The following is a 71036-nucleotide window of genomic DNA, read 5'->3' as shown; positions in this document are numbered from 1 at the left end:
TCAATTTAGATGCAATGAAAGCCGCAGAATTTCCAAATATTGTTTATTTTTCAAGAATATTATTTTAAATGTTAGGCGAGTCCAACCACACTCCTAAAACTGCATCCCTGAACTCTCAGCACCTGATTTCTGTGTTTCAAAACTTACTTTTCCTTTCGGTTGGTTATAGATTGAGTTCTCAGGAAGCTCTTCATCTGACAAAATAAACTATAATGAATGAATGCATTCTTTTCATAAAAATTAGAATCACTTTAGGAGTCACCATTATTCCAGCCAAATTTAGAAAAACAAACTTTACTGAAGTCTTTCTTTTTGATAAATATTCACCATTTATCATTGTGGACTGAACAATTAAAAAATTTGCCAAAGGTTTCCTCTAAAAACAGCGAGTATTAATTGTCGGAAAATATTGTTACAAAGTTAAGAAAAACAGATCCTAAATGTAAGGGCTTTAGCCTAAAGAGGAAAAGAAATTGATTCTGATTTATTCTGGAAGCGGTTGGCTCTAAAAATGTGTCTTCTGCGCTGAAACTGTGCTATTAATCAGGAGCAGCGAGGTAAAGGGGTGCCATAAAATCATGCAGTGGCCTTTAGAAAAATCATTTGAATATGTGAGAAACCAGAGGACGTAAAAGTCTTTTTGAGCCCGGCAGCACGAAAATTATTTTTTTTCCTAAAAACGACACAAAAAGGATTAAAAGGGTTCCTGAAAGCTGTTCCTGGAATTTCATGATGTGCTCAAAATGGAACTATCAAAAATAACAAAAAATTAAAAACTAAACATTTTCTAAATTTTAAAGACATTATGTTCTCAAGCTTTTGCTTAAGAAAAAGTTGATTTCATTTTCATTAAATGCTACTGTGGTTGTAGTTAAGTCTTAATACTTAAAAGTTCAAATATTTATGATCCCGGTAATTGAGCAAATTATCCTTAATCGGTTCCACTAAAAACAATAACATCCCTTGCTTTGACTGAAGCTGACCGTTTCAGAAAAGGTCCTTATTGTTATTAGTAGCTACTTTTTTGCACAAAAATGATTAGAAAATAGGATAAAGACAGCAGGAAAGATTGTGAGAGTAAAAAATGCAATTTGGTCCCGACTTAGCTGGTATTGATTTCTTTAAAGTTTTTGTTACCCCTTTAAACATTTTCAGTGGCCTTATAATTATGATTGAAGCTTTTTTCCCCAGAATCTAAAAACCTGTGTCTTTTTCTAGGACAGTTTCTGCAGAGCGACTTAGGTCTTAGGTTAGCTTAGACTTAGGTTACTAGAAAGTTGCCTCTGAGTTGTAGATGGAACCTATTCCGCAAAACAACCCCATCCCCTCTTCCCTTTCCTTTTGCATAGAGCTCTCCCTCTAGCTTACAGCCCCTCACATCCCCAACCTAACATTACCAGCGCAACAGAAATAACCGTTTTGATCCAGATTCCAGCTCAGATTTGTCTGCAAGTGGATGCATCAGAATGGAGCTGAGCGGGGAGCTTGTGGCCCCAGCCAGCATATTTTATGTCAAAAATACAATCTGTTTTGGGCTGCACTGCACTGCCTGCTGCTGATTACCGGGACCAGGTGTGTTCATCAATCAGAATGTGGAGACATCTGACTAATCAGCGGCTAGCAGGACTTGGAGATCTGGAAAACAGTCAGGGTGGTAGATCTCGAGGGCCAGGAATGAGCAGCCCTGTTTTAATGGATCAAGTAAAATCAGAGTTATTGAAACTTTAAATTGTGGCAGAGTAAGACCTCAAAAAACCAGATAACAATGTGCCAGTCAACAACTTCAATGTCCGTTTCAAAACTAAGCACTCAAAGGTTCGTACAAAGAAAATATTTTTGGCTTTGTTGTTTCTTTTTTCAACAATCTGTGTTGTTCATTTTTCTGTCAAATGTGAGCCCTTCCAGCAATGATTTAATCCATTAAACATCTAAACCTTTTAAATGTTTTTATCTTTTTGAAAAATCCTTTTTGCAGAATCTGTATCATCCCGACTATTCCACCAGAAGCAGGTACCGGTATATAATGATTCCTTTTTTTCTTACACATTGACTTGCTGCTTTGATGGGGCTGCTGTTCAGAGTAGAGATGACCATTTTTAGAATAAAAAACAATACTTTAATGAAACTTCTTTTAGACCGAGTTGAAAGGTCATGAAAAAAAAAAAACATTTCTCAAACTCCAAACCAACTCAATTGTCACGGGTCTGTGTAAAAACGAAGCAATCTTCAGAGAATCTGCAGAGAAACCTGGTTGACCCAGCTGTCCTGCCAGCTCTCCTCCTCCAGCAGCTAAATAATGGAGTCAAGCCTTCGTTTTGCTTTGGGGTACCTCCGAGGCTGTCGGATTCTTGATTGCTGCACTGCATCTTTCTTTGCACGGCACATGAACAATGGATCCGGCCCAGGGCTCATCGTCACTCTGGTTTCCTGTTTGTTAAAATTCTGCTGCAGCTTGACGGGTGAATCGGAGGTCCAGGCCGTCACACCGGGAGACTCGGAGCTCAGAAGCGCCGCAGTTCATTTCCGTGTAAGGAAAACGGTGGAGAAAAATAACCACAAGGAATTGCTTTATGTAATCTTTTATGTCTGAGTCTGCATCCTCAATTTATGAAGCTGTAAACAGTATGCACATATTTTATCACTGCAAGGCGAGAATTTGTGTGGGGGGAGTATGTGTTAATGCAATGAAGAAGTGAGGCGAGGGAGGATTTGTAATATCACCGCAATATAAGAATGTGAATAATGCATATAATCTACCTTTCAGCACAAAGCAGGACTAAGCCATTAAAAAAGCTCCAAACTGAAATTGATGATAAGCATCTGAAAAGGCAGAAAAACAGCTGGGTAAGGGGTCTCCGAGAAGTTACACAAAGCTGTTTGGCTGCGGTTGAACTCGCAGCGCCTAACTTAGAGAGCAACTTTGCACTCTATTATAAGGCAATAGCAAAAGGTGTTCAGACAAACTTAACTATGGAAGCGATTCTGTAGCATAATTAAAAATAAAAGTCAAAACCAGAAATGCTTTTTCATTTTCAGAATTAAGCTGCATTTTTTCACTCAAAATTAAAATGAAAAGGCAAACCGCCATGCAGAAGCGGTTTTTAAGTAGAAAAAGAAAAAGCATTTTGAAGGAATGTTTTTTTTTAATTTTACTTTTTAGTCATTTCATGCAGTTACATTTTGAAAATTAAAAAGCATTTCTGTTAATCCATTTTAATTGTCAAATTAGACATTTCTAAATGAATTTTGCTACACATTTACCAGAGAAGTTTTTGAAAATGAAATGTCAAATACCATTTTTATTATCATTTTAATTAAGTGACAGAATAAGCAGTGTTGAAGAAGAAAATGAAAAAGGATTTCTGGTTTTGACTTTTATTTTTAATTATGCCACAGAATCACTTCCATACTTAATTCTCACTATGTGAAGCATCCAAAAAACAGATAATATAACCAGGAAAACTGGTTTTATTCAGTTTTATGACTAAGAAATGTCACCGCTGGATGGATTGTTGGAGCCTTACGACTATCGTATTGGGGTCCGGGCGGAGTGATACATTGTGCTTCAACTGTTAGCAAATAAGTCAAATAAAAGGAACTGTTGGTATGAAGTGACCCCTACCTAATTTCCAATCATCCACCTGCTTACACGCGCTCCAGCTAGCTTAAAGCCCCTTTCAACCCCAACATAACGTTAGCGGTGCAACAAAAATGGTGAGCAATAAGAAGGACATGGATCTATTTGGATGCATCATAACGTTGCAAACTAGGGAGCCTGTGTTAAACATTTCATTTGTTAATCATTATTGAGCATGCAGACCATATTGGCAAATGCCTCAAAGCTGGGAGGCGCAGAAACGACAATTTAATTTTGTATGTTCATATGTGTGTCAGAATTGCTGTTATAGTGCAATTTAGCATTTAAAGCAGAGCCAAATTAAACAAAAAAATGATTTAAGTGATTTAACATGCAGAACCTTTTTAAAATACTGTTTGCGCCTGCATCCCTTGCACAATTAGTTGTGGGAAATGAACTGCAAATCCAAATTATGCGCAATTCACTTGCATGCTCATTTTTGTGCTTCTTAATTGAGATTGAACTGAACCCGATGCATCCAACGTTTGGCAAATGACATCTTGATTGCAATAAAAACCTGTTTCAGTTGGAAATAATGGATAATGAGGTTTTAACAAGACGGTTTAATCAGTTTTTGGCAACTTACATATGGACCTGCCGGATTACCAGCCTCATTATATATGCCACACCTAGATATTAAAGAGTCCAGAAACAAGATTAAATTAAATGATTAAATCAAATCAAACTTTATTTATAAAAAAAGCTGCTTCTCCTGCCTTGCCAACTGGAAAATAAATGTTTTAACAACATTACAATAAAAACCCAACCCACCCATCACCTTTTCCACTCCCCTTTAACACATACGACCCATGACCCCACACACAATGAATACTTACGAAAGTTTCTAAAAGAAACTTAAGGCAGCCATTGGAACATCGCCACAGTGGCCACCCAGACCGGGACAGCAATGGGGTCCATTTCACAGCTGTGAGGCTGCAATGTTAAACTGCATCCGCCCCAGCAAGGGCAGCAAGATCCCCACAAGAACCACTGGGGCTAAAATCCTGATAAGATACTAAAATTAAAGACATAAGATAAATAAAACAAAACAAAAAATTGAGAATAAGGTTAATTGCATAAAATTAAATACATAAAACAAAATGTATTAAAACTAATAGAATAAAAAACATAAGATCAGCTAAAAACAAAATTAAGAAGGTTGATCTTAAGCCTCTTCTCAAAAACCTCTACGTCTCTGCGGCCCTGTGGTTCTCTGGCAGGCTGTTCCAGAAGGAGGACTGTGATGGCAGACCGAAGCCTGCCTGCCTGCCTGATTGATTGATTAATTGATCAATTGAGTTCAAGCAATTTTCAGCTATAAAATAAAGGCAAAGACAATAAAAGTAGATATATCAAATCTATTTCAGAAAGTTTTCAGTCATTCAAATTTTAAAAATAAAGGAAAGAAAAAAATGCTATTAAAAATATGAAGATTTCCAAATGTCACTGTTGTTAAATTTATTATTGTAGTCTGTTTTTATTGCTGTGCAAAGCTTACCTATGGTTTATATTAGATGGACTAGACTTTCAATAATGCAGACTAAACGGTCTAAAGCTGAGGGTTGAGAAACGTTTCACTTTCTCAAAGTTATCAGTAGTTATTTTCCCGTTTGTCATTGCCCTTGACCTACTTCTGTCGTTTTATAAGAAGTATTACAGTTTGGAAGTCACTTTCTCTACACTGCCTTCTTCTGCAATCATGGCGGTGCATCAAGCATCATCTGGAGTTTAGCACAGACCGTTTGCTGCTTTGCAGGAGGCAAAGACTACAGTGTTTCTTTGTCATCTAGAAAACAAAACAATGTAAAGAAGTGCATTTACTGAGATTTAACTTAAATCACAGCATGAGGAAAGGCTCAACATGAGCATAAATAAAAAAAGATCTTCATGAAACCAGTTATCAGTGATTTATGGTTTGTTTTAACTGCAGCCTGAGCTGTTGATGTCATAAGAAAAATATTCTAGTCAAGATATGTTATTTTGAAATAAGTTTTATTTTTTCTATTAAAAAAACCTAATAATATTATTTCTTGCAAGACAGAAAATAAGGCATTTCTTTCTTAAAACAAGGGTCTTTTTACTTTCCTAAGACTCAGTTTTTGTAAGTGAAACTCTATATTTGTTGCTGCTTAAATTCCCTTTTTCTTTTAAAAAAAATCTTGCTTTCTATTTTAGGCATAAAAAAACATCCACCATCTCCTTTTTTGAGACAGGCTTCCTGCGGTTATTTAAGACGGATCTTTTGACACTGAAACACTATGTAAAAAAAAAAAATAAAGCTTTTCTGAGTTATTGTGAGCATAAACATTTCATGTTGGAACTTTAAGCAGAGCCCTACATACATGGAAACTCAAAGAAAAAGTGTAGTTTGTAAGTGATTTTGCTGTAAGTTGCGCCAATTTTTTTTAATTGATTTCTAATTAATTGTTTAAATATTTAGTTGATGAGATGAGCACAGGATAGTACCTAGGTAGTTCCTGGGTAGTTTTATCATCAGTTAATTATTTTAAAAGTCTTTCTAAACTCCTATTTCCAAAGGGTAATCTGAGAACAGATTAGCTTCAATCAATAAAGTCAGGGGCATTTCCTGAAGTCATAACTGCCACAACTGCATTTTTTTGGGTCTACTTTTCAATTCTCTTCTTGAAAAAGAGGACCAAAAGATCACAGGAGGGCCAAAGTTGAAAGACATCAGCAGTGATCCTAAAGAAGCTGCAGCTGCCAGTTTGAGAGGTCACAACACCATTCTGGAGCAATTTTCAACTATTTTTTTTCTGCCGTAAGAATAAATATCGACAAGAAGAAATGTCAAAAATGGTTGCCAATCATGTCAGGGGTGGTCACTGAAACACATTTACCCCTGCAGCGAAAGTGAAACGATCACAGCTAATTAAGGAAGCAGGAGCTACAACAAAGGCTCCAAAGGCCTTTGAGTGTCACTGGGGTTCATGGTGGCACCATTGAAATTATCAGTACAAGTGTGGCTTTTTGTGGGAGCACAACTTTTTACTCCCCTTAAACTGTTTGTGGCAGAAGGTCTGTCTGGAAAAGGGCACAAAGGAGTTTTGGTAAATTTCATAAAAGACCAGCAACATGCAGCGAGTTCTTTTAGAACAAGTGGAGAAAAAATTGTAATGTGTGCCCGCCAGCTAAGCTTTTGAGCATTTTGAGCGCCATAAACAAAATTTCTCAAGTATTTGGACTAAACTGTCCACTCATGATTGAAAAGCTTAGGTTCAGAGCTTCATTCTTTAAAAATTAGTAAATTCTTCAATCTATAATGTAATTTGTGTTCTACTTAACTGGATGTATTTGTACTTAGTGTTTTTCATGTAAAAAAACAACAACAAAATTCTGAGCTATCAATTTCAACAAAATAAATGTCTACAAGTGCAGAGGAAAAACTGAGGGGACAGAGCTCCAAGGCAGCAGTTAAATGAGCATAAAAACAAACTGTACGATGTTAGACAGCTATGACTGGAATAAAAGGGACTTTCAGTTATGACAGGTGTAGAAGCAGACAACACTCACAAATAGCTCAGGTTACAGATCTGTTTTAGTCCTGCTGTCTTTATGACTTTATTTCCTCCAAACAGTCTGCTGTATTTTTGTCCTTTTGCGCCTCACCATCTGCTGTTTTTTTTGCTTTATGCTACACTTCACTCCTACACTGGCTTTAACAACTTCTCTTTTGATTCCTACAGAAATTAGAAATAAACTCTTATTTTCTGCTTTCTGGTCTTGACCTTAATCTGCCTGCAGCCACCATGGAGAAATCAAATCACTTTTACAAAATGAAAAAAAAAAGGCCAACAACTGACATCAATCTTAGAAGAGATTTGTCAGACTTGAGCTTCGAAGTTGTGGCGATGCTTTGGGTAAATCAAAAGCCTGAGTGTTTCCTCTTGGGAGTTTGCTATGCTTTAATAAATGTTAATAGAGTACAGACTGCTTTGGGTAAAATTTAAGAACAACAAACCGTTGAGCTCATTCCGAGCATCCTTGGGGAACTTCTTGGACCCCGGTACCTCAACACGCTCCCTCGGGAGCACAACCAGGAAGGAATGAGACGAATTTAAATCGACTCAAATGAGAGGCTGCCAAGCAAATGCACAGATGGTTTTGTCAAGCTGGCAGAGGCCAATGGGGAGAGGAGTGGAGTGGGGGTGGCAGGTGGCTGTCTTTGGCACACTGAAGGCATCTGGATTCAGCGGCACAGGGAAAATGTGCCTTGCACCGACACCACAGCCAACCTCCCAAAGACAACCCCACTTTCACACACTTTATTTGGTTTATCTCTTTGCCCAGCAGCGACAAAGATAATGTAAGCTTTGAAAATCCAGCGTGTGCACACTGGTTGGCAAGTCTATAAATGGATGTGAATGTGTATGGCTCAAACTTTATGGCAATCTCATCCGCTGGCTGATGGCGTCTTCGAAGACTGGGTGGTCAGACAACTGAAGCAGAGCCGCGTTAAATGAGACTTTGTTTAAAATATGGAAATGCTGCTCTCAGAGCCCAGCTCCCTTTTGAAGGGACTGATAAAGATGTATGTCATGAGTTCCCTGGTGGTTGCCTTTTCGACGGTGTCATGGCTCAGACGGGTCCTGCAAGCCCTGCTGGGTGAAGCACGAGTTGAAGTCAGACAAAAGGGAGACAAAAAGCTCTGGTTAGGAGCCATTCTGTGCAAATCCCTGCATTAACAAAATTAAAACTCAGACTACTTCAAAATCTAATCCTATGAAAAAAAGTGTTTTGGGTGTCTTTAACATGTTCTTGTTGCATTATTCTGATGATGGAGGACATATTATGGAAATTAAGCTCAAATTTGGATTTCTGATTTTTTTTCTTCAAATCGTTGTGAATTAGGAGCAGATGAAAAACTTTTGTTGGAAAAATAGTGTATTTGAGACGTAGAAAAGACAATAGGCAGGCCACAAGAGAGAGAGAGAGAGAGACATTTATTTTGGTTATGTTTAACACACAAACACACAACATCTATATAAACATTGAAGACAATTATCCAAAAGGTGTCAGGTGAAGCCAAGGCTTATTTCACCGACCCTGATTACAAACATGACATCTACCTATAAACTGATAGAACCTAAATTAAAGAAAAAAAAAAAAACACTTCTCAAAAATACTTCACTACCACATAAGAGTCTCAGTTCAGAAGGTATTTTTGACATTTTAAATGAATACATTTTTAAACTGATATTTAGAGTTTGCAGACTTCAGATCATTAAGCTCTCCGCTCCAATCCACTTGTGGACGTCTGGATCCATTTACGTTTTGCTTTTCCTTGTCTGAGATTGAATCTGGCTTAATATTGCTCACTATTTCTGTTGCACTGTAATGCTGGTTTTGGGATTTGAGGGGCTGTAAGCTAGCGAGATAACGTGTAAACAGAGAGCTCTCAGCAACGAGGAGGTGAAGGGAGACGTATTTGCTCTGTCCCCAAAGGTGCACCCACAGCTTAAAGCTGCACTTCTGAGGAACTCCTGCCGCTCTGCAGAAACTATGCCCTATAAAACAATTCAGGTTATTTGATTTAGCCTAAAAACATCATTTTCAGCAGTATGGGGTGCACCTAATTATTCATTTATTTCTTTTTCCTTACCGACAGTGTGTCTTATTATCTGGAGCGCCTTATACATGGATTCATTCAGGTTGTCCGAGAGCGGTTCCTGGTCCCGGAACTCAAAAGATGGTTGGAGTGGATCAATAATCAATACAGTTTTGTTTTGTCAAAGTAACATTTTCATCCGTAGAATAGTGAATTTTCCTTCAAAATGCCATCTGAATAACATTTAGGGTCACAAGGAGGGGGGACTGAAATTACAGGCTGATGCAAATGAGGCTTTTCAGGCTGCGAAGGTGTGCAGGAGGATCAGAATTTGACCAAATTAAATTGGCACATTTGCAAAAGCATAATGCCTTTTCAAGACAATCAAAGAAGCAGCGTTGTTCCATTTGGGTTTTGTAAAAAGTGCCAGTGCTTCATGTTGCAGGAAAAGGTCCATAAACATTAAAAATATTATCCTGAATTCAAAGTATTCTTCAAAGTAAAATGAAAGAGATGCAACATGAGAAGTAAAAAAATGTTCACAATCTCTTCTTGCGGACTGTGTTTATGACCTAATGTGAAAGACTGGCAAGTTTTTACGCAGCACAATTAATTTTTTGAATGCTTCACCATCCTGTCCATATCCTTAAACACTACATGCAGAACCCAGGGGAGTGGAGCTGAAATTGCATTATGTCTCATAGCGCCATGACAACATGAGTGTGGTTTCCATTTTTGTCATGTAGGAAGAAAAAACTGACATGGATTCCAGTCAGGGCGCCGAGAACAATGTTTGCACATGCTTGACTCATTCAAATCCCCCTGTATGTCATGTAGAGGTGCTGGTGCTTGCTCCATCTCACTCAACAGAGCACGGAGTATGTGATTGAAAAATAAAACGCTCCATCCGTCATAGCAGAGATTCTCATTTTAAATTCAATTAGAAACATGGTTTCCAGTCAGCAAAGGCACAAATCACATGAATCAATTCCATTCTGATTATATGGGCTGCATCTATGCACAGGCAACGTTTTATATCAAAAAGGGAAAATTAAAAAGAAAAAAACTGAAATAAACAACTTTCTGACAGTATTGTACATTTTAGCAATTTTTGTATACACCATGTTAAACATATCACGTTGAACTGATTTCATCACACGTTTTTCAAAAAGACTTTATTGTAGTCTATGAGCACTGAGTGAGCCCTCCGATAGAAAGACACCAACACCAAACCCAGACTCAGGAATGGTGGCCGTCTGCCATTGGCTGGCTGGAATCAGGAAAGGCCGGAAAAAAGGCGAACAATAAATATCTCAGTGCGCTGCAGAACTGAGAGGTTCCGCAGATCTTTAATCTCAGCTGCTATAAGAGTTTGAGTTTTTCTAGTATCTGTATGTGTGATGGATACCAGACAACAGAATTTCTCATCTATCTATCTATCTATCTATCTATCTATCTATCTATCTATCTATCTATCTATCTATCTATCTATCTATCTATCTATCTATCTATCTATCTATCTATCTATCTATCTATCTATCTATCTATCTATCTATCTATCTATCTATCTATCTAATAAAGGAATACAGAAGTCCAATCTTTAGGTAACAAGTGCATCAGCTAATTTCTCTAAAGATTTAAACAGATCAATAATTATTTCAACATCTTGTCAAACAAATCTTTAAAAATTTACAAACGTCTGATTTTATGTCAGTAAAGTGGTAAAAAGAAAAGGTTTGACGTCAGGCAATGAAAGATAACAATACTGTAAAGCTGGCGTGTCCAAAGTCCGGCACGTGGGCCAAATGCGGTCCGCATTGAATTTCTAAAAGCATGTTTCTTTGATAAAATCTATGCTATCTATGACAAGCTAACTGGGAATGAACAGTGGAAACAGAATTATCAGATGGTATTGATTGTGTGAGCTGCATTTGTTCCAATGGGAAGAAATGAAAAGTACGACATTGCAATAAAAAGCTCAGTAAATAGTTAATTTAAACGTAAAGTTATTAAAATAATTCAAAGAACATCAGATAGAATGGTTGGCCCTCACACATTTTCACTTACTAAATCTGGCCCTCTTTACAAAAAGTTTGAACACCCTGCTGTAAAGTTTAAAGCATCCCTGTTCTACATGCACTTACATCCAGATAAAACCTAAAAGAAGCATCTAATAAGTTTCACTGAGTCACCACCTTCTGCTGAACTGCACCAAAGAATAAAAGGACACTTATTTCTTCTTTTAAAACTGTAAATAACTTTGAATTTTTCAATATATGCACTGCATAATTCAATAAAAAGATTTAAGGAGGGAAAGAAAGTATCAGTGTTTAAGAAACTGCTATAAATGAGAGGGAAAATGTTGGGACCCTCAGGCGGCGCTGCATGAAAAACTGCCACCCCACTGTGATCATTAGAGCTCAGGGGTTGGGAATAACTACCAAAATAAAATAACGTCTTTTGAATTTGCATAAACCTCTTATATTTAACCTGCTTTTATACTTGAAAGTCAAAGCTTTAGATCTAATTTCCCATGGCTGTGACATTAGATCATTGTAAATCAACAGAAATATCTTGTGTTCAGGGATCAGAAGTCCACATTTCAGCGTGTGATTGAAATGAACGTCAGACTTTCAAAACCACTTAAAAGAGAAAACTAGCTTTCACTTATTCTTTGATGTTTTTTCTTGAGTTTCCTCCTTTTTTCACAGTTTTTTAAACATTGGCTTCACTTCTGTGATGATCCGTAAATCTCTCTAATCAATGAACGAAACAACAAAGCAATTTACATAACTTTCCCGTGTCAAAGAGGAAGAGAGATCTGTGTTTGACCAGTTTTATCATCAAGGGCTTCTTTAAGTAGATTGATAAGAGCAAAGGATTTTTAAAAAATGGTTCGTGGAACAAACAGGGGAAATCACGCTGTTGAGCCAGAATGACAAAAGCGAAAGATGAAACGGTGTTAACCACAGAGCATCAGTGTGAAAAGTTCAACAAAAGCAAAAGGCCAAACTGTTAGAGAGATGCGATTATTTTTTTCCTAGAAGTAGCCCACTTTGTGTATACAATCATAAACCTGGCTCTCTGACTGTACACAGCACAAAGACCTCCCACTGTGCAAAGGGAGAGTCAGGTTAGGGTATCAGCTCCTCTCCAGCAGAATCTTTGAAGAAAAGAGGATTATGGATGAGGTCCCAGCCTACACTGCTGGGTTTCATTGAGCTGCGAGTTCCTGCAGGTGCACTCAGATCATCCCTGAAGCTTTCAGACCAAAGTCCTGTGCCGCTTTGTCCAGCAGGGGGTGTCTAAAGTACTGATCAAACTTGTCAGGGACTTTGGGGAAACCCTGCTTTTCAACGGCCAGTGAAGTTTTTTTCCTGATCCTATTCAAATATGTTTCTAACTTTGACTTATTTGGTGCAAAAGTGAAGAAACTTAAACATAAGTTATAGCTTTGAAGTCTTTCCAGGCCAGCATGCCAAATCCTAACAAGACACTATTTCCAAAAATAGTCATGTTTAATCTGCAAATTTGTATTAATAAACATAACAAGTGTGTAATATAGTGTTGCTGTACTAACAAATGCAAAATATTTACAATTTCGTAGTTGGTGGAAAAAAGATGGGTACATTAAGCTGTCGGAGCAACCGTCCCTGTGAAATCTTTGTCAGTTTTCACCAATGAGTTCTATCGCTAGAGGAGATGTGCCCGCTTGGGAAGCCTCTACACACATACACATACACACATATATATATATATATATATATATATATATATATATATATATACATATATATATATATACATATATATATATATATATATATATATATATATATATATATATACACACACATATATATATATATATACACACACATATATATACACATACATACATATGTATATGTATATATGTGTATAAATTATGTGTAGTTGAAAATGAAAAATGCATAGTTGCAGGACTTCTTACAAATTAAAAAAATTGTCACAAAATTTTTTAAATGTAATTACTAAACATTTAGAAGTTTGATACCTCTTTGACATGTAATTTAAATTATTTAGAAAAGCCCAAAAATAAGTCAATAATACCAATAATAATAATAAATCAATACTAAGTCAATAATATTAAATAATAACAATACATAAACAAGTCGTTAATAATAAATAATATTAATAAATCAATAATAATTCAACAATAAGTCCAAATGTTAACAATAGATTTAACCTAAAAAAATGAAAGACAAAGAAAAACAATATATTTACTTACTGATTCATGTGAGTGATCAATTTGGTGTAACACAGATGGTATGGTGCCGGGTCGGGTTTCAAGCCAACAGTCTGGCCAGTCTTATCAAACTCTGTTTCCACAAAATGTTTTGAACAAAGCCAGACTGTATTACTAGTTGGTAACCACAGTGATCCATCTGGGTTAGTTCTTTTCATTGCTAAGGTCCACTTTTTCCTTAAGTCTGAATCCATTGGAAACCTGCAAGAAAAGTTCAGTCACTGAGTCAGAAGCGTATTAATCTATATTAATATAATAGCCTAGTCCTAGAATACTGTATATAGGTTTAACACAATAAAGTTTACATTTATGTCAACAGGAAATAATACGTACATCATGCAGCATGTTGATAATAGCCCTGCTGCATCATGTATGTCAACATATGTACTATTAATGAAGCCCCTGCAGCATTAAAAGAAAATTTTTTATAGTACCTGTGAAATGTTATGCCTTCCTCCTTTGTGGACTAATTTTTCCAATTTTGGCAGTTGAATCCCGCACAATGAACTGGCATTTTGCAAAAACATTTGCTCACATGCATGCAGTGACTTGACCTCACCAAGATGGCGATGCTCTCCTCCCATGAGGAATCACTTGATGTCTCCTCTAGCGATATAACTCATTAGTTTTCACATTCATACAGCTCCATGTCACTAGAGGGCGCTCCTGTACATTGTGGGTCTAACAGAAAGGATTTGGCTGCTAGGTCTGAGCATGCTCAGTTCAAATTAAATGAGCTACAGCATGGACAACACGTAGGCCCAATCGAAATTGCTTCCCCAACCCTCTGGTTTGAAGTTCTTCTGAAAATGATGATGACTGACAGCTATTGATGATGTCATCGAGCGGTAGTAACGTCCGAATTTGAAGAAACTATTTTTTCCATAACTCTCTGCTTGGAGGGATAAATGTAGGGATAGGGAAGCATTCTGAATTTGTCTGTAAACTTGTGTCTGTGATTTTTAGGCACATTCGCTTGTTGTTCTGGTGACACAGCGCCCTCTAGCCTGTTTGCCGTTTGCTGCTGGCCCAGATTCGCTTAGGTTTGGTCCCGGCAACAATTAGTTAACAGGGTTGGAAAAAAACTTTTATGAGCCTCAAAGCACATTTAAATATTCATATATTCTACTGTCTAGCAATACGTTCGGGGTGTTCCAATATTTTAGGAATGAATTACAGTCATAACGAGAACATAACCATTTTAATTTGTTCTAAAAAGACATAAACCTCCCTAGACAGACAAAAAAAAATGTTTACATTTGTCCTGCATGATTGATGACTTTCAATCCATGAGAGAAACATTATTTAATTAATCAAATTTAAATGCTCAGAAGTTTTCCTGACATACTGCATAGCGAAGACCTAAATGCTTTTCATTACATGGCGCAAAGTTTTTAACTATAGTTTTAACGTGTTGAAGAAATATTGAGTTTTAGGCTTCGTTTGATGGCAGTTTCTGAAAAATGGGGTTAAAAGTGAAATTGAAGTCCATCCTTTATTTCAGTGTAAATAATATTTCAGCCGCCATGTCCATGCCGCATTGTTGTGTGGATGATTGATAGAGTGCAGTGGTGACTGGACTGCTTGACTACAGAATGCTCGTGTGCTCTGAACAAAGAGGTACACAACTGCGTCCACACAAGCGAGGTAAATACAGCCTGGTTCCAACTCGGTTTTAAATTACCTCTTTGTGGTGCAATTACCTCCCTGCAGCGAGGCCTGATGTTGGCTTTTTGTTTCCCCATTTTATTTTTTTTTTTGGGTCCTCAGTGGAGCATCTTGACAAAGACGCCACAACCTTGACTCTATAAAGAGCTCGCTGCTCAACTGGGCAAAAACTGAAGATGCCTCTCAGAGGGGGAAATCACAATGATTAAACGCTTTCATGTTGAAACTCGGCATACAAGAAGAAGCTTGCACGTTCGGTAATGTGCGTGTACATAGTCGACCTGTCTGCCTCTGTGCATGACCACAGGAAACGGTAAGGGATGACAAAAGGAAGCACTTCAGTATCTTCCTGCTGTCATCTCTCCTGCCTCCTGTGTGGTCACTATAAAATGACTTGTTGAAAGAGGAAGCTGCACACAAATGGCTTCGCTTTGCACTCCTTTTGAGTCACTGAAAAAAAGGGCAACACTTTGTTTTGCTTCACACACACTTGCCGAGCTCCTCATTTCCACCAAACTGCTGCTCCTATTCAAACAAACAAAAACAAAAAATCATTGGATTTAAAGCCCCACTCCAATGAAAATTGTGTTTTTGGTGTTTTTAATATATTTCTTGTGGTATTTTTACATGATAGAGGACATATAAACAAAATAAGCTTAAAATTGCATTCTAGGTCATTGTGAATCAGAAGCAGCTGAAAAAAATGTTTGAAAAAGCCTGTAGCTGTTATGTAGGAGCTACAATTGGCAGGCCACAAGCTCCCTGCTCATCTCCATTCTGATGTATTCACTAGCAGACAATTCGATCCATAAACGTCTTTGCTTTCTTCGTCTGAGCTGGAATCTGGATCTAAACTGTACGGCTGCATGGCTCCAATATTGCTCGCCATTTTTGTTGCACCACTAGGTTGGGGGTGTGAGGGCTATAAACTAGCAGGAGACATTGTAAAGAGATGGATGATGGGAAATGGTGGCAGGCTGACCCCCCACCAACAGTGCCACCCACAACTCAGAAACATGTCCAAGAAAACGATACAGGTTTTTTTTATTATTATTATTTTGCCTAAAAACTGCACGATTCTTATTAAAAGATCACTGAAAACCTGTTTGCGATAAATCAAAGATGATTAGAGTGGGACTTTAAATAAAAAGACTCATAATGTACTATTCCATGTTATAATTAACAAAGTAAAAACAAGAAGTCAGGAATTTCAGCATGAATACTTAAAGTATTCATGCTAAAAACCTGCACAAACACTTGTTTTAGCTTCCCAGAGTCCAGTGTGGGCCGCTGAGCCTGTCAGATGGCCGATGAGTAAATCACACAAAGAGCCTGTTAATGCCAAACCCACAGACAGATAACAGATAAGCTGAGCAAATGAATAAAGCACTGACAATCATTATCACTATTCATTTATCTATTATGCAGCAATCCCTTTCCCATGAGCTCCTACTTCACCACCCACCACATGCTTGAGATGTCTGGCCGCTAATAACACAATCAAAGTGTGAAATCAACACAGAGCTGCAGCATCTGTTAAAAGATTCCAGTTACCCCACAGTAATAATAATTTTGGCTCCTTGGCTACAAAAATAAAAAAGCTCTCTGGACAACTTTGAGTTTTGTTGTAGGTCTGTAAGAAAAATCTATCAAGAGAAAAGTACACCCCAGTCTCATTTCTGTTATAAAAACTGCAAAACTATTGCAATTATCCATTAAAAAAAATAACAAATTATCTTTTTGTTTTTAGACTAAATTTCTAACCAACTTGCACAAGTGTGGCCCCTCTGTCTTTAACTTTGGCCCTCATTGGTGACATCAAATCTGATGGCAAAGACCAAAAGAAACCGAAATCCCTTAGACTTCTATTGAGAAATAAACAGCTGTTACTCAGTCAGTCATTCTATTGGTCAGAATAACATTCTTGCTCCTTTACTGTGATATTTATTTCTGTATTGCAAGTTATTCAAGTTATAAACTGACAAATCAGATCCCTCCATAAAAGTAGTGGGTGCTTGCTGGCTCCAACATCCAACACTTAAGATGTTTGACAGATATTCGGTAGACTGCCTTCCGTGGTAGAGGTGGGGACTCCCAACAAGCTCACTCCAGATTGGCAAGAGTGGTTGCCATAGAAACGTCTAGTCAAACTGAATGCAAGCAATCACTGCTTACTGGCGTTGAGTGATTCCACCATCGCAACATATGCATCGTGAAAAAAAAAAAAAATTGGCGACTGAGTTGACTTCCTTTCGTTGGAGCCAGAAGTAAGTCATTTGTTTGGTTCAGTTCATATTTACAGTCAATGGCTGGAGGATCCTGGATCTGAAATAATCACAGCAATGGTCCTGGCTCCTGTTGACAAGTTAAATTCCCATTAGCTTTCACACACCCGGATGTGTGGAGTTTGTTTTCCAAACTTATGGGGGGGAGCAGTGAGCTGCAGTTACAGCTGTGCTCCGAAATCAAATTTGTTGTTTTATAAAACCCTGGACAAGCCCCCAATCTGTAATGATTGCCTTTAGAACCGTAACAAATAAGATGAGATTGTTATTTTGGTTTAAACAACCATAATAACAGAGCACAAAGACTTGGTGTTGCATGTGTGTCTGGGAATGTAAGTGTATGTATGTTTGTTAAATGGAGAAAAACCAAACAGATGAGAGCCTGCAGGGAAATAGGGGAGAACCCCAGAGCTGCTGCGGAGGATCTGGTCATGACAGGAACACCAGAAGATGAGCTGCTAAGGTGCATCATTAATATCCATCCCCTGATTTCCAAAAACCTGCACCTGTGCAGGAAGAGGAAAAACTGGGCAGGCGCAAGGAACACAACCATACGACCCAGGCCTGTAACACCCCCCTCTAAACCAACCCCTTTATCCCTGACCGTCAAACAGGGAGGTCTCATTTTTACAGTCTTAGGTATGACTTGACCACAGATTTGAACACACAACCTTCCAGTTTCCAAGTCGGACACTCTACCACTGCCACTTTAACTATACTCATATTTGTCTTTATTGATTTTACGATTGAAAGTATCATTCCTCCTATAAAAACTTTTTTTTTTATTAAAAGATTTGTTGACAATAAAAAGTAAAATAAAAAATTAAAATCACTCGAGCACGTCTTCATCTTTACAAGAGAGAATTTGAATCCTTTAATGCACACTTCCTTTACCTTTTGTTGGTACTCCACTTTATTTTTGTCTGGCATTGCTGTTGTGTTGATTAGCAATCCTCTTAAAGACTTACCATTAGGATGACCTTGTATATGTCAGAGTAAAAAAAAAATTCCCCATGGAAACAGCTGAACCTGAGTTTGAATATATATGATAAAAAATAAAATAAACGCCCACATTTATGGATTTACTGCTGTTTTGAAGATCTAAGCAACATCACCAGTTCATCAGTTTGCTACTTTCTTGAAGTTCATTTGTGCTTCTGCATTTCATTTCTTGCCAATGAGAGGGTATATTTTGCACATTTCTAGCCACGTCGACAAAATCTAAATCATTTTTGGCAAATGCAACATGTCCTCATCAGTCACTCAGAATCAAAGAGCCGATGGCTAACTTCTGATCTCACAATTCTGCTTTGAGATAAACAAAGAGATGAATCCATCGCTGTGGCAAAGACAGAAACTGCTGTTTCCACCAACAATGGTCCTGAGCGACTGATGCAGCGCAGCCTCTGGTTAAGATTAAAGGAGAACAACATCATGTCTGCATCTACCAAAGGTGTCTCTGACATTAAGATGTTTTGCTCGTGAGTGTGTCTTACTCAATTATTTACAAACAAGCCAGACCAATGAATTAAAATAGTAGAAGCAAAGCAAAATGAATAAAACCCCAAACAATGGCTGCCTTTAAATGTGCAGCAAATTCAAAATAAGATTTGGATGATGGATGTTTTTTTGCTTATATTTTGAAAAAAAAGCCGGTCTGTGACAAACAATGTTATGCACATCATTTCCTTGCAACAGCTCTCATCTCAGACACAGATTCTACAATGACAGATGAAAAAACATTAAAAATCTCATTTCAGATGGGGAAGAGACACACAGGATGCTGAACATTAGTGTATGCCTAAAAATATTGGTTTAACAAAAAAAAAAGACTGGAAAAATCTGTAAAACTCAAAAATACAGACCGAAGAGAAAACTTCTGAGAAAAAAATAAAAAATATTTTTAATAATCAAATACAAAATATTGTGCATACATCACATTATATAATACAATGTTTATATCTGTCGTTTAGCTAAATTTACACAAAATGTTTGTCTTTATGGTTCCCTCATCTCTTGGTTAATCTTAAGTTCTTTGCAGGTTTTCCCTTTTATATGCTCGGCACTCACTTTCCCCCTCCCCCATTGTCTGGTGGGAGAGGTGGGTTGTATGTAACAAAGACTATATGAATAGTTGATATATATCAATTTTGCCCAATATTCTGTTATTTGGATTTTATTACAATAAAAAAAACAAGTGGCACTTAAGATGTTAAAGACTTACTTCAATAAAAATTGTGTTTTTAAAATGTCCTTGTAGCATTTTTCTCATGACGGAGGACTTTTATTAAGAAAATTAAGATGGAAATCATATTTCTAATTATTTCTTTATTCAAATTGATGTGAATAAGGTGCAGAAAAATATATATCTATTTTTTAAATATAGTTCTGAAGTATTCACAATAAATCAACTTAAACTGGGTTTTATGTTTCTCTGTGTAGCAATTTTAACCTATTTTACTTTAGACAGCAGCACATACAAGCTCTTTTCAAAGTAAAATGCATCCTGTGTAAAATAATTTTTTTCTGCAGCGGAAGATCTATCTATCTATCTATCTATCTATCTATCTATCTATCTATCTATCTATCTATCTATCTACCTAGGCTGTGTCCCACCAAAGTGGGGTAACCTAGACAGGGCACCCATTCTTACCACCCTCCTTCTCTTCCCCAAACCCTCCTCCTTCAGTGTGTGCTTGTGTGCACGTGTGTGTGTGTGTGTGTACGTGACTGGTCTAAGCCACACCACACTGCACCAGGGTCACCTGCACAGCCCAGTGTGAGCACCTCCACAGCAGGGCCTCAGCCAAGGCTGGTTTCCCCTTGCCGCTTCATCCCAAGACCAGACCAGACCTCTACCACACCCATCCATTCATTCATACACAAACTCTCTCCATCCATCCCTGTCCTGAGCAACCTCTCTCCCCTGCACCACAGTCATCCCTCTTGCATTTAGCGCTCTTTTTACACCCTCTGTCCATCCCATTCGCGGTCTTCTTCTCATTCTCACTCCACTCACATCAGATTCAAACACCTTTTTCACCAATCGCTCCCTATCCATTCTTTCAACATGTCCAAACCATCCCAGTGCCTTTTGCTCCGCTCTATAAGCCAACTCTCGCATCACACCAGTTCTCTCTCGGATAACTTCATTTCTCACACGATCCATACGCGTCACACCACACATACTCCTCAAACATCTCATCTCAACTACATTCAGCTTCCTCTTTTCCACCACTTTCAGACTCCATGTTTCAGCCCCATATGACCCTGTGGTTAGGGGTTAAAAAAGAATACTACCAAAGTATTCCCTGCGTGTCGTAAAAGGCGACTAAACTGGACGGAGCGAGAGGACTGGGAATCTTCTCCCCTGTAACTATATTCCTAAATACGGACAGGGCAGCAGAAGATTCTTGAATTAAAACTGTAATAAATTCAAACATGACGGTTTCTGTCTCTGACTTTAGTGTGCCTTCATCCTATTTCTCTTTATTATCAAATATAAACACAACATTGCTGTAGAATTGAATAAAAAATTATATATCTATACACCTGTGAATGCAATTCTGTACCATAGGAACATCAGCAAGACCCTGTTGTGCAGCAAAAGAGTCCTGGACTTATTCTAATAATGAACCACTATGACAATAGATCAGATCTTTTAGTGTACCTACATGTTGTTCAGTTATCTCAAATCTTAAAAATGTATACAGAAATAACAAAAACTAATTAACTAAAAACACAAACCTTTATTTATTCAAGTTTTTAGAATTTTTCTTCCAAGCCAAAGAGCCACAATGGAGGGATAAAAGAGCCACATGTGGCTCCGAAGCCTTTAGTTGCAAACCCTTGCGATAGTATTTTCCACATCCCCAATCTTTACTTTTACATCACAACTTCTGTGGGAATCAAAAGCTTTTTGGATGTTTAGTTTATGGAGGATAAAATAATGTTTTTTTTCCCCTCATGAACTTGAGGTTAGTGGAATCAGATGCTCCTTAAATTAACAACTGTACTGCCAGTGAAAACATTTGGGTCGTTGGATGTAAACTTGAGCACCAAAAACCATACGGTGTCAAGTCAGAGGCAAAATGAAGTATAAACAGGAAGGCTGTTTACGTTTTACTGTACCAGCACAAAGTTTGCACGGCTTTAAAGGTGTGCACAAGTTGGCAGTGTGTTTGTGCGCGCACATGCAGGGGGTAGAATCGGTACACAAAGGTACATTAGAGCTGTCACAAGCTGAGCAGAAATTGGATTAGTGTCACCTGTGATAAGGCAAAGGGGCGAAAGAGGAGAAAATTGGAAGAAAGGAAATTGCCATTACACCACTTCCATCTCCCTTCTCCACCTCCACCTCTACAATAATTTCATTTCAACTTCCAGGCGATGAATGCCTAAATGCACTGCCATGCCGTTATGGAACCTGCTGGAGTTAATAGAATATTTATATGCAGACAGTGGAGCCTTGCATTTCTTTTCTTTTCTGAAGAGCATACAACACGCCATTTCCCACCCACCCGCTTTTCCAGCGCACACCCCCCCCCCTCTCTCTTATCTCAAGTTTTAGAATAGCTTTTGTTAGAATTTGACACTATTTTTACACCCCAAAAGGACTGCATTTCTTTTGGCTGCGGTTGAAAGGGCCTGCAGAGACGCACTGAGCAGGAACAGATTTTGGCGAGGCCCTATTAGATTCACCACACTGTGTCATGAAGGAATGGGAGGAACAACAGACAATCCCACACCACGTGCTTTTAAAACACCATAAAGGATTCAATTAAGCAAATGTGGAGAGGGAGGATACAGCTGTGCGAGCAACTGACGGATTGTAACAGTTATCTGGACTGATAAGGCCAAATTGGGCAATAAATAATCACAAAACGCTACAGGGAGCGAGCGTTCCAGGAGACTGAAAGGAGGCTGGCATGGAGAAAGTGAAAAATAGCAGGTGGAATAAATGATACAGGAGGGAGGTAGAGATGCTGACAAGTTAAACTCAAAAAGAGACTGAGGGAGGAAGCAAAGTGGCAGGGGAGAACAGAGAAAGCACAATCACAGTGGAGGAGAAGCCCTTGGTTGCCACAAAAAGCCACATGAAGGTAGCTCCAGATTGTTACCATTCAGTTAGCGTTGCCCAATGTTTCAGCGCCTGCTGTGTCCACAGTAAAACCAATAAGAGGGAGGTTTCAGGGGATCGGGTTGGAGAAATGTGGCACATTTTTCTGCAATAGTGCTGCAGTGGAATGAAGAGATTGGATGTCTGGGATACAGATGGACTTCCATTAAGTATTCAACCATGAGGTCACAGCTGTTGCAGCCTCTTTATTAAAGAAGATTGTGGCACAATAGAGGATGTGTTCCCTCTTTTAAATGTCAAAAATACTAATAAATCTTCAGCTTTTGGCTTATGTCTGTGAAAAAAAATTCATGGTCAGACGCTTTTTAAATGCAGCAACCTGCTGTGCTTTGTGATTACACAAGGTTTTCTTGTTTCTCAAAACTCTAAATAATGCACATGTACAATAACTTGGCAAAAAATAATGCAGGTTTTCTGCCTTTAAGGCCATCTAAACTCTAAAACCCTAAAACTAAGGTGTAACAAAGACCCTATAAATGCGTGACTGACAAAACCCATGTTATGTTATGTCCATTGCGGGGGTGAGAACAGTGTAAAATGTCTGAATATTTCATTTGGCAATGCTGATATTTATTTCAAATGTTGCTAAAATGATTTTAACTAATTCTTTGTATCAAACGTGTAGAACTTAAACTTTGGATTGCTAGTAGGCGATCACACCACACAAAGCCTCTTTCATCAAAGATGAATATCTCTGGAGAACTCTCTCATGGTAGATGTCCACTTATTCTTGCGGTTGTTGTTGTCGTTGCTTAGTTTTGCTGTCCAGGTCTAGCCAGTCATTGTATCTTTCCAGTGATTGTGGCCAGGCTAGTATAAGAATGGCAGAGGCTTTGAGGGTGGGCGGAGCTTCAGTCAAAATGCTGAAGGCAAAGTTTCTCTGTACTTCAGCGCAAAAGATTCCAATTCACCAACTTAATGGATAAGAGTGACATGTACAACAAGAGAAGATTGAGGTTAGTGGAATGAGTCTTTAGAGTGTGTGAAAACGGAGATGCAGCGCTCGAGCACCAGATCCCAGCCAGCAAGGCCAGGTGGGCCCCATAGGGTTATGAGTGGACAGAAAATGTGGAGAGATAACAGAGATGGAAGACAACCATTGACCCCAGGGAAGTGTAGCTGACTTACAATCAATCTAATCAATGCAATCCATTCAACTGAACAGTGTGTGTGTGAATGGGTAAATGGGACTGTGACTGTAAAGGGCTTTGGACCTTTCTACCTGGAAGGTAGAAACGTGCTATACAAGCACTTACAGTTTATCATTTACCATCCCCACTATTGTCACTTTCTGTTATTTATTGTTTTATTGCATTTTTATGTGTCTCTGTACTTACAGAGAATTTATGGTAATGTTTTTGGATGTCCATACAATGTCATTAAAACTGTCTGCAACTTGAAATGAATTCAGGGATGAAGTTTTTTTTAATTGAATATCACTTTATTTATTTATTTATTTATTTATTTATTTATTTATTTGTTTATTTATTTATTTATTTATTTATTTATTTATTTATTTATTTATTTATTTATTTATTTTTTTAACTTGTCCTGTCCAACAGCTAGGCAAACAGATGAGAGCTGAGGGCCTCTTGTGTTGGACATATTTTATTTTAACAAGAGGGGTTATTCATCTTCAGACAAACCAAAGGTATGTCTGAATAAACCCCTTTTGTAATTGAGGCCAAACTTTATTAATTTCAATCATGTTTGAAAATCTTTGGTGTTGGACCGGACGGAAAAGGAAAGAGGGGAAGAAGAGAGAGGGACGTTAGAGAGAGGGGGGGGGTAGGAGGGTGATAATAGGAGGGGAAGGGGGGTAAGACCATGAAGCAGCATAGAGCAGACAGGTTTACTGGTTGTTTATCGTTACGGTACGGTTCAAATGTAGTACAAAAAGGGCGGGGCCTGTTCACACACACTCAAATATTATCAACACACCTGCTAGCCGCAAAAATGTCCACATGTCAACATGCACACAAAACAGATAGTGTTCACGAACGCATACCTATGCCTTTAAACCAACTAGTGTGAAATCTTTCATTCATTCAATCATGCAAACTATTAGTGCAAAGGTGAGCTAACACCTGTGCTCAGGTGAGTGTTTATGTTCTTCTAAAATGGATGGTGGAATGTGAAAAGAAGGAGGAGGAGCGCCCAGCCACCCCCACACCCATACCCCCGCCGCAGCAGCGGCGGCAGCCGGAATTCTCCCAACGCCACACGGGAACAGGCAGGGAACAACCGCCCCCCGGGCGACCAAGACCGCCACCCAGGCCAGGGCCAGCAGGACCGCCGCGAGGCCCCCAGAGCCAGAGAGCAGGGAGGCGCAGAGGGAAAGAGAGCGCCGCCCCAGCCCAGCCAGGAAAGCAGCCCCCCGCCGCGCCGGAAGAGCCCAACGCAGGGCCCCACCGGAGAGGGACGCCCACAGCCCCAGACGAGCACCCCACCACCACCCAGGAGTTCCGGGCATCCCCCCGCCACGACCCCAGGTACGAGCCAGGACCCCCCAAGGGAGACCCGCTCCGCACTCCAGGCAGCCACCCACCCGGCCCACGGTTGGTCCAGGTAGGAGCAAGGCAGGGGCCCGCCGCCCCCGCCCAGGAGGGGGGAACCCCGGGGAAAAAAGGGCGGCCCACAAGGGATGTTATAAATATGGCCCGACCAGGCTCGGCCATGTTGGAAGTTTGGCGGGGCCCAGCGCCCAGGGGCAAGGACCAGGACCCACCCCCCAGGGACACGAACACCCCCGGCTCAGGTGTAATATGAACCCCCCCACCGTGCGGAGAGAGCACCGCCGGGCCCAGGGAGCCGGCACCCAAGGGACACGGCCGCCATCGCCAAGGGGCCCGCACCCCCCACCAGGGAAGGGGTAGGGGACAGATGGACCCAGGTCCCACCTTCCTTGTAAAATGTGTGTGCGTGTATGGGTGTTTGAGAGGGTGTTTGTGTGCATGTGTGTGTGTTTATGTTTGAATGTATATATTGAAGGGGGAGGGGTGTGTGTACTAAGGGGGGTGCAGTTAAAATTGGCGAGTAGGGCACTAAGGGGACATCTCCTGATTACTCACAGTGATGTCCCCTCACCCTCCACACCAAGGGGCCCTAAATGTCTAAGGTGCGGTTAAAATTGGCGAGTAGGGTGCCAGGAGGACATCTGCTGCTTGCTTGCAGTGATGTCCAAGCACCCCCCCTACCAAGGACCCTACATGTCTAAGGTGCAAATAAAACCGAAAGAGGGGGTCCCACTCCATACGGCAACCATAGGAGGGGGGCCCCTCCCAAGTAGCCCCCCCCCCCCCCCCCCCCCCAAGGCGCATCGCAGGCTAGACCCCCCACCCCCTCACCCTAATATGAGGTTATATAAGGAAGGGGGTAAGTTGGGGACAGCTGGTAGACTGTCCCCCGGTGGTCAAACAGCCGTCCCCCAGCCCACCACCCAGCCCAGGGGCCCACCCCCGGAGGCGCCGACACCCTAGGCCCGGCACCACCCACCCCACACAGAGAGAGAGGAGCCAGAAAGCGTCGCCCCCCCCCCGGAGCAAGCCCAGGCCCCCACCCCCAGACGCCGGCCCTAGAAGAGCTCTGGTCAGGCCTCGACGGGACCGAGGAGGCCAACCGGCCGAGGCAACCACTGATTGCCTCAGCGGAGACCCCGACCCGCTAGCCCCCCCGACCCGTACTAATAATGGGCCCCCCCTCCCCCCCAGAACGCCCCCCCACAGGACAGGGCCGACAAGCCCCCCACCCCACCCCACCCCAGACCCCGCAGCCGAAGCGGGTGACACCCAGAGCGACCGGGGGCCCCGAGAGGGTTGTCCCGTCCCGTCCCAGAGCCAGGGAAGGGCCGATCCCAGCCCCAGGTGCAGATGGGCAGCCCATCCGGCGCCGCTGGCCCCCCCCCACCCGAGCAGGGCCCCCCGCCAACCCCCCCCAGCACAGGCAAAGGGACCACCCCCCCAAGCCAAGCCAGACCACCACCCCACCCCCCCACCACGCACCCCCACACCTAAGCCCAGAGGACCACGCAGCGCCCCAGCCCGCCCCACCCAGGCACCGTACCCGACCATCACTTTACTATCACTTTATTTTATTAATAACAAAGAACCTTATTGATTACCGGTAAATCAAATTTAATTTTTGTTTTTTGTTATACTGAAGAATATTTTGCTGTTGAAACCTGACATTTAGTATTGAAACAAATATTTCTTAATTTACCACAAAAAAATAATGGATCCTGGTCTCCACTCACACCTACCGGGGGATCCTCTTCGCACCTGCTACCCATCTACTCATCAGCCTGCAGCCTTTATCTGGATTCCTCACCTTTCAGCCGACGTCAGTCCATCTGCTTCCTGCGGTAAAGTACTGACTTATGCTAAGCTCTCAAGTCAAGCCTTATGCCAAGTTTGATGCCAAGTGCCACATTCTACCTGCACGCTATGTTTTGCCCCTTTCAGGAATTGCTACCAGCTTCACCTCCACCATTGGCCATCAATTGTCTTCCAATGGGACACCAAGCAAGGCTCCACTCTTCAGTCTCCACATCCTTCACAGGACCAGCAGCTCATCCATTTATTTCGTCATCCATCCAAGCCTTGTGTCTTTCAAGTCAGAATCCTCTATCACCACTGGAACTCAATAAAAGGACTATTATTTATTCAACTACAGTTTCTGTCCTGCTTCTAAGTCCAGCCCCATTCAACACAACAGATGTAGTGCTTAATGTTCTGATCATTAAATGTTTTTTTTTTCAATTCTGTTTAATGGAAAGATGTATTAGTATCCACATAAAGTGTCTTTATAGTCATACTCTAAAAAGAAAAATGTGAATGTCTCTGTTGCCAGGCTCTTGCCAATACACAGTCCTAGTTTCCATGCTAGTCGTCTGTTTGCACTCGTGTTGCTAACATCACACAGCAAAGAAAAGTCCTTAACTTGAGAAAATGAAACCACTGGGCATCTTTTGAAACAGCTGCACCTCTCTCTTTGTGCTAAAGGAGGGAAGGCGGGCCATAATTTTGGCAGAGTCAAAGAAGGAGAGAATGTCATCTCTAAAGGGAGCGCCTGCAGTGACTGTGTGAAGTTGCGGCGTGCAGACAGCACATTGTTATCGGCCTCTTTTCCCTGGCAAAGAGGCGACGGCAGCAGACCTTCCAGGCCGCAGTGTGGGGCGAAGTCGTGCTGGAGATCATTAAAGGGGAAAAACTGCAGCACCTGGCAAACAAGGGAATGCTTGAGCGACAGAGAAAATGGGGGAGAAAAGAGGCCCAAAGTAACGCAGGAAATGGAACAGAGTGGCTCATTATCGGTCACAGTGGGTTACAGGTTTGCTGTCGACACCGCTTTGGCTCCTCACTGTGGAAGAAATGTGAAAGAGGGAAGCAGGAGGCACTACCAGCTGATGTAGACGCCAACACGATGGGGGTAAGCCCTCTGAAAATCTGGGGCAACCTTAAACATTTCAGTCATTTTTGATTTTGAAAAACAGTTTTGGATTCTACATCAGGTCAGAGGAAATATTTTAAAGACTACAAAATATCCAACCCTGCTCGGTAGAGTCAGACCAAAAGGCTGGATCTCCTTCACGTTTACCCCTCATTTGTGAATGGGAGTGCAGAAAGGACAGCAGTAAATGATGTTGTAACAGTGGCCCCTGGTGGACGCGGTCAAAGATGTGGAAAGCTTCAGAAATCTGTCCACATATAATTGTACAATTTTATTTAAAAATCTTTACCAATAATTTTCTTTGTTTAATTGTCAAAACAATAGATTCAATAATAAAAACTGTTTTTCAAAAAGTCGTTTTTACACGTCAAAACAGACATCATGGCATAAACTCAAATGTCTGACACATTCTCAGCCTCCACTGATCAGACGGCAGGCGCCCACAGCCCGAGGATTCTCTCGGTTTTGCCTCACAAAGCAGCAGACACCACAGAACCTTTGAAATGCCAATCTCAGCACAATGCCTGTCAGTTTAGTATGCACCTGACTGTAATTATGCAGATTCTAAATAATTAGCTCGGAAACCCTGAAAGCTCTAATGAGCTGTTCGTAAAAAGAATACAAGCTAATTTCAGATAATGAGGCTCACATTGTGCATCCTGGTTTTTATGACGCTGAGAGCGCATTCCCATAAACAGTCACAGCCACACATCTTCCTCAGTAAACCTTCATTATACCATGGTCCGGGTGAATACTCAATTCTGATTGGCTGCTGGGTGTGCATTAAAAAGTGATATACCAGAGTATAACCGCATGGTGAAAAAAGAAGTTCCAGTCACCTAGCTTAAATGTTTTGAATGACTGCGCCGGCTTCTTTAAAACAACCTTTTGCTTCATCATTTGGACAAAAACAACCGGTAAGAGGTGAACTTTCTCTCTGAACTGATGCTTTAATCAACCCATCGGAAAGATCAGCATATATACAGTATATATCGCCGAATCTTTACTGCAGCGGTGGTGCGGCGCGACACTGACTATTTGTTACGTCGCACCGCACCACGTAACAAACAGTCCACTTTTTGTGAGAAAAGCGATCCAAATCGGAAAAAAAAACAAGAATTAAGGACTAAAAACTGGTTAATATGTATTGCTTTTGTAAGTGACTATGGTATAAGCACGTTAATGGCCTTCGAAGTGTGCACTATTACTTTTTAACGCACTTCGCTTCGCGGACGGTTCAGGCTTCCACGGCATGCGTTAAAAAGTAATAATGCACACTTCGAAGGCCATTAACCCTTACATATTTTCTTCATCTATGAGCCGTGGATGAGGAAAACCCTCACGTTTCTGTTTTGGCTCCTCGTCACAAGCTTGATTGCCATTTGATTCTTCTCATATATACAGCCTAACATCTGAGCATAAACTCCCACAGCAATGGGGTCTATAAAACAAAAGATGGGAACATTGTTCGAGTCGCTGCAGATGGCAGGACCTACCCCAGTCTGCCTTTTTTTTTTTTTTAAGAGATCCAATCCAATAAAAAAAAACGTTTTTTTTGCTTCACAGGACTGTGCAAGGTTTAACTAGAAAATGCAACAAAAAGATAATTTCGAGTTTAAAAGTACTGATGGAAAATACACGTTAAAAAAAAAACATCTGCAGCCATTAGAAAATGAACAGGAAGCTAAGGTAAACATTAATTTAACGAAACCAAAAGCTGAAGTTAGGTTCAAAACTAGGTCATAAGAAAATGAATATTACATAAATTATGAAAACTTTTAAAGACTTATCTGACGAAGAATTTTGTTGATGAAGAATTTTGCCAACATGTTCTTGTGGCCTTTTTCTCATAATAGAGGAAATAGAAAGAAAATTAGGATTAAAACTGTGTTTCTGAGTATTTAGTTATTGCAATCGTTAATCAGGAGCAGATGAAAGAATGGAATTGGAAAAATAGCTTTTTATAACCTACATCCTACAGCCAAACTACAAGCTCCCTTCTCACTCCATTCTGATGCATCCACTTAGACAATTAGATCTATTTCATTTTCATCATCTGACCTGGTATCTGGCTCAAATTTCTGACGAACTGCTGCTGCTCTGCAAATTTAAAGTGGGGCAAAAAAGTAGTTAGCCAGCCACCAATTGTGCATGTTCGCCCACTTAAAAAGATAACATTAACCCCGTAAAGCCCACTACATCAAAATAATTGACAGAAATTTGATTTTTTTTAGAGTCAAGATGGTCTTTAAGCCTTGTTGAAGGAATCCACAAAATAATTGCAGTTTTCCTGTGACATATTGATATTATATATTATGATATGCTGGTTGATTTGTTAGGTTTTTGCTCACAACAATGTTAGTTTATGATGCAAACATATTGACATGAGTGTTCATTTATTTACCCACTGTCTTAGATTTGATTCACACAAATTGAATATAACTTAATTACAAAGAATTAATTATCAACACAATTTGCATCTGTCAATACAGCAAATAGTAATTTCATAAAATAAAACAATAGATGAGATATTCACAAAATAAAGTTTTCAAAATTAGCAAAAATGTTCACGCCAAAAGTAGTTTTGAGTTTTCATGAAGGCAGCCCTTTTGAAAGCTCTTCTACTGCCCCTAGTGTAATGAATATGTACTACAAGGCAGAAAACATAGACAAAGTTAAAGAAAAGGGGGTTTTCAGAAAAGATTGTGTCACGCTAAAGCTCAGAGTTGCCAAACGACAGCTAAAACATCGTATCAATTTAGAACTCATTTGCATTGAAGAGCGGACAAATATTTATTCTGATATGTGCAGAAAACTGCTCATCAACTAAAAAAAAAAATCTGGCCTCTCTGGTTGCTAAAAAGGATTTTGCCACAAAGTCTTTCCAACAAAATTGTACTTTCCCTTAATGAAATGTAAATAAATATATATAAATTCTTTAAAGTCCATTTCTTGATTTTGTTTTTTTATCACTCACTATTCAAGTGAATCTCATCACCAATTTCTTTTTTAGTGGGCAAAATCAACAAGGGGTTAAAATACTTATTTTCACAACTGCTAAAAACAAAAAGAAATAAAAGGAGCGACTACTTTTCGTGAAGCTGAAACTAAAAACATACTCAACAGGAGGTGGTCAACATTTTGAGGAAGACAGGCGGTTACACATAATAAGGAACAAGTTGAGAGCTTCAAATTGAAATGTTATTTTTCCTCTTTTAGGTACATCCAGTTTTAGGTCAGCTTTATCTTCTACTATTTGATATATATCTACTATTTGACTTTTTTGGATTATCAAACTCTTGACTTTACTGCAGGCTTCTAACGGTGGTTTTGCAGTCTTCATCAGCGTTATGCAGCCATTTTCCATTTTTATGCAGCTTGAGGTAACTTCATTAAAAAATAAAATAAAATCACTTCTAAAACCATTGTGACTGATTTCATCAAATGAGATCCTTCAAACTGTAAGTGTCCAACTTTCTGGCATATGTTCAAGCATCAGTTTTAACCTGGTGAATGAATGAGACAGCTCTGCCAACCTTTTGATTTCAACCATTAAATCCATCCAAGTAATGCAGAGGAGATGTGGATTAAGAGGATTAAGAAAGGCAAAGAAGGATTTTTAGACTCAAGCGGAAGTGAAGCTGCAAATAGACATCCATACATCCCAATTCTGATCCTCTTGGAGGAACAGAAAAATATTCAGCTGCATTCATAGTTAGGTGCCTTTTATAGGTATGAAGTCTTGAATTTTAGAATGTTACTCAGGAACTAGCCGGGGCCCTGAAGAGGGGGATTCCTGGGATTTACAGGTATGGGACTGTCTGGAGAGGAGCATGCTTAACACCCTCAGGCAAGTTGCTCTTCTGGTTCTGGATCATTTGGAGCACCCAGGGCTCAAACTGGACTAACTGCCTGAAAGCTGCCTGGTCACGTGTGTCCACAGGCACCTCCTGATGCCATCTCTGTGTAAGCCTGTGTGTGCACATATATGTCAATACATAAATGGTCATAGATGTGCATCTTTCTACTTGTGAAGGTGTGAATTTGAGTGTTTGTGTGCAACACGGCAACATTTCGATCAACATTTACTTGTGACAGATTATGTCACAAATCAATGCAACTTGTGTTGAGTGCTGATGCCCCGCCCCTTTCCTGTCTTTATTTTGTTCCTTAATCTGTTGCACAAACTTTCCTCCTTCACCTTCCAATGTTTGCCTTGAATTTTCTTCAATCTGCTGTGAAGAGTAAAAGACGCAAAGCTCAGTTTTAAGTCCAAAAGGATTTTATAGATATGAAAATACATAAAAGACAAGAACAAAGATGTTATGATGATTAAAGCTTTTGTCATGTTAAGTCTGGTTTGGTTAGATAATATGGTCATTAACATAAAGTGGGGCATAGAAGTATTTAGTCAGACACCAATTATGCAAGTTCTCCCACTTGAAAACATGATAGGTCTCGACTACAAGAGACAAAATGAGAAAAAATATCCACAAAATCACATTGTCTGATTTTATTTCATAATTTATTAGTATTTTGTTTGTAGGTGAATGAAATAAAAATTTCTGAAGGTCGTTTTATCACTCTTTTTATTGTGTGTGTGTGGTGTGTGGGGGGGGGGATGTCGTTATCATTTGTCGTGTCATTTTGTTTTTAAATTTGATTGTATTTCATGCAAAGCACTTTGAGAGACATGTGTTGAAGAAATGCTAGATAAATAAAGGTTGATTTGATTTGATTTGATTTGACTCTCAAGAAGATAAGTTCTTAAAATAATATGAAAATCCAGCAAAAAAGGGAACGAAGACCCCCCGGGGGTTTTATTTTATTAGATGCAGTACGCTTCCATACGTACTGCAGTTTCCTCCATGCCAACAGAAACAGCCGTTCAACGCCAAAGCAGACACACTTGGATGTACCAATGTGTGTCTTGGTTTGATTTAGCGGTACCAACAACAATAGTCTGACTGAAATATGATTATTTTTGGTTTGGGAAATTCTGTTAAAGGTTATGGCAAACCATTGCTTAAAAAAGTGTACAAATCCCTGAATCCTGTTTACATCTAAAATACTGTTTAAGGATTATAAAGATGAAAAAGTTAAAAACTATCCCATAAGACACAGAGTCATCCTGAAGTGAATTTGTCTTAATCTGGATCTGTTTCACAAACGAGTCAAAGTTAAACTGCCTCTTAGTAAACAATAAGTGATTAATTTCTCTACTATTCATTACTATAAATCATAGGGATGTAAGAGAAGTATTAAAAAGTTGATCTAGTACTGAGTAACAGCAGCAATGGTTAAAAACCACAGAAACAAACATCTTGTTGGTAAAAAAAAAAAAAAAAGTATAAAAATTGATCAGGAAGTGAACAATTGGTTTCTGGTGGACTTTGTCCATTTCCATTCATGTTGTGTCTCTACTGACGTCCAATCACAAGTTTGCTCCCAGCAAATCAGGTCTATTAAATTGGTTGAAGGTGAGCCACAGTGGACCACATGTGTGTTGTGTGCACTAACTATGATTTTTTCACAGCACAGAAAACAACCACAAAGAACAAAACCGTCTAAAAGACACAAAATGCCAGATTTGTAATGTTTGAAGCTGATATTTCAGACATTCTGTTTTGGTGGCTCAAAATAATAGTGCAAGTAAGAAAGACAAAAAATAGACTCTCTGTTAAAAGGCACATTTTTTGTGTTTTAAATGACAAACTAAAAATAAATATTTAGATTGTGTTCATTCAGGTAAAAGACTTGGAGTGAATCGTATCGCCAAAAAATGTAGTTCAATCTTTTGTGGTTTGTTGATTTATGTATTGAGGTGCGTATTGAATCATGTGAGACCCCTGATAAATAATCTTAATTCTCATTTTTTTATGTAGATTAAACGCTTATATTTTGTATCTATATTCTAAAAGAGAACTGCTTAGAGTGAAAGGAGCCTTATGGATGGACCACATCAGTGTTGTTAATAACCATCACCAAGCAAAATATGCAGAGCACCAGATGCTGAGATGACAAATGACTACAACAGGATGTCCGCGGGTCAAATTCATGTAAATTTGAAAAAGAGCCATTTTCTGTTTAATGATGCAGCTGTTGGTGTTGCTGTTTAGTTCATGTTCGGGAGTTGTCACTTCATTTACTTCCTATTACTTACCACAACGGAATGTGCTGTCACATCATTCAGGAAACCTCTGTAATGTAATGTAAATACATTGTTGGGGTTTTGTCTGCTTAACTTTTCCTCTGATAAATAAAACGATGGTGCTCAGCGAAACAAACCCCCGTCATAGAGTTCAGTTAAAGAGTAGGCTTTCAGTTTTGTGTTCAGAGACGCAGCAGGTTCTGCAGCAGTGAACAGGAACCCGAGGATAAACATGCCGGTTCACAAGCAGCATCAAAATAACACTTTATAGGAAAGGCGCCTCCTGGTGATGCTCCCAGAGCTTTGGATTATTGATCTCTGCAGGGCCTTAAGAACCCAAAAGGTTTGTTGAATATTTTTGCTTGTTTGATTAAGTTATTCTGCTTCCCTTGCTGCGAAAAGCAAAAGTTTTGTAGTATTTAAAAAAATAAATAAAAATACTATAAAAGTCTGAGGGGGTTTTATAAAACGTTAACTGGTTCCTCCCTTTTTAGGATCAAAGTCCACCTTCTTTCCTGCATTTAATCCAAACTCATCATTCAGAAATGATGGAAAACCGAACAACACAAAGGAGAATCGAGAATATAAACAGTTTATTTTTATTGTTAGTGTTTTCCTGTTACTAATAAAACTGAATGGTTAAATAGTGACATATTCTGTCAGGACATCTGTTTGTTTTTTTTTGTTCCTTGTGACAGCATAAATCTGAAACATTCCTTTTGACAAAACACAAGGACTGATTTAGTTTGAACAAAGAAAACTATGCTGTGCAAGAAGAGATGCCTCCACCAGAGGTCACTAAAGAGCCCCAACAAGTGAGTTTAGAGAAGATCAGAGGAAACAGGTGAATGACTTATGTGGTGCACAAACTATAGAACAAGTCGGACATGTAAGCAGGCTGGTTTACTAAAAACATGTATGCATACAATTTAATGGAGGGATAAGGATACTTAAAATAGTAAATAGGGTATTACTTTTAAAGCGCCTTTGCAGAAGCCAAAATGAAGTTTCTTCGCTCATTTCTTTGTTTAGTTCTGCACCCTTGACCTTTTTCTTAATTTGTTAATTAGCAACATGTGGGTGAAAGGTTCGATAAGCACCCGCTCACCTGCACCCTGGATGGAGGAGGCAAGACGAGCTAGGGCTGTTTATTTCTGTTGACCGCTTTTCAACTGCCATTTTTAACGGCTTCTTTGCAGTCTCCTTTTCAATCAATGGTCAATCATGTTCCTTAACTCATACAAAGTTATAAACATATAATTTTCCAACTCTGATTTATTTTCGTAAATGAAAATAAACAATGGAATGGATTGTGGTGTATTTTACAAGACAGAAGCGTGTCAGACACTAAAATGAACCCATCAGCTGCTCAGGAAAGTCGCCTCAACAGCTTTACTTACTTTGAGGCCCAAAGCGCTTTATAGTTACAGTCGCATTCACCCACACAAACACACACACTGATGGGGACTGCTTTGCCAAAGGCTGGCGCCAACCTGTAGCCACCAGGAGCAATGTGGGGTTCAGGGGACACTTTAACAGACGGGCAAGCATGGCAGGAACAGAACCTGTGACCTTCTGACTAGCTCTACCTCTGCACCACCGTCAAATGAATTCGATTACCCTAAAAGGAAGCGGAAAGATCATTTTTTGGATACTTAGGGTGGTGCCCAAAAGACTATGTGAGGTCACAACAGATTACAGATTACAACGTCAAGATTTCAGTGAAAAAGACTCAGAGATACATTTGTTTGCTTTTTTAAATGTCATCTCAAAGGTTTGCAGTTTTTCTTGCATGAATTTGTCCGTTGAACACATTTTTAGTCTTCAGTGTGCCACTAACTAATTTACGTGTGTGTTGCAACAGTCTGAGAGTAATACAAAAAATTAAAATAAATATGTGTGAGCATAGTTTTGCAAGATGATTGATTAATTAGACTGTTCCCCTAAAGTGACATGGATGTGGCAGTGCTGACACGCCGTCCGTCTCAGTTTATTCTCTCCACTCGTTCGGATTCACCTGAAGAAAATTACCAAGACAATTGCTAAACAAACTTCTATTAGAAAATACATTATTAAATATATATTTTGTTTTTCTTGCTGAATTTTTTGCTTGTTAAAAAAATGTCAGCCTGCCGTAGCTGGTGAGGAATTCAGGCACCTCCACAAACACCTGAAGGTATTTCAGTGATTCCCTCAGGAATGCCTTTGTCCATCTGCTGCAAATGTGGAGGACCTTACAACCCTAAACGGTGACAGATGACAATCTCACTGTTTGTTTGTTTTCTCACCTCGTTGCATCTCCAACTACAAGCTGTTACAGGAGTACGATATTAGCCTCAGGGCTTCAGATGGAATTGGAAATTAAGCCTCGTTTGTAAAAGCCCTAAAGTCTGATTGAATTCAGAAAAGAAAGAAAAAACTCTTTTGGGGAGAACATTCCAAAAAAAAACAGGCTAAAGCTTTACTTTCTTTTTAAAACAAGTTGATATTTTGTCTTCACTGTAATTCATGTCTCAGCTCAGGCCTACGGAAAAAAAAATTCTCTTTCTGAACTATATATCCTGCACTTGAAAAAAAATACATTAAGATTTTCTGCAGAGATAAGACACCACCACCTTCTTCTGAGTATTTTTTGACAGTATGTGCTCTAAATAAGTAGATGACCTTGTCTCGGTTTTGCTCATTTGACAGAACTGCGGCACACAGCATAAGAGCGATCATTCAGTACGAGACAACAGTCAAGGAAATATCTAGATGACAAACAGTTGAGGTGAAAGCCCAAAGAGATACAAAAAAACTTTATTGATATCCGTGGTACTAAAGTAGAAGTTCAGACCACATTCAATATAGCATAAAGGACGTCTAATAACACGTCATGCAGTTGTTAAGAACTAACCTAAAGGATGTTTACATTTTTAATGACTTTTTAGAAACTCCTTTTGGTCTTCAGTCTTTCACAGCCCTGCACTGAACAAAAACTCTGACAATTAAACTCACCTCAACTATGCAGTTCAGAAAATAATTAATTTGGCAAATATTTACAACACATTTGCAAAAACTGAAACCAAATCTGCAAAACTATCATAAGTAGCAAAAAACATGCAAAACCAAAACAGATGTGAAAGTCTGTACATGCTGATACAGTCATATTTGGGGATGTGGCCACCACTTTTGTCAGCTTAGAAGATACACAGACTTCAAGCTAAAGAGGTCGATTAATGATGTTTTTCTGTTTCCTGTTGGATCCTCACACTATGCATGTCAAAAGAATGGGGAGTCAGCAAATTCTTTGTTTCTAGAAAAGCAGGAAAGCTTAAATTCTGCATAGCTAAACTTATTTTATTTGTAAATAAATCCATTTGCATTCAAACTGCCTTATCAGCAGTCAAAGCAACCATTGTGATCCTACTGGCTTCAGAAAATCCTAAAACATCCGTGCTTCAGAGATGCAAACGTGAAAAAATATCAATGTTAAAGTATGTCAACAATCTGCATTTGACACAAATCAAAGTATAAAGTTTGAATTGGCTTTGTTTAAACTGGAAATAATGGGCAAAAGTCATGACACACAGTCAAAAAACAGTGTTTAACAGTGTTTTTATTGTTTTAGACATTAAGCTTAAAAAAAACTTCCTAAAAATCACTACAATTAGTGAAACTAAATTATAATTTTAAATCATGGGCTACTAAGTTGAAAAGTTTTTTAACTTCTTTAGTTTTTGAATGAGGTATTTTCCATTTTATCATGAGTCTGGATAGTATATTGTTGATGAAAAAGGACCAGGACTTTAAGTAATAAAGACTTTTGAACTATAGCACATGAAAAAATAGACCAAACAGATATAACATAAGAGACTCACAGTATTTTCTCTGGGCAATTATGTTGTATTAAATTAAAACAAGACCAATCCTTTTGTCCAAATGTTGCTTCCAGCCCAAAAGAAAAAAACAAAAAAAGGCAGGAAAAAGTTCTGTGCAGCAAAAATGCCAAAAACCATGAGGTAGATAAAAGTAAGAATTGTGACTAAAATCCACCGTTTAAACAAAAACAATAATGTAAAGATGTTTATTTTTTATCAGAATGCAGTAAATTGTGCGATTTGACAGTATTTTTTTTATGTATGTTTTACCTTCTAATGTCTTTTTTATGTGTGTAATATGTTGCATATTCTTAAAGAAAGTTTTAAAAGTGCAAAAAAAACACATTTATTAAAGCTTGTTTTATTTTAGGTAATAATTTATGTTTTCTCTTAAAGTTAAAAAAAATATTCAACTTTTATTTTGCTTATTTAAAAGCATGTGAATGTTTTGTTCATTAAACTTCGTCTCATCAGTCAAACATCCCAGAGATTTGTTCCGTCAGGCCTTATGTTAACCACTGTTTGCTCTCTTGAATTTGGAAGATTTGGGGAGTTTTCAGGATGTGTGGGAGAAGCAGCTGTGGAATGGGGATAGTTTTAATCATATTTTCTAAATTAGACATAATGCAATTGTACTGTAGACCACTCAAACACACACACACACACACAAAAAGGAAAATTAGAGGCAGAAACTGAAACATTAGCAACTAAAAAAGCATATCTAATGAGAAAAAAACAAGCGATCGGAGACTAGTTCTGATTTGTCTTTACCACCAAACAAAAGCCCTGACGTGAGACTACTGAGGCCAGATTCTTGTGCTGAGGAGCAAACAGCATCATCACAGGTGCTTTCTATCTAGAACCTGGAGTAAACATGAAGTGAAGTGAAATCAGGTCATAAACTATTTTAATTTCGTAGTGTCACTTTTTGAGAATTCCTTGTTTGAAGAGCATCGCAGTTGTTTGCTGTAAGCAGCTCCCACTTCCAATGAAAAGCCAAAACTCTCATGTTCACACGTCGCTACGTAAGCCTGAAAACAGTCGACTTCCTAACGACAAAAAAAAAACAAGTGGCCATTGAATGCACTTTGACCAATCAGGGACATGAATTTGGCTGCACTTTAATTCACAGAAGTGCCAAAAGTTTGATAATCATAAGGGAGGAATTAACAATTGCAGTTTGTGACCAGCCAGAATTCTATGACACTGATTCTTTCCAATATCGGAATAGAGCTGTGAAAGAAAAAGCCTGGAGTAAGATTTGCCAGATTTGCTCTGCTTCAAGATTTCATCCCTAGCCTCTTCCAACTGTACGTGGCAGACATGTGCTAGTGAACTGTAGACAAAAAAAAAGGCAAAAACCGAAGCCCTCCCTGCTTGTCTAGTGTGGACATCAAGGACTAAATGAGAGTTCAAGAACCCCCTTTAGCTTGTTCTTGGATGACTGTCACATGCCCTGTGTGTCCGTAGCTTCAGAATAACCTATATTTTTGTGTAAACTAAGAAAAAAATAATATAACAAAGCCATACATTTTAAAACCATTTAGGTTAAAGTTTGTATTGTTCGTTATTACTTTTAATGTTTCTCCTATGTGTATATCTATCTATCGATCGATCTATCGAGAGAGTGAGAGTGAGAGTGAGAGATATACATACATATATATGTAGTTCAGTTTAACACTATGAAAATGTTGTAATATTTGTATCAACAATAATACTGTGGATTGTATTTCTTTTGCATTAATTGTCATGTTTTTTTTAGCGTTTGATGTATAATAAAAGTATGATGATCCAAATTACTGTTGATTTTTTTTCCATTTCAAAACGATGTTACATTTTTTTTAATCCAAGTGGTAACTTGGTTTTGGGACAAAGCCTGAAGAAGTGTTTGGATGTCACAAACACGGGAAGAGAAAAGCACAAAAAAGACGATCAACCAGGAGACTTCCTGCCAATGAGGAGTTTGGTGAGGTTTAAACTTCTGGCTTCCTCTCTGCACAGCTGGTTACTGCTGACGGGCGTTACTAGGGCTCATCTTCCACCTGACTCAAACTGGAAGTCTCCAGGCGTACATGTACCTTTCTGACCTCAGCGGTTGTGAGGACAGTTACTTCTGTTTTAGTCATCTCGTGATAACACACTGCCATTATGTGGAGCAACCGTGTGAGCCTCTGCTGATCTTTTAATGAAAGATACGGGACATGGAGTAAGATCCTCTCATTATGTTTGAACCAAACAAGGCAGCTGCGTAAGCTGCGCATGCTGGAGAGCTGAGCGTGACCTCTTTCTAGCACAAACAGATTCGAGGGTGTTCACACACATACAGATGTTTAGCTGAGTTCACCGTGTTAATGCTTCCTTGTAAGATGTCATTATACGATAAAGAGGAAAGCATCAGGAAACCGCTTAAGCACCGCTTCCTGTCTGTTGCCATGGTGACCACCTCTTTCTGCTGTTGCAAACTTCACCGCGACTTAACTTCGTCTTGCAGGCAGGAAGGGTAGAGGGTGGCAGAAAAAACAAAGAGGCAGGTGTGTCTCCATCGCCATCCGATGGGCCGATCTCCCAAGCAGACACTCCCCCCGTGGTCCAGCTGGGACCCCGCCGCGACCCTTTCTAACATCTGACTGTGATTATTTGTGTGTATTCGTGTGTTTTTCTGAATGCTGGGAGCCTCAGACAGCAGCACAGCTGGATGTCATTCAGACGAAATACTCTGACCGATGACCGCAGATCAACAAGCGGGGGACACTTCCTGTTTCTCCAAAGGTTTGTCAACTTCTAAACTTCAGAACAGCAGCCATGACTGTTGGAGCTATTGAAGAGCTAGCAGTCACTCAAGGTTCTATTGTGAATAATGCACAGGTAAATTTCTGTTTCTTGCACAGAGAAGACTAACAGCTCAAAACAAAACCTCATTCGTGCAGTAAAGTTAGTTTATTACTTTATGGTGTGGTAGTGAAAACCATCTATCTTCATAGAGTCTATGATAGAAAACTGAAAAGTTTTCCCAGTTTATTTTAATTAATTTTAATACAAACCTGTGTCATTTTCTAGAGCAGTTTCTGGAGAGCAAAAATCCCTACAACCTCTGAGTTGTGGGAGGGACTGTTGGCGCGATGCAATCCTGCCCCCTTTCGCCTCCCCATGCCTGAGAGCTCTTTATTTACGTGCTCTCCTGCTAGCTTACAGCCTCTCTCGCAACAAGAATGGCAAGCAATGTTGGAGACGAGGAAAACAAAGACGTTTGGATGCATCAGAAAGGAGCGGAGAAGGGAGTTTTTGGCCACCTACATCACAAATTTGCTCTTAGTTGAACTGCAAATTTGAATTGGAACAATTTAAATTAAAAAATACTCAGAAATGCAATTTTAAACTGAATTTTTTATTATAATGCAACAAGAACATGTGTGTTGCTACGTTAAAGCCCTCGGCAACACATATCCAAGTAACCACTTCCAATGAAAAGTCTCTTTAAACACGCGTAAACACACTTTTCAGGCTTCCGGGGTTCAAAACTTTCATGGTCATTAATCGCTACGCAAGTATTTAAAGCGCCTATATCATGCAAAATCAACTTTTTTAATCTTTAAAAGAAAAAACATATTTGAGAAATACATTTAACTGTGTTTATAGGTATAATAGTCCCTGCAGAATTAGCAGAGGTTCGTTGGTTTAGTGTGAGATTCGGTGCCATCCTGGGCTCAGGTTCCTGTAACCCAGAAGGAAAAAGAAAGCCCTGAGCGGTATTTTGATCCATTCACACATTTCTGAGTATTTCTATCAAAAACCTGTGCTCTGAGCACCAGCCCCTCCCGATCAAACGACTAGTTCCTCAAATTTTGACGTACATAAGTGAGTAACAGCAAGAGTCTGAACTGCTAGCACCGCCCCCAGGCTAACACACACACCCACTTTCTATGTGGAGCTAGCGGTGATCGGCAATGCACGTTTTCATTTTATATGAACAATCCACGCAATCCACAATCCATCTTTACAAAAGTTTGAATGTTGTTTGTTTTCATGGGCAAAACACAGTCACGCTGTAGAGGCCGGCTCTAGAATAATGTCATGAAATGGGCGGCGCCCACAAGGAGTGAAAGGCGGAGCCTCAGAGATCGAGTCGTCTTACTTCCAGGTAGGAAAATGAGCCGTCAAAAATCATTTGCATTGCGAAAGGTAATATATTAGCATAAATATGGATATAGTTTACTCTGAAAGACTTAAGAATAGCATGATATAGGCCCTTTAAGTCAGAATCTACATGCGGCCATTGAACCCGCATCACATGTCCGGTGTGTACGTAGCTTTAAAAACACCAAAAACTCGATTTTCATCAGAGGGGGTCTTTAACGTTTAAAAAAAACAAAAAAAAAGCTAAGTGGTAATCTTTAAATGCAAAAAAGAATAAGCAAACTTGAGTGTGTTTAGGACTTGTGTGTGAACTTTAAAAGCGTGCCAAGCGCATGTTTATGAACCAGTGAGATACCCTCCCGCCACCCGTTTGGATTGGGGCATGGATTGGGGCGGGACCCATGTGTCGCTGACAGGAGCCACATTCCAGCAAAGGTGAGCACAAACAAAAGAGGGTTAAGCCGCTCCCCTTTCAGCGGGTTGCACCGCTGAGATATTGTTAAATTCTTTCTGGGGTTTTCACTTGTCCGAACACGTAGAGCCACAACATCAGTATTACGCAGATCTGAGAGAGGTGGGGTGGGGGGGTACACAGATACAGAGTGTGGCGAGTGAGGACATGAGAGAAAGACAGGTTTCAAGTCGTTTGAATTTCAAAAGAAAATGCCTGCGAGAGAGGGAGGAAAAAGACTCACACTGAGGGGTGTGTCATAGCAATTTAGTTCCTCAAGGAAGTAAAACTGAACATTATCTTAAGACGGGCTGTTGAGCACTGACAGAGGCAACATAGGAGGGCTGTGTTTATGGGTTCTGGTTTTGTTTTTCATGAAGATGAGGGGATCTCGTTAACTTGACCAGCCTGAGCTGTCAGCCTGATCCACAGAGAACCATCTGACACCCACACCAGCAGGGAGGGGGGACTGAGCAAACACTCAGGTAAGACCTTTCCACTCGTGTGCGGGTAAAAGTGACAGCAAGAAGAGAAAAAATGGTCATTATGGATTCCTGCTTCGTACAAACAACTAATATTGTTTGTGGGCGAGCTGCAAAGCGCAGACTGAGTCGGAGGAATGACTGGAAACTAACCCAACTTCCCCAAACTGAGCACGAGTTGAGAGACACTCACTGTCAGACAGATGTAGAGCTCACGTTTTTGTTTGCACACTCTGGGTGTTGCTCGAGTCCCCAGGCGACGGACGATCCCCATCCCTGCTGATACGGCTTTGATTTGCAGCAGGTTAACACGCAACCCAAAGACAGAAAAGGTCCCGAAGTGAGGGGGCAAACGCTCGAGGTGCTTTTTGGGTTGACAGGGCTGAACCGACGGCTGTTTCACTTCCCTGTTGCAGATGTGAGGCAGGCTGGAACAACTCTGACAGTTGTGCGATGTTGAAAGAGACCTGCAGTTTGTAGAGGGTTTCAAAACACATTTGTATCTTCCACTTTACGAGGGCACTTCAACTTCTGCTTTTGTGGAAACTATAATTAGGCTTCATGTGAAGACAGAAAACCTTTTTAAAAGAAATGAAAATAAATAACAGTCCAGGAAATATGGTCTTTTTGATGAGTAAACTGTTCTGATTTCTCCAAAGGACAGATGATTTCTCTTCTCTTTCTATGTAACTGAATGTCATTTGTGCTGTTTTTTTTCTGAAGAGCTGTCAGCAAAAGTACAGCAGCTCATCCCCAAGCCTTCAGCTAAAACCCAGTGAGGATGAGAGCTTTAAGGCCTTCTGCACGCTAACAATTTAACAAAATGCAGTTTGATCGGCTCGGTCAAAGAGGGCTCTTCTGTGTAGCGGTTTCCCTTCACAAATTCAAATCCGCTGCTTGATTCTCTGATGGAGAGTAAACACCAACTCCTTCAGAACAACAAGAAACTGTTTTAGATTGCACACAAGTTGAAACATGTGCACAAGGCTGGAGCTCATTGGTACAATCTGAAGAATGCTAAGTATTTACCCATCCTTCCTGCCTAAAAACTCTACCAGGACTTTCCTGGACTGTCCATCCGTCTAGCTTTTAAAGATTCAACCCTGCAGGGTGGTGACGTTAATAGAACTGGTGACGTTGCTGCCTTTTCCTTAATGTAGACGAGGAGTGAAATAAAGGAACACTTGAACGTGTAATGCACTCTCTCCCTGCTGGATGTCAACAATAATGTTATAAACGCTTAAATCCCCTCTTCCATACACTTGTACCAACAAACTGCAGCTCAGAACAACCGACAAAACGATGTGCATTACAGAAAAAAAGTGCTATCATGGCAGTCTGCTGTTGTTGCAGGAAAATGTTCCGATGCTTTTCCTCCAAACAGCTTCGACCCCTGACAGGGCTGCTTCAGAAAAAGGGTTTGTGCGCAGTAAATGCCAAACAGTGAGCTGTCCCCTGCTGAGGGACTTTTACTGTGCATCATTCTGTCTAATGACTGCACACTGTGAACGCCTCTCATGTCCCTGCAGCCCTGTTTAAGTAAATAAAACATGATTGAAAAATGACTGCGAAACAGCTACCACACTGCTCTTCTTTCATTAAGGAAAATTAATCCAGTGGATGTCCCTTAAATCCCAAAGCTTTTCCAACAAAGACAGCTATTAGAAATTGACATTTCTTCTAAGTGAACGGTTTGGAAGTAAAACAGAAGCTGTTGAGGGAAAGAATGCATCCCATCTGATATGTATTATCAGAAAATAGTTGTCTGTGTAAGAAAATACCAGAGTCTGTTGCCCACACGCTTGGCTGTGCATGAGTGGAGTTGGGCAACATCATCAAACCTGCAGAAACAAAGGACAAGAGGCACGCATTAAAGCCGCCAGCAGGCTGACTAAAGGCCAACAAGCTGTTTTTTAATGCACAGGATGTTACTGAAACGGAGTAGCTGATGTTTAACTCAAACACTACGCTAACCACAGCAATAAAGGGAGCCACTAAAGATACAGGGTGCACACTTTCCATTCTTGCCGTATCGCAGTCAAACGGGCACGCGTGGACCTGTCTCAACTATGCAGCCTGCATGCTCCTCTCAGTACTTGTCTGCACAGGCCAGAACTGAGATTTGGAGGAGAAAGCGCCACTGAGGGATGATGTGAGACAGTCTTTCCGCTCAAGAAAGACCTGAATAACACAGGAAGACAGAGAGGGTACTCAGCCATCGCAGTGGCACGGATGTTTGCTAAAGATACTATATCTCTTAGTGGATTCTGTGCTTTCTCAGCACACTCGCATGTTGGATTAAGGTGGAAGAAAAGCAAATGACTCTGATTTAAGCTGTTGTGAGCCCAAAACGGAAGAGTTGGATATCTTTTTAGTACAAGCTTTGTACAGAAACACTTGCTCCATGCAGTGAAAGAAGCACGCAGCTTTGATACCACATTGTTATGTTTGTGATGTGCAAATAAAACCCTATTTGTCTTGCTCAGTCTCTGTAAGCCTCCGTGATAAGGAGATCAGATAAATAAAGTGCAGGTTTATTTCTCTATTTGAGGGCTCCGCTTTGAATGTTGCTGCTTCCATACAAGAGATTAGCAGGGGGGAATAAATTAGATTTAAAGGAATTAAGTCAAACTGTGTTGAAAATTAAGGATAAAAGCCGACTTTGTAGCTGCGTCGCACCGCTCCGTATGTGTGCCGATGACCTCCCGGGAGGTTCTCGGTGACGGATGCTGGGTGTAGTTAAAATCTCAGCGGAGAAATTAAAACTCTGTTGAGTCTCTCCATGACACCACGTGTGCGTGTCAGACAAAACAACAAACTCTGGGACCGACATGAAACTAAATAACGGCGCGTGTGCACATTTCACAGTTTTACTTTCAGAAATGAAGCTTGAAGTGAAAAACAAGCTAATAATTGATCGAGAAAGCCTGAAAAACAACCAGGAAATGCAAGTCGTCACATTGAAAAGTGAAAAAACTATATAAGCGTTTTCTGTATCAGTTCCCATGATAAAATATTTTATTACAACATCACCTACATTTAATAAACTAGAATGGCTGGTTTTACAGCACCTAAACTTGTGTTTGCCAAATGTGCAAACCTGACATCTAACTTTCACTTTTCAATCATCCATTTATCACTTTTATCTAACTTCTGTAGATGTTTTCACTGTCAAACCCCACAACAACAGCTAAATTTGATTTTTTTTTATGATATTCAGGCAACCATGGATGCATTCAGCTCCAAGGACATGGCCATGAAGGCACAGAAGAAGATTCTCAGCAGCATGGCCACCAAAAGCTCTGTGCAAATGTTTATCGACGACACCAGCAGCGAGATCCTGGACGAACTGTACCGGGTCTCCAAAGAGTACACAGGAAACAAATCAGAGGCCCAGAAGGTCGTCAAAGACCTGGTCAAAATCGCCGTCAAGATCGGCGTGCTTTTCCGAAACAACCGTTTCAGCAATGAGGAACTACGAGTGGCCCAAGACTTCAAGAAAAAGCTCCACACGGGGGCCATGACGGCCATCAGCTTCTATGAGGTACACACTTCCACGCATTGCCATTTACCGTGAAACTGAATAGGTTTTGGTTGCAACACACCTTTCAGAGATGAAATGGCTTTGGAAAGGTGAGAACTGTACAAACTGCAATAAAGGACTTAGATCAAAATGAGAAAACAAGGGTATAATTAAAGCTGGTAGAAACTAATTATAACTTAACATGTCATCTGCTCTTGCATACCAGAGTTAGAATCAAACTACCATGACTTACATTTTTTTTAATTGTGTATTATTTTTCTTTAATTTTATACTTTAGGAGACTTTATGAATATATAGAACAAATGAGTAAAATAGAGCATTTGTTGCATTTACCTGTTAAAAGGGAATGGTTTTAGCTCTTAATTTCCCATAAACAAAGACATTTTTGTGATTCTCTGTCTGTTGACACACAATGATGTATTGCCTAGGAGTTAAGGTCATAATTCCAACTTCTTCACACAGGTGGACTTCACATTCGACAAGACCGTGATGTCAGAGATTTTAGCCGACTGCAGAGATCTGCTGCTAAAACTGGTCAACACCCACCTCACCCCCAAGTCTCACGGCCGCATCAACCACGTCTTCAACCATTACGGTGACCCTCAGCTCCTGACCAAGCTGTATGACCCCAATAGCAACTTCCGGCCCAACCTCACTAGGATCTGCAAAGGACTCAACAAACTGGTGGAGGACGGGACGATATGACACAAAAGCAGGATACGTGCCACAGACACTGGGAGACGCGTCAAAGACTGGAATGTTGGACCTTTCTGCTGAACTGCCGCCATCAATGAGGGAAACATTCGTGCTCCTCACTGTTCAGAGGACATGCTGGAGAAGTAGTTTGCCAATTCTGTTATACAAGTGATGCATTCATTTCCAATTCAAGTGTGCCACTTTGAGTAATTATAATTGGAAATCAAACTTGAGAATGAACAGACTTGAACTCCATTTACTTCCAGTGTTCAACGGTCGAGACCTATAAATGTTTTACAGAACTACTGATAATGAGCAGCCTTCAGCCTTCATATTCAGCTGGTGGATTGTATGAACTAAAAAACATGGGAAAACACCACTTTAGGTCAGTACTGCCATCTAGTGGTTTACAAGAGAAACTTCAGCACCAGGAAGTGTATTGACTGAAGTTTTAGGACAATGATCTACAAGCAGCAATAAAGATGGTGAACAGACAAAACTTTATTTATTCCGACAATCATTCTGGACACTCGCAACACATTAAGATGAACTAATGGCTCATACATGCTAAAGCCCTAGTCTGAGGTAAAAAAAAAGGGTTTGTCATGTTTCAACAGTGTAAATGACTACAAAAGTAAATTCACATGGAGTAGAAATATGTAGCAGTGACTCCCTAAACATTTTTATATCCAATAGTGCCTTAGTTGAATCTAAAACATTTATTTTAAAAATTAGTTTTATAAAAACAGAACATAAAAGACTAAAAATATCCTGTCTTAGATTCTTTTCCCTTGGCTACATTACCTGTAAAGTGTATAGCAGTAACTGATCCACTTCTGGGCTGTTTGAGAGGCTATTTTTACTGTGAATTTTTAAAAAAAGTAGTATAAAACTGTGTCAAATGATCAGACCAACATGTGACAAAAATTCACATTTCTGATCTTACAGATTTCCTGAATGTGAGAAAATCCAAACCTTCTACTACCACATGGAAAAGTTTGGCTTTTCTTGGTGTATGTTTATGGTCAAATTTCCAATATGTGTGTATAGTTGAAAGAGAAAAACAAAACATATTTGAGAAATACATTTAACTGTGTTTATAGGTATAATAGAGCCTGCAGAATTAGCAGAGGTTCGTTGGTTTAGTGTGAGATTCTGTGCCATCCTGGGCTCAGGTTCCTGAAACCCAGAAGGAAGCTGGTTCAAAAGTTGTGCCAGAAAAAGCGTTGTCATAATTCAAAGATCTCGTCCTCCCTGTCCCTCAGCCGTTTGGTGAGCGTGGTGACGGTGAGGGGCACTGCTCCGAGCGCTGCGTTGACGCTCTGCGATCTGGTTAGCAGCCTCCATTCAGGGCTTCTGCTTGAACAGGCAGCTTCTAGGGCTGCAACTCTGCAAGGAAAGAAAAGAGACGTGACATTTTGAAGCTCTGAACACGTATTCCCATCACCTTCCTGGCTTGATTAAATACATTTATGAATAATGCCAATGTAAAAGAAATGTATAAAATGACATGTTTTAGCTCTCTGAAGAGTCGACTGGTCTAAAATTGAGGGAAAAGGCAAAAAAAAAAAACTTTTGAAGTTGAACCCAAAGTCCTTTAGAGAACATGAAGAGTGAAAGGTTCAGGCTTAGAAAAAAAAATGGATTCTAGGAAGCAAAACAATAGAAATAAGAAGTGGCTTAAACATTTGTGCAATCCTACGCAAACAGGAAACACAACCCTAAGGCAGAGACAAAGTACACAATGTTTTAGCAAACAAAACATTACAAAAAAAAGATAAACAGTATTGCCGCCTATTTTCTTTGAACAGATCAGGAGCTAACGTGGAAGCATCAGTCTAGTATTGAGTCAAAAGTTAAAGATTTCTATTTTTAGAACAGGTCATACCAAAAAGAAACCAGTTTTTTTAATAAAACACCAAATCCCAGAAGAGAAATCTTTCCAGAATATTACCAACCCGTTTATCTATGAGAGTGGAAACATGTCAAGAACTGTGTTTTTAAAAGAAACATCTTGACAAAAGGAGGTTGCATGTGAACCGCTGAAGCTGTCAGTACCTCTCCTCTGCATCCTGACATCTTCTCACTGCCGTCTGCTTGGTCTGGTTGATTCCTTCATCCAGTCTTCTCAGAAAATCCAGAGGTTTCAGGTCTGAAGGTCTTTTCCCATCATCGTCTGTCCTCTCAGAGAAGTTTGTCCCGTTCTGAACCACGACATCGTGAGAACTTTGTTCTTCACAGTCCTCAGACAAATGAATCCCTTTCAGGTCTGACAGAACAGGGATCGACAGAGACTTCTTCAGGAAAATAGAGTCGTTGGTGTAAAGCCTATTTGCTCTCTTGATTTGTTCCATCTGGAAGACAGAAGAATGTTGTTGTTTTTTTTTTAAACTAACAAATGTCAGAATCAAAAAAAATTATGTCATAACATAAAACCAATGAATAGATTTTACTTTTAGTGTGGAAACAAAAGATGTTCCTTGTTAATATTTCAAATTGTTTTAATTGTCTAAAGTAGGGAGTACAAATCTGGTTTATTATACTTACAGAGACTCCATACTTCAGGGCCAGACCTTGGAGCGTGTCTCCGGACTGAACCGTGTGTTCAACGTGTCTCTGGCGGACCGGAGACGCCGGCGACGATCGCATCAAGCTGCCGTACGACATAGCTCGGCTTCCGCGAAGAAGACCGCCTCTCCCGGATGGCAAAGCCGCTCGTTGTCCGGACATATCCGATAATTATTTATGTGAAAATCATCAGTAACACGTACGCAATTTTAATGTTGGAACTGGTTTGACGTCGTCCTAAACTAGCAAGCCCAGTTCACCTGCTAGCTGCTAAAGTATCGACTAATTCATCTTCTTCTTGCCAAAGTGCCGAAATGGCACTGCCTGAACCTTATCAACAGTCGGGAATTGAAGAAAAACTACTTAAAACACCTTAAACATAGCTTAACTGTCAGTAAACAATCTAAAAACATATCTAAAAACTTTAAATATGTTGTTTTTTTCAGTCAGCTGCAGTCTGTTGCCATGGCTGCCGCTGTGAATGACGGCTCTCATTGGGTGGGTTGTGTTCAAAGTAATTTGAATACTGAAATTTAAATGAAAACATAACATTTTTATTTTTTTTATTTTAATCAGAGTTTGTTTAGTATGAATTAAAATTTCATTGATTAAAATAGGCAGTTTTTTTCCCCTTCGCGATTTATTTACAAAAAATATGTGATGTTATAAACATTTCACATCGATGCTTTCTTAAGAGTACATGCAAACAAATCAATTTAAATGTAAAATAATATTTTAACAATGGTTTGTTAGACTAGTTAACTTGACCATAAATAAATGAAATGGTACGATGGGAAACTGCAACGTGGTTAGCTGGAAATCGTGGACAAAAAAAGTGTACATGTTTGTCCCTGAATGCAGCACTACCAACACTTCCGGGATAGTGTGACGTATAGAGAAGCTAGCCCAATGAGTTAACTCATTGAGCTAGCCGTTAATCTGGTGTTTATACCATTGATTTACTTCGATATAATTATGTCATTCAAAAGGGAAGGAAATGATGGGAGCCAACTTAATATTTTAAAGGTATTTAAAATGATATAATACATTGTATTCATAAAAGAATAGGCTTTCTTAAAGTTCATACGCTGTCGTTTTTTATTTGTTTTGCTAGCTTAGCTAGTAGCAAGTTTCATATGGATATAATGTACACAGAGTAAATGAAAACTGTTTGGTAAAGTATTTAATGTAAATTTTTCATCTGCTATGAAATACTTACTGATGATTTGGGCTGTTGGTTTACAGAAACGGCGTGTATCTGACCTTTTGTCCAATTTTATTCCGGAAGATGAAGCTGCTCTTCTGAGTAATGGCAGGTGAATATAACTAAACCCTAAGTGTCAGTTTTGTTGTGAAAGTAACTCACCTTTCTGCGTTCGCTCCACACAGGTACACGTGCCTTGTGTGTTCGTATCGCCCAGTGTTTGACACAGTTGACATGTTGACAGTCCACAGGCAAGGGAAGAAGCATTTAGAAGGTAAATATCCTCCTTAAAAAGTGACTCTTAGTGTGGAAAATTTTTAAATTCCCCAGTATAAAAGTGTCTTGGTGGTCATATTTAGATGTAGACAAAACACTGTAGGCTCATTTCTCTCAGATAGTGTTTGCACATTTGGCCCCAAACAGATCTTCTGTGTTGTTGATGTAACAGGTGTGTCATATTAAGGCACTAATGACAGGAGGTGTGAGCATCATTCGCCTGACGTTCGTTGTTTTCCGACATTAATGCTACATAACAGAGTATTGGTAGAAAATGGATGTAAATGTCACTCCAGAATGGGTGTGACATGTAAATATGTCATATATGTTTTCTTATTTTTTAAATAAAGTTTTATTATGCATGTGCTTTTGGTGCATGCTTTTATATCCGTTGTGTTTTTTTGTTTTGTGTTTTAGGTTTAAAATCCTTTTATGGGAAAAAGTCAAAGTTCAAGAATGAAATTGCAAAAAGAAAACATGAAGATTATGTCAGAGCAGAAGACAAAGAGGTTTGGAGCTTCAACTTGATCATTTTACCTGCGGGTAATTTTGTATTTTGACCGACCGACCGACCGACCGACCGACCGACCGACGTACCGACCGACCGACCGACCGACGTACCGACCGACCGACGTACCGACCGACCGACCGACCGACCGACCGACCGACCGACCATCACACGAAACAATGACATGATGACCGACCGACCGACCATCACACGAAACAATGACATGATGACCGACCGACCGACCATCACACGAAACAATGACATGATGACCGACCGACCGACCATCACACGAAACAATGACATGATGACCGTGTGATGACCGACCGACCGACCGACCGACCGACCGTTTTTACAGAGACGACTAAATACTTAGTGTTATTGTGGTTAAATTTTTATTGTTGCTGAATTATAGTACTTTATTGACTTGTTTTGGAATGACAGTTGTAGAAAGGATGCACCTCCTGTACTCCTGTAAAGATATTATGTCGCTGCTTGTAACATGTTAAATATGGATATAAGAATAAGTCGTATTCTTGTGTGACATCCAGTACGTGCTTGTGGCTGCCACGTGACTCAGACAACCTGTAGACTCTGCAGCGTGAGTTGAAGCGGGTGTCTGCTGGTGGAAAACATGAGCAGAGCCGGCCAGAGGACACATGGAGCATTTAGCTGAGTTGGAGTCTGTCAGAGCTCAGTCTGAGAGACAAGTCTCTTTTGTTGTGATTGCAGGAGCCCTCCAGTTCGGCACCTTTACTGGCACAGACCCGGAAACTTACCCATCATGCTCTTCTGAAGACTGTTCCATACAACAGCTGCCACAGAAAAACCAGGTTGGTCATCATTTAAGGTTAAAATACTCATCTGTAGTTTAAAATGGAAGTAAAGATGTGAACATATATCTGTTTATTTATTTATTTTCAGTACAAAGTTGAATAAAGGACAGTCGAGCACTGCTGGAAACACATTTCAACACAATTTCCCATCTGCATGTTGGAAACCAGAAGTTTCTGACAATGCATCCACAAGTGATTCTAGTGATTGTTTCACAGGTAAAATCTGCTCCTAGAAATCATATTTTGATATTTTATTTAAAATAACTGATGGTTCTGTTTCAACTGATGCTTTTATTTTTATTTTTGTAGAGTCTTGTTCATCCAAAGACAGAATTCAGTGTCAGTCTGAGTCGAGACAAACGGCAGAACTCATAACGCCGCAGAGGCGAAGAGAGATGGAGCACTACCTCAAACTGAAAAGGTGCAAAACTCTCTTTTCCTTTTTGTCACCAGTGCTAGATTGAATCTGCAGGCCACAGAAACTATGTTTTAGAAACTCTTAGCTTAACAGTCCAAGCAGTAAACTGATAAAATGAGTGAAGTCCTCTGCCTCAGGCTCCACACCCAGCTCCTCTCCAGCATCTTCACATGCGGCCCGTTGAAATTATTCTGCTTCCTTGATTTGTTCTCTCACTCATTTATTTGTGTTTGCACCATTTCTGTACATTGTGATTTATAGGGTAACAAATATATGGGATGTACACAAGACTTGACATTTTAAAACATCTGCGTCCAATCCTGACATAAACAAATGGCACGCCTATCAACAAATAAAGTAATAAATCCACCAAATCTTAACAAAGTTCTTCAATAAACGTATGGAAGGTTGAGATAATAAATTCATAATTGTGAAAGTTTATCAAAATATGTCAAACTGGCTCCTACAGAGTTGATTTTGGTTTTCTCAGTTTTTATCTGCTTTGGTTTAAATACTGATGCTGAGGCTCAAACATTATGGCCTCATTCTACATTCTTTATGATTTTTCTTTTTTTTCTTTTACAGCAATGGCTGGTTACAGGACGGAAATGGACAGTGGGTCAAAGACAACAACGTGGAGTTTGATTCGGATGAGGAGACGCCGCCTTCATTTGCCCCTTCAGATGATTGCTAAAACACATTCTATGAGGAGACGGAGAAGAAATGTGGGAACTTTCCCTGCACAGATAAAAAGACACAAACCCTGCAGAAGAATATCTATTATAACAGAATTGTTCATTGTTCTTTTCTGTTTATTTTCCTGTTTCTGTACATGGCTGTAACAAACTTCCTGAGGGATAAAGGCTTTGGCCTCCAGTCATCTGAGCACACTGAGCATAGTTTGGCTAACGAACAAAAGCATTTATAAGTCACGGATGTGGCTAGATTGCTGTGGACAGAAACTATCATCTTAAAACAAGAATAGATCACTACAGCCATAAAAACTCTGCAAATTCACAGTTTAAATAAACTGCAGGAGTTTTGGGGAGTAGAAACTGAACCACAAAGGTATTATCCAGTCAAAAAGTGAACTTGTTTGTCAGTTTGGAAGTGAATTGTACAATTTTGTTCGTTTCTTTGAACTTCATTGAACAGGGTCAAGTCCAGTGGTTAATAGTCAGTGAACGCAGCATCAGGGAATTGTGGATTCTTTTAATTCAATATTTAACTTTTTGACTATTTTTGTTTTGATACACATGAATAAAAATGTTTTTGTTAATCAGTGTTTTTTCAAGTCTTCTTTTCAGTTTTTAACTTGACATGAACTCCAAACATTCTGCTGAACAATTACCCCCAAACAGTTTCAGAACATAAACAAAGTGGCTCTTAATCTTGGATACCGACTTTATTTGCAAGAAGGAACTGGTAAATGGATGTAGTCCTCTCTAGACCCCATGGGGCTGAATGTCTGCTAGGGTTGATAGGAGTAGAGCCATGATGCAGCCACATGTCTGATCACCTGTTTAGGAAATGAATCAAGACACTTTAGTTTAGGAGCACCGGTAAGTCCACCAACAATATATTTATATAGATCTTCAACTGTCCATTTGTAGAAATCGACTCCACACTGCCCTCTGCATGAAACACAAGGTACTTCACTAGAGCTACTGCCGTGAGATTGGAAGTTTTGTCATTTGGTGGATTTGGTTGAACGAATCATCACAAACTCAGTCAGACATCCTTATAGATATGCTTAAAATTTTCTCATGCATTGTAATGACCACTGGAGGTACTTTTAGTATCTGATAACAGCACGAGAAGTCCCCAAAAGCCTAGCTGCATAATGTATTTGAATGTAGGGAGTCAGCATCACGAGGAAGGAATATTTCTATATTTTATGAATATTTACCATAAGGGACTGTTTTTGTCTCAGCAAAAATGTATTGTGCTCTACAGTCAGAAATCAGAGGGAAAGAAAACTCTCCAGCCTATAGATAAACTAACTTTATAATTGTTAGCAGGCATCAAATGTAAGGCTTTTTTGTTTGATTTTAAAAAAAAAAAGAAAGAAGAAAACATTTGTCTTGTTTTTTTGTTTTTTGTTTTAATTCAGGGATACATGAAAAAACAAATAGTCAAAGGAACCTGAGAAATGCTTTTAAACTTCGGAGAGGTTTGCAGCTGCTTCTGTTCATAAATCTGCTGATGCTCAACACTCAAACTTAGTTCTTATATTTGGAACAAGGTAACCCAAGCTCTGAGCTCAGTTATGTTCTGGATTGAGGGCGGGGTGGGTGGGTATAAAAATAACCCAGGAGTTTGGGGGAGTCACCGGATCAGCACAGACTTTAAAGGCTTAAATTGATGTGATTCTTCTCGCGTCACCTTAAAGTGCTCAAACCTCACCAAGAAATATCTGATATCTGTTATTAGCAGTTGTCATAGTTTATTTTAAAAATATGTATCTAAAAAGTTAGAAACAACATTCATGTGTGCAAGATTCTGTTGAAGAAATAAAACCGAACTTTCCAAACATTTAAAAAAATATTTGAATCAGTTGTTTTTATTTGAAATATTTACAGATTTGACCCTCTCCACATATAATTTAGCACCACAATAACAAAAAGAAAAGGTTCACGAATGAAAAGAATTGTGATGATGTCGGTGATCAACAGACTAAACCACAAAAAAAAGACACTTTGCATTTTTTCTAACATGATTTTATGAAGAGATCAGTTGTTAACAAAGCTCTCTGCAGAAAATGAAATGAAATGGATGAACACGGTTGACTTGGGAAGAATTTTCTGCTTCCCCAGAAGAAAGCTGGGACACTGGCAGGTTTCCAGAGGCCGAACTGGTTGAACTTTTCATTTCTTTTTTTGTTCCTTTCATCTCAGCCTCTGTTGGCGAACTGCAGAAGAGAGAAAGTATGTTAGATCATTTGTGTTAAACTAACTCACTAATCACTGTCACACTCAAATGAAGAAGTTTGAGTCTGCTGAGAAATTTGAATCATTCCAGCCGTAATAAACTTTGTCTACTACTATGTTCCTGCATTCGTTGTGCCTTGATACACCAGTATTTTAACTATTCAATATTTCCCATTTTAGACCTTTTTCAACCATTGAATCTCGGACTGAATTCAGGTTGTGTTCTGTTTTTGTTTTTTTTCTATACGGCAAATTCACTTCCCTTTCATTGTTTCGACCCCCTTTTTTAGTCACATGTGCAGTCAGTTTCCATTTAAACTGTTGCTGAACAGCACCAGGGTTCATTTGCAAGTAACCACTCTAGTGGTCCACTCTAGTATTCAGGTGAGCTTTCTTTTTTACACATGTCAAACAAGTGGACTATTTAAGAAACAAACTTGGGTATGGGCCAAATAGCTCAGTGTGAAAGTGCACCAATAACTTAGACTTAAAGAGCCTTTCTCAAAGAGAAGTTAACCCGAGCTCTTCTTACTCATGTCATTGTTTCGTGTGATGGCCATGGCGGCTCGGGCGCGCGGCCCCTGCTGGGTGAAGTGGTAGCCAAACTTGAGGATGCTGGAGTTGTTCTCCAACATGGAGGCGATCTCCATCTCAACTGAATCTCCCAGTTTCTGCCTCTAAAGCAGAGAGGAAAAGGTTAAAGTACAGTTAAAGGATGAAGGAAAACTCTGCTTATCAACACAATATTTAATTCCATTTCTATGCTGATCTCACCCAGTTTTTTTCTGAGAGAAACTCTGACTTTTGTGCTTTGCTTTCACAGTTTAATATGAAAGCAAAACATACCTTTAGACTCATTCTTCATCAAAATTTCTTATCACACATTAAAACACATTTTTGATTATTGCCATTATATATAAAACCCCTAGTCTAGTCCCCTAGTAAATCTAATGAGTTGATTACTAACACTAGTTTTAACACTGTCCACATGATTTGTTTAAAAGTCTTGTGTAGGTTCAGAATTCTTCGGTCAGCTTTAACCCTTGTGCTATCTTAGATGACCCCCCCTTACATTGACGTGTTCTCCCTACCAGGACAAAGGTGGATAAAGGTGGAAAGATTTCATGTAATCCATGGACACCAGTGAAGATCACAAATCATTGAAGAAAAAAGGTTCAGCGCACTGTCTAGTGGGTCTAGATGACCCCACTCCCAATGTTAAAGTGCCTAGGATAGCACAAGGGGTAACCAGGAGGAGTTTAGTCTTTAAGTCTCACTTTTAATATGTGGCAGTTTATTCAGAAAGCGCCTTCCTCCCTACAAACCCCTGACGGCTTTGAATCTCATCTTTAAGAAGGTTCTTGAATAATTTTTCCAACCTGTCCTGTATTTTCTGACAGTTTTCAGACTCTACAGGTTTAAAATAAGATTCAGATTAAAGATTTAATGCTATATTTTATTAAATCATTTTATAAAGTCCATTATCTTTTTTTGCATATTGATGGCTTTATTTACTTAACCCCAGAGAACCCAGGAACAAATTTCCTGTGGGCTTTTAAAGTTAATTAGTTAATTCGCTTTTTGTTTGTTTATTTTGGGCAGAAGTAATTAACAGCGGCTAAAAAATTTAAAGGAAAAACATTAAATAAAAGAAGATATGGGTTCTCCAGGGTTAAAATTCTTTGATTTTTATTAATCAAACTTCACTAGTTTGGGTTGATTTTTCTCATTATTTTGCTGTGTAAATTATTTGTTTGAAAAGTCTTTGATAAATAAAAGTGTAGGACTTTTTTTCTCTGACCTGGTTGTCAATCTTGAGCTCCATCAGGGTGGCGTTGCTGCCCATTGCTTTGATGATGGCCATCATCCCCTCTGAAGTGATGAAGTTGGACTCGATGTTAAGACTTTGTAAGAAGGTGTTTTCCTCCAGCATCTCAGCACAGGCCTGGGAACACACAAACACACCCACAAAGGGCAAAGCATATACAAACAAGCTCTTCTGAATGTTTATTTCACGTTCTCCAAAGAGCATTGGTGTACTCACACGGGCCACGGGGTCGTTGCTACGGGTGGCAGCGATGCTGAGAAACTCCACGTGAGAGTTTCCCTTCATTGCTTCAAAGATCTCTATAAGTGTTGGGATGGGAATGTCCTGCAGGAGTCAAAAACACGTCATGTGTTTCTGAGTCACATCCTTCCTTAGACTCTGTAACCTGTGACTGGACTGACCTTGATGTTGTTGAGGTTGACCTCTGTCAGGCTGCTGTCATTGTTGTTGATCCGCTCCAGGGTCTCCTCCACGTTGGTGGGGTTGGGAGGTTCCTCTGGGTAGATCTTGAATGGATCTGGTTTCACAACGCCTGAATGTGACAGAAGAGCGCAGATGAGACCTCCAAAAATGCGTTTCTCCTTCTGAATGAAGCAGATTTCAGAACTGGCACACGTACTGTTGATGCCCTCTGTGTTAGCGATGGTTCCCGTGGTGCCCAGAGCGTCGTAGTACTGCTTGTTGCTCATTAGCGTGTACATTCCAAGGATGGCTGCAAGCGCAGGAAAACAGAAAATTGTCAGATAGCCAAAATCTTTGCAATATTTGATGCATTTTGTGACCTTCTATCTATGCTTTTACTGCCTTCCTAGTCAATTTCTTCAGAACCTTTAGCTAAAAACTGCTAATCGGGATTAAAAGAACACTGGGAACGCTTTGAAAATAGATCAGAAGATGATCTGAGCAGGTTTCAATGTGTCTCTTTAAATGTGGACCTTTGTGTCAGAGCTCAGCAGGGAATTTCACATGAGAAGAAACATAACATGCAGCAACATAGTAAAAAAGAAAACTCATTTTTCCAGAACTAAAACAAAAGTCAATCACAACAGATTTCTTCTCCTATTGCAACAGCTGTTACAGATTGTGGTCAGTAGGGGGCAGAGCTGTTGGATTGTTTTTTTTTTTTTTCTGCGTCTTTTCATGAAGTGCCAGGTCCAAATTGTGCCACAAGCCAACTGCTGTGACAGCACCCACCTCCCTTCCTCTGTGCTCCCCACCCACCAGACCCCCAGACGCAGTGATGGGAATCATGGGAAGGCCCATGAGGGGAATGAGGGTCTGCAGGGACAGCTGGGAGTTTGGGGTGGATGGTTGTTATGGGTAACTAACACACATACGTCATCTGTTTTGGCCCAGATTTATAGCACACATTTAGAAAAAAGGCTGAATTTGACCACTAGAAGGTGAGACCTTGCTAACTTTTTTACTCCGTTTATCAGAGAAGCTTTTGCAGTGAGTGACTGAATTAACAGAGGCTTAATCCTCATGTGGATCCTGACCAAAGTTAAAACCGTGATCGCTCTGTCAGGCTGCTGCAGGCGGACAAACACGCCTCCATGCTCGGCCTCGCTGGACGTCTGGCTGCCTTTGTGGAGCAGCTGCACTTCCACTCCCTTCAATAGATAATTTAAAGAAAAACTCCCTCTTGACAGCCGGATTAGATCAAAATAACTTTGCTAAGCCTTCTCCCAACTCACTGAATCATTATTTAGGAACACCTATCAAAATCTGTGTGTTAAAACTTCCAACATCCCACTTTTTAGTCTAAACCTCACAGCTTCAGGAAACTTGGAAAACCGTCTTTATCTGTGATCATAGTAGCTTCCCACTTGTCTGGTTCAAACCGATACAGTATCTCAGCCCCCACCACAGCACCGCATCCACTCCACCCTCGCTGTCTGCTGTGGCTCGGGGCCAGCCTTGTTTATTTTCGAGCTGCTGAGCATCAGGGAATTGGACCTCAGAGCGCGTTCGGCCGTGCCTGTTCGCTCGGGACTGCTGCACTGGTTCAGTGTTGAGGGATACAATCTGAGCGGTGGACAGACAATGAGTCTGGGATGATGGAGTTATGTGGGTCAAGCCATTGTAATGAAAACACTGAGGCCGCCTGGTGTCTTTAAGGGGTTAATTAGCAGCTGCTGGTGGGAAAATCCATAAGAGCGTCTGACATGTTAAAGAAACACAGGCTCAAATCCAGAAAACCTCAAACCTTTTGAGTTTATTTGCTTTATTTCTGTGAGAAGGGCTGACATTATTTATTATTGATCAGGATTTTTGCATAAAAGTAACACTAAATCCATTTTTTAGGTTTAAACGGCAACATTTTATAAAATAAATATTAATATTTAAGGAAAACATGCACGTACACAGTTGTGAGAGCTCACCATTAGTTTGAAAAGATTTTTTCTTGTACAACAATTAGATTCTTTTGCCTGTCAGATGGACACATTTACATAAAAAGCACCTGAAAACTTTGGCCAAACACTAATTTAATTCAATTTTAACAGTTGTATTTACAAAAAAAGTTTACAGCTATATTTATGAAAGGTCACCTTATGTCAGAATGTATCTCCTGACATCATCTGTTTTATGGAAGGGCTAAATTATTCTTCACACCAACCTGCAATGTCGCACATCTCTGCGTCAGTGGCGTTTTTCAGAGCCTCCTCCAGCTCGGGCTCCAGGATCACCTGCTCATGTTGGGAGATCTCGGATTTCTTCTTTGGGACAAACTGTTTTCCTGTAAACAAAGGAACAGAACACGTGAAGGAACGGCCAAAACTGGCACCAAGACCTGAGACTTAACACAGCCAGAATCAAGAAAACCCAACAAAAGAGAAGGGCAGAACAGAAGGAGGCCTGTTAAGAGGATCGGTTCATTTCTGTACTCTGTTTCACCCATAGTTGTGTTTGTACAGAAAAATGTTTGCTCAGATCATTTTCTTTTTTACTTTTGGATGTTTGGTACTTTTTTTCTGTACATTTCTCATATTGAAATCTATGTATTGGTATATTTTATTTTCATTATCACCCATTCACACACTGGTGGCGGCTCCGCTGCTGAACACTGGCGCCAACCTTCCACCAGCAGTAAGTTGGGGTTCAGTGTCTTGACACATGGGCAGGCAAGACTGGAATTGAACTCGTAATGTTCGGATCAGAGGTCGACCGCCCTACCACTGCACCACAGCCACATTGGGCTGTAACAGAGCGTAATCTAGAGACCTGGGCAGATGAGCAGTGCTTCTCTGCTCGGAAGCATTTAAAAAATCCAGCAATTCATGTTTTATGTTCTCCAAATGAAGCCACGGTGTGAAGCTTTGCACATTTTCAGCCCTGCTCCACCTTTCTTTTCCCCGGTGAAGGGCACCAGGTCCTCCCTGTCAGGGAACTCCATGGCTTGCTTTTCCAGGTGCTGCAGCAGGGCTTCGCGGTCAAACGGCCCCGTCGGTCCCTTCTTGGTCTGGTCTCGCTGCCGAAAGCCAGCTGGCAGCATTGCATTCTGGGAAAACACAGTACTTTTAACTTGATGAGTCCGAAATGTCAGTGCATACTTGAAGAAGCCATTGACTGTATTTCACCATGGAGATGTGAACAAAATCCTTATTTTTTTATAACGTTTTTCTGCATTCAAAACTCAAGAAGGTAAAAAATTTAATAGATATAATAGGAAAGTTAAAACTGGGCATATTTGAAAAATCTATATATAAAAAAAAAGTAATTTGCAGTAAAGATTCTGTAAAAATGTTTTACAGTTGTACCTTGTGTTTTTCTTGTCAGATTCCATCAATGTGCTAAGATTGTCCTACATTTTAGAGAAACACAATTATTTTACAGAATGTTTACTAAGTTATTGTTGTTATTACCTGACGTGGATGCCCACATTAGTACAGGAGGGGCCATATTTTTGAAGATAATAAACATTCCCCTGTGAGATTAAGATTTTTAATCTAATCTCACTTGTAGCTGCTTTAACCGTTGTGCTATCCTACGCACTTTAACGTTGGGAGTTGGGTCATCTAGACCCACTAGATAGTGCTCTGAACCTCACTGGTGTCCATGGATTACATGAAATCTTTCCACCTTTATCCACCTTTGTCATGGTAGGGAGAACACGTCAGTGTAAGGGTGGGGTCATCTAAGATAGCACAAAGGCTAAGTAAACAAACAACTGACATAGATTTATATAATAGAAATTATTGTTTAAAGATTAAAATAATTCTATCATTTTTTTGGACATGTTTGATTTCTACAATTACAGATAACGTGTGTTAACATTTATTTTTCTCAATTCTCCCCCAGCGCTCCTCATATCACCCTTTTAGGTAGAATCAAATTAAAGCCAAAACCCTCCATTCTGACAAGAACATCATACTTCTGATTTTTCTAATTTATTGTCTCAATTAGACTGGATAAACACATGCAACAACCTCTTTGTGTTTTTCTTTATTTTATTATATTTACTGCTTTTTAATGTATCTATTTGGTACATTTAATGTAAAATTATGGGATTTTTAGTAATGTTTTGTCTGTGAATTTGCGGGTAACGGTCTGTTGGCTAACACGTAAGAAATAAACAACTTGAAAGCGACAAAGCTCGAGGGCTTTGTCAAAAAAACAAAAGTCTTAAAAAAACATTGAAATAGCAAATTGATTTTCAGAATAATGTGCAAAGAGTACCTTTTTTACCTTAAATATTAGCTTTAAAGGTCTTCTAAAAATATGTTCTTTCACTAGAAGACGTACAAATGAATCATCGCCTTAAACTTTAATTTGAATAGATTTATTTATCTTGTTTTCCCTTTGCCCCCCCCCCCCAAAAAAAATCACTTTTTCTGCGATTTTTGGAAAAATCTGTAAAATAGCATGTTTTTATTATTATTAATATTTAAAGTAATTTTATTTTTTATTTTAATAATAAATGTGAATTCATTTTTTTATTTGTTGTTAGATAATTCCTTGAAATAATGTGGAGTTTAATTATTTGGATGTTTTATTTTGTAAAACTAACGTGAAATAAAAGGTAAAATTACATTTTTTATTAAAAAAAAGTTCAGAAACTTCTTTCAGCAGCAGGTAAAATTAAGTTTTTAAGTGTTTGAAAGAGAAGCATCAATCCCCACTTTTCCTGAAGTCCTTCCTGCTGATAGCAAATTATTGATTTGTTTTAATCTGACAGACACATGGAAGATAAACCAAAGATTGCTGCTGGCCACGTTCCTTCAAAGAATACAGAGTGTTTGTTGTTAGCTATTTGTTAGCCTCTGCCTGCAGCAACAACAATCAGAAAAATATCCATTTCAATAAAAATCAATACTTCACAAAATTGTATATTTCTGTTTCAATTCATGCTGCAGCTGAGAAGCGGAGCGGTTCCATCGCCACCTCGGCGCGCGTGAACCTGGACCACATCAATACCTCAGGATCCATCTCCTGCAGCTCATACTCCAGCTTGTCCAGCTCTTCGGCGCTGAGGCCCTTGAGGATGGCATCCTCATCGATGTCCCTGGGGTCTGACATGGCGCCGGCTCACACACTCATGCACTCCTGCAGAAGAAAAGGAAGCGCCATCAAGAAAAAAAACAAGAGGGAGGACGTTTTCTAACAGTTCGATTATCCTATTTCAACCATCATAGACAGTGACAAATGCTGAAAGGGACTAAAAATATTTGACAAAAATCTGTCACAGTTTCTGATGATCATTGTACATTTTTTCTCTGACTCCAGAAGCTTTTCTGCCCTACAGCTCCCTGTAGAGAAGTCTGTCCTTGAGCTTCAGAGATTATCAGCTGTCAGCTCCAATATGCATTTCAGCATCTGATGTCAATAATAATGGCTGCATTTCTAATAATAAACCTCTAGCACTGAGAAGAGCCAAATTTATTCAGGATTCACCAAAGGTGATGAAACCCACGCTGAGGTCCAGCTGTGTCACAGGTGACACGGCCGAGCCAGGCAGACAAGAGCAAGAAATGAAAGAGAGAGAGAGAGAGAGGCCTTTGTAACTTTAGACCATTTACCCGCCACACGGCGGCTAAGAATAGAAAAATGTAGCGAGGAGGAGGAAGAGGCGGCCGCTATTTATCACGGAAAGACACCCGTTCACACAGCAGAAGACCCACCCGACACATATCTGCAGACACAACACACACAAAACATTCAAAAGAGCAGAGAGCTCCTGTCGCACAGCAAACCAACAAACCAACACAACATCTAATAACATTTACCACAGGTTATGACAAGACATGGGGTCCGGGGTTTCCCACAAGAAAGATTTATTTTACATCTAGAAGCAAAGCTTTGTTTTATAGCAGAAGACGATTTAGAGCAAGTCAAAGATCCAGCAATAAAAAGATGTTTGTTTGGAGCTTCAGGCTGATTTTAAAAAAGTCCTGATTTATGAATATTTACCATATTTTTTGGAATTATTTCTGTCAGTTCAGCATTTACGCTAGTAAAAAAGAACAAATATCCTTTTGAATAGACTTTATGAACAAAGGAGGAACAAATCTAAGGCAGGCAGGATGGTACAAATGGTTTTCTTGATTTTAGAAGTAATTCGGACAGTTGTTTTTCCTGTTATTAAAATCACGAACCAACCAATCAATAACAGTACGTAGGGGTGCAGACTTCCAAAAAAATTGCTCCTGATTAGTGAGAGTGGTTGACCGACTTTGACCAATCACTGCTTACTAATGCTGTCTGGCTCAGACATGGCGGCGTTTGTATCGTGAAAAAAGATGAATGAATTGACTTGTTGGAGCCGGAAGCAATCTCTTTCCTATGGGGGACATCACACTCACACTGGATGCTGTTAACTGCTCATTTTATTTCCCTCGTGGTGACTAATTGTTATTTTATGACTATTTTGAAATGTTTTTTTTTTTACTTATATAGCTAAAAACGTTCACAAAGTTTTGTTTTTCCAAAGCACTCTGTTGTTGAAATCCTGTTAGAACAAGACCTGCGTGATGCTGCCTCCAACGTGCCTGACTATAGAAATATACTGCATGTAGAGGTTAAAGCTTAAGCAGTGAGGAACAAACTGTTGTTTTATTGGACTTCATAGAACTGATACAGCAACACTGGTTTTTCATTCAAATGCGTTTTGTCCATCCATCCATCCATACATCCATACATTCACTAACATTCACACTTAGGGACAGTTTAGGTTCTCCAATCAACCTGAATGAATCATGTTTTTGAACTGTGGGAGGAAGCCAGAGTGCTGGGAGAAAACCTGCGAATGCACGAGGAGAACTCCACACAAAAGGTCCCAGCTGGGATTCAAACCAGGGCCTTCTCACTGTGAGGTTAATGTGCTTACCACTAACCATTCATTGTTTTTTCAAATGCAAAAACCATTACCTTTTTTTTTCATTGGGGTAAATTTTGTACATTAGCATCTTTAAGAATTTTGTTTGAATCAACAAACCACTGCAGCCGAGGGGTCAGGGGTCAATCCAGAAGCTCCAACTAAAGTAAAGTTCCGTGTTCAAAATGCTTGCAGGACAATGTTATTCCTCTTTCTTCATAATATCCAATCAGATAACACATGAACAGGAAACGCAAAGAGGTCCACTGTCTTCCCTCCAGAACCAAAATGCCTTTTATTGAATAAATTCCACAAGACTCCAACCAAACCCCGATCTCATAACAGAACTAAGCCTTTTAATTTTCTCTGAGCGGATGTTGCAGATACAAATTGTCTTTCTTCTTTGCTTTTAGGGATCACCACAGTAAATCCTCTGTTCCCACCTGTGGGTCAACACCAGAGTTGATGGCAGTCATTATTATGCCGCTCCACAACAGTTTTTTTTCAGAATTCACAGTTTGGTTTTGGTTTTAGGTCAGATGGTTTTCCTAACACAAACTTCTACATTTCTCCAGGCTGGCACTTAAAAGTACCGGATTGTGCCCCATTGGTATAGTTAAAAAATGCTTTATTAGTTAATTAAATTTCATTTCAATGTTAACTTTGAGGAAATGGTCTGACCACTATCCAGACTGAAACATCCACAGATCTTGTCTATAAGCAGGATGTTTTGTCTGCATTGATCTTCTTTCTTTGGTCTTGTGGGGCTCTAATGTGTTAAGCTAAAGACATAAACACTGGATCACACAGTTAAGTGACGAGGATGAAGGTAACTAAAAATTAACCAGGGGATTATTCAATTTATGATAAAAGAGTCTTTATCACACAGAAGCTAGCAAGTCCATTCAGTCGTTACAATTACAATTTATGCTTGAAAGAAAGCCCAAACGTATATTTCCTCCTTTTATCTCTTTATAACAGTAAATGTCCCTTTTTCCTTTAAGAAAAATGGCCTTTTTGTTCAACTCCTGCCCTAAACCATAAATGATAATTTCCTTACTTTCATTTTCTTGTACTCTGACAGGCAGAGGTTCAACAAAGTTCCCCCAAATCCACAACCACATGAATTTATTATTTTTATTGTCACAAAAATCTAAAATATCAAGATTTTTTAAAATGAAAAAATAAAAATTTGGATCTATAATTGGATCTATAATTTAGTGTAATGTTTAGCAGAAACCAGATTTTCATGTAGAGGTTTTGGAGCATTGTTAGACATGGTGCAATTAAATGAACAGATCCATTAAACTCTGCTGTGTGTTAATGAACTGTCCTCACTGCAGGAGTCGTGCAGCAAAACAAACTGGAAGTGGAGCCATTTTTTACCATCTCATTGAGTGACATTCAAGCTGGTAAAGGTCAACGAGAACCAAATATAGGTTGATGTTACCTTTGTGTGATTTTCTAGTTTTTTTTGTTTAGTTTTTTTGTTTTTCTGTTTGCACTCTGGGTAACAACCATACAGAAAAAAACTCTCCTCTCCCATTCTTTCATGTGACTTACTTCTCCATTCAAACTATATTATCTCCCCTCCCAGAACCCATCAGAAGAGGATCTCTGTTCAATCACTTTTAATCTCCAGCTCCATCTCTTAATCAGAATTCTATTGTTCTCTCTGTCTTTGAGCTTCAACCTTCATCCAGAGTTCTGCTCCTGTTGCACCACCAGCCTCAGGACTCTGGAGTCATCCATCTGGGTTTTACAGTCTTTCCTGATGAAAATCTCAACTAAAACTCTAACAATGCTTCCAAACCAAATGTCTTAAAAAGTAATCAAAGACACAAAGACAAAATGATTTCATGATCTTTGATACACCTACCAACTCAAAGTGAAACCTTGGCCTGTTTGGATGAACTTAAAGCTATTTATGATGACTTTAAGACCAATCAGGTGAAAGTGAATAATTTCCCACAGCACACAAATGCACCGCGACACACTGGTTAAAAAACACAGCTGTACACCCATCACTCAGAGTCCAGGATTTCCCCTCTTATTGATTGTTTCCCAAAGAAAATGTCATAATGTTCTGCTTTGAATTGATTTATTTTATATACTACCTTTATCTGCTCCTGTTCAAATGAACATCATCTGTTTGCTTTCTCTTTTTGTTCAAATTTGATTCCAATTTCCTAAAGAAACTTTCAAGAAAAAGAAAACTTTTAAAAATACGTTATTTTTTAGAAAACCTTATACTTATATTTGATTTACTTCAGTGTAAACTTTTGCTGCAATTCTTTCTCAATCTGTAGCACCAAGAATAAGATTTTGAATCTTAATTTTTTATTTTATTTTTTTTAACAAAATTTAAGAACAGATCTCTATTAATTCACACAGCATCTAAGACATTTACTATAAAAACTAGATAACCAATTGTCATAAGGCTACAATGTTTTTTATTTCTACATCAACTTGGATCAAAAGCTATGAATGAATAATTCTTGTGAACTGAATGATGACTGTCCCCCCTTGGAAACGAGATGACACATCTCAAGGGGCTTCTCCTACAAACTAATAAATGGGAAAGTTTAAAGACTAATTTAGTGAAAACTGTGATGAATCAGCTGAAGTGTAGTCTTCCTCTCTCATCAAAAATCTTCATCAGAGCTGAAAAGAGATACAATTAAATATCTCAGGTTTTTATCACATCCGCAAAACGATTTTAAAAGCTATTGCATCTTTTCAAGAAGAAAAAAGTGCACTCGTTTTTATTAAAGCTCATGATAAAATCACATAAACAGATTCTTATTTCACTCAGTGGCATGAAGCTCTTGTGCATGAAAGCCACTACTTTCTGTTTTACAAGCTGAAGACCATTAAAGCGGTGTGGATTTCCCCTAGACAAAGGTTATTTGCTAATAAATGGCACAAGATTTACACGCTGCTCCTGTGTCCTGCCTGCAGTTTGCAATGCACCTCTGAAAATGTGGACGTTTGGGTTTGCTCTGTGGTTTCTGTCCTCCAGCCTCGAGTTTGTCTTTGTGCTCCAGCTGCAGAATAAGAGGGGGATTTTTAATGAGCTCCTCATCCTCGACTCCGAAAACTTCTCACCATCTGAGGGTCATTCTCTCCACGTCTTGTTGCCCAAGTGTAACATTCCAAATCAGCCCTCAGCTTAATTTTAGCTTCACAAGTCAGCTACTTTCAGCTCCGTCGATTTCTGCCCTGCCTGGTTGCTACTTGAGACGGTGTCACAGACGCAAATTCAGTTCCTTAGCTAACTTACCGAGGACATTTTATTTGATTGATTTCTGTTCGTTTATTTAATTCAATTCAATTCAATTTTATTTATAGAGCCCAGTATTACAACACACAAGTCATCTCAATGGGCTTCATACTGGTGATTGTATAGTAAACATACAATCATAAGGGTCATGAAGTCATAGAATTTAATAGGTAAATTCTAAACTAAACTAACTAAACAGACTAAACTAAACTGGGCATCCCTGCCCTTAGACCCTCCTTCCTTTAAATTCCCACAACTTCTCATAGAGTATTAAACAATGCGGACAATCAGGCCATTTCCAGATAATCAGATTTCATTTAGACTGAACAGGATGAGCAAAAAAAGGATAGACTTTTCTGTAAAGTCTGCAGCTTCCAGACCCAGTTCCCCAAATCCTGTGTGACAAACAAAGCACACAGTGATGAGCAGCTATTGAATGGATTAACCTCCCCACATACCACACTGATGAGCTTCTGCAGAAGTTTCTGCTAAACAGCTTCATCTGCAGAATGGAAAATTCTTTTCTGCCTCAGCTACAAACAAAGGAAACTCAATTTTTGGTTTAGACCTAAAAACTCTTTAAAAAAAAAAAACTTAGTTTCATTTGAATTTCACCAAAATGATAAAAGGATTAACATGCTGGTGCAGTCCCTGAGAGAACCAGTGAGCAGCCTACCTTCACAGAAGCTCAGTGCTGAAGCAAAGGGGAGGCTGCAGCTCCAGCAAGTCTGTTCTCTTTTTTTCTCTGCCTCACCCCCCCTCTCTCGTGGGTCAGGCTTCAGCCCTGCTATCCTGAGACAGGGTCGCTCGCCGCACTTTGACAAGTCAGCATTTTATTTTATGGTTGCATGACAGAGAAGGGGAGGTGAACAGGGTGTCACGGAGAAGGGGAGCCGTGACAGAGGAGAGCCGGGCTCCTCAGACTTTCAGTTATCCCTGACTGAAGGGAGGAAGAGTGACATCTAGTGGTTGAAATCTGTTAGTACACTTAAATGTAATCTTTTTCTCAACTCAATTTGTTTTTCATCATTGTTTTAATTCATTTAAGTTACACGTTTTTGACTTTTTCTAAAAGAATTTTGTGATAAACTTTAACCGGAAAGCTTCTTTTACTTTGAATTTGTTTTATTTCCAAGCAAAGAAAATAATAAAATAAAACTACTGCAAAATCATTAAAACAGTGAGGGCTTGATTGCTCATGCTGAAATATAAATATAAAAGTGTCTGTGTGCCACACCTTTCATTAAAAACAGCATGTTAGGACGTCTGCAGCACTACTGGAGCATGAAATTGTCTGCAAGGAAGAAAAAAAAGAAAAACTTCTGAGATATTGATCAGGATTAGCAATGCTGGGAAAATCTAATCATCTCCTTTAGAGAATGCCCATTCAACTGTGATATAATTATTATTATTTTGGGTAAAGTTAAATCCAGACACATTAGGATGCAGAGATAAACGTTTTGCTTTCAAGACTAAACTAAAAGAGGAAAACTTTACTTGTTTTTACGCCACACGGCGTCAATCTTTTCAGGTGTGAATCTTACTAAAATTAATAGAATTCAGGCTTTTTCCTTTCATCTCTGGTGAGCAGGTCAGGTCAAGAAGTTAAGTTGTTTATTATTCTGTTTTAAACCCAACTGCTTTGGAATTGTTTGCTGGATCTGATGCTGAGAAAACCGTTTCCTCTGTTAGCATTAGCAAAAAATAAAGGTGACTTTTTCACCAAATCATAAAATGCTAGTAGTGATCTTCCCTTTGATTCCCAATCCAAACTCTGGAAAATGTATTGAATTTTCTGCCTCCTTTATATTTTTTACAGTTAAATCTACACCAAAGCAAAATGTCATTATAATCTGTGCCTTAATTATCATCTACTCACTTTTTCTACTTTTAGCAGTCATTCACTCTTCCTACCACACATTGAATTCCGTTTGTTTCTGTTGAATTTTAAATTGTGTTGGTCATTTTCCCACTTCACGGTTTGTTTTCTGTTTTCTGTCACGGTTTAGTGTGCGTGAAGAACCCAAACACAGGAGATCAGAGGCAGGACGCTGCATGCCAGAGGAAAAAAAACATTTTCAAAGCAGCTAAGATAATGAAATACCAAAAAAGAGGGAAAAAAAACAAAACATGAGGATGGAAATGAAGATCAGAGAGACAACGAATCAGATCAGATGTTACACTCTTAGGTAGTGATAGTTGAAATGAAACCAGGAATTTCTTAGAGAATAAACTGCAAAATCAAATAAAAAAAACCATTTATTTATTTAGTGTATTTTTGATCTGTTCCATTAATGTGATACCTGCTCCAGCTGTCTTCAGCTGTGGTCATTGACTAAATAAGTTCACTCTGTCAGCTGACAGCTCTTTTGTCAGATGTCCTCATTCTGTTTGGTGCAACAGCTGTTTGTTATGCAAATGTTCACATGTACAGATTTTTAAACAAATATTTTAAAAGTGTGAATTTTCTGCTTTTGTGAAAGAAAACCATTCAGAAAAATGTTCCTGTGATCTAAAAAAAAA

The 71036-nt window shown here is 39.4% G+C and overlaps 4 protein-coding genes across 8 annotated transcripts; 2 read left to right on the top strand and 2 right to left on the bottom strand.

Annotated features, from left to right (window-relative positions):
* Positions 1–40537: 40537 nt before the first annotated feature.
* tnfaip8l2b (tumor necrosis factor, alpha-induced protein 8-like 2b) lies at positions 40538–47849 on the top strand. 3 transcript variants are annotated; one of them, XM_078932703.1, is made up of 4 exons: positions 40538–40812; positions 43009–43113; positions 46331–46654; positions 47117–47849. In XM_078932703.1, the coding sequence occupies exons 3-4, from the start codon at positions 46337–46339 to the stop codon at positions 47357–47359; spliced, it is 561 nt and encodes a 186-aa protein (XP_078788829.1). In that variant the 5' UTR covers positions 40538–40812; positions 43009–43113; positions 46331–46336; the 3' UTR covers positions 47360–47849. The 3 variants fall into 3 exon arrangements, with proteins under 3 accessions (XP_078788829.1, XP_078788830.1, XP_004078400.1); XM_078932704.1 differs by lacking the exon at positions 43009–43113 and having other exon boundaries at positions 40733–40812; XM_004078352.5 differs by lacking the exon at positions 40538–40812 and having other exon boundaries at positions 42922–43113.
* lysmd1 (LysM, putative peptidoglycan-binding, domain containing 1) lies at positions 47834–50032 on the bottom strand. Its single transcript, XM_004078351.5, has 3 exons — positions 49898–50032; positions 49409–49704; positions 47834–48739 (listed from the first exon to the last, which is right to left on the bottom strand). The coding sequence occupies exons 1-3, from the start codon at positions 50015–50017 to the stop codon at positions 48580–48582; spliced, it is 576 nt and encodes a 191-aa protein (XP_004078399.2). The 5' UTR covers positions 50018–50032; the 3' UTR covers positions 47834–48579.
* Positions 50033–50310: 278 nt separating this feature from the next.
* Positions 50311–54436, top strand: scnm1 (sodium channel modifier 1). 2 transcript variants are annotated; one of them, XM_078932702.1, is made up of 8 exons: positions 50311–50416; positions 51164–51234; positions 51308–51396; positions 51816–51907; positions 52636–52736; positions 52828–52955; positions 53049–53160; positions 53743–54436. In XM_078932702.1, the coding sequence occupies exons 1-8, from the start codon at positions 50384–50386 to the stop codon at positions 53849–53851; spliced, it is 735 nt and encodes a 244-aa protein (XP_078788828.1). In that variant the 5' UTR covers positions 50311–50383; the 3' UTR covers positions 53852–54436. The 2 variants fall into 2 exon arrangements, with proteins under 2 accessions (XP_078788828.1, XP_004078398.1); XM_004078350.5 differs by lacking the exon at positions 50311–50416 and adding an exon at positions 50786–50944.
* A 1268-nt stretch (positions 54437–55704) lies between these two features.
* Positions 55705–69394, bottom strand: tmod4 (tropomodulin 4 (muscle)). Of its 2 annotated transcripts, none has more exons than XM_004078349.5 (10): positions 69190–69394; positions 63334–63462; positions 61261–61417; positions 60536–60655; positions 58535–58627; positions 58317–58447; positions 58132–58239; positions 57889–58032; positions 56620–56764; positions 55705–56068 (listed from the first exon to the last, which is right to left on the bottom strand). In XM_004078349.5, the coding sequence occupies exons 2-10, from the start codon at positions 63433–63435 to the stop codon at positions 56046–56048; spliced, it is 1023 nt and encodes a 340-aa protein (XP_004078397.1). In that variant the 5' UTR covers positions 63436–63462; positions 69190–69394; the 3' UTR covers positions 55705–56045. The 2 variants fall into 2 exon arrangements, with proteins under 2 accessions (XP_004078397.1, XP_078788827.1); XM_078932701.1 differs by lacking the exon at positions 69190–69394 and adding an exon at positions 68204–68273.
* Between the last annotated feature and the right edge of the window lie 1642 nt (positions 69395–71036).

The sequence above is a fragment of the Oryzias latipes genome, chromosome 16 (assembly GCF_053564925.1).
Source record: "Oryzias latipes strain Hd-rR chromosome 16, Olatipes_Hd-rR_3.1".
Lineage (NCBI taxonomy): Eukaryota > Metazoa > Chordata > Actinopteri > Beloniformes > Adrianichthyidae > Oryzias > Oryzias latipes.
This window is presented reverse-complemented; position numbering and strand designations above follow the sequence as displayed.

Bases quoted from the DNA above. Each gene is read 5' to 3' on its own strand.
- tnfaip8l2b (XM_078932703.1), top strand. From the start codon at position 46,337: ATGGATGCATTCAGCTCCAAGGACATGGCCATGAAGGCACAGAAGAAG. The intron at 46,655-47,116 runs GTACACACTTCC...TTCTTCACACAG, and splicing joins CGGCCATCAGCTTCTATGAG to GTGGACTTCACATTCGACAA.
- lysmd1 (XM_004078351.5), bottom strand. From the start codon at position 50,017: ATGTCGTACGGCAGCTTGATGCGATCGTCGCCGGCGTCTCCGGTCCGC. The intron at 49,705-49,897 runs GTAAGTATAATA...TCTGTCTTCCAG, and splicing joins CCCTGAAGTATGGAGTCTCT to ATGGAACAAATCAAGAGAGC. The intron at 48,740-49,408 runs GTACTGACAGCT...CTTTCCTTGCAG, and splicing joins TGTCAGGATGCAGAGGAGAG to AGTTGCAGCCCTAGAAGCTG.
- scnm1 (XM_004078350.5), top strand. From the start codon at position 50,894: ATGTCATTCAAAAGGGAAGGAAATGATGGGAGCCAACTTAATATTTTA. The intron at 51,235-51,307 runs GTGAATATAACT...CGCTCCACACAG, and splicing joins GCTCTTCTGAGTAATGGCAG to GTACACGTGCCTTGTGTGTT. The intron at 51,397-51,815 runs GTAAATATCCTC...TTTGTGTTTTAG, and splicing joins AGGGAAGAAGCATTTAGAAG to GTTTAAAATCCTTTTATGGG.
- tmod4 (XM_004078349.5), bottom strand. From the start codon at position 63,435: ATGTCAGACCCCAGGGACATCGATGAGGATGCCATCCTCAAGGGCCTC. The intron at 60,656-61,260 runs GTGGAGCAGGGC...CTTTGTTTACAG, and splicing joins CTTCACCGGGGAAAAGAAAG to GAAAACAGTTTGTCCCAAAG. The intron at 58,033-58,131 runs GTGAGTACACCA...GTGTGTTCCCAG, and splicing joins GCAACGACCCCGTGGCCCGT to GCCTGTGCTGAGATGCTGGA.